This window comes from Electrophorus electricus, chromosome 12 (genome assembly GCF_041902795.1).
Source record: "Electrophorus electricus isolate QZ-2024a chromosome 12, ASM4190279v1, whole genome shotgun sequence".
Classification (NCBI taxonomy): domain Eukaryota; kingdom Metazoa; phylum Chordata; class Actinopteri; order Gymnotiformes; family Gymnotidae; genus Electrophorus; species Electrophorus electricus.
This window is the reverse complement of record NC_137508.1, coordinates 21,594,058-21,666,146: the sequence shown is the minus strand read 5'-3', so window position 1 is coordinate 21,666,146 and position 72,089 is coordinate 21,594,058. Positions and strand designations below refer to the sequence as shown.

The 72,089-nt window shown below is 45.2% G+C and overlaps 1 long non-coding RNA gene across 1 annotated transcript; it reads left to right on the top strand.

The window, feature by feature from the left end:
- Window positions 1–42,066: 42,066 nt before the first annotated feature.
- On the top strand, window positions 42,067–46,271 carry LOC145660341 (uncharacterized). The gene is made up of 3 exons (XR_014126596.1): window positions 42,067–42,284; window positions 42,912–42,973; window positions 45,433–46,271. It is a non-coding gene; the product is annotated as an uncharacterized LOC145660341 (long non-coding RNA).
- The last annotated feature ends 25,818 nt before the right edge of the window (window positions 46,272–72,089 follow it).

The following is a 72,089-nucleotide window of genomic DNA, read 5'->3' as shown; positions in this document are numbered from 1 at the left end:
CTTCAATTCTTCGACTTGTTCGCTCAACACAGCAGCTTGCAGAGATAGTCCTTCTTCCAGCCCTGTTCCATTTGCTCCCATTCTGACATGACCTAAAGTTAGTTTGCTTCATTATTTCTCGTCTACCTCCAAGAGTCCTCACTGTTCGCTCCTCTCTCTCACTCAGGCTCATTCATCTCCTTCGCTCCCCCAAAAACCAGCTGACATATGGGCTGGAAAGGTGAAATCTATGCCTTAGCAGCCGCTCAGAATCAACCCCCCTCCCCCCCACCACACACACACACACACACTCACACACACACACAACTTATCAAGCCTGGCTGAGATAGACTAGGAGCAGGGGGACAACAGTCCTATCTAACCTAACCTAACCCCAAACCCCCAGACTGAGTTGCATCGGAGCAGGAACCGTGGTCTAGGATCAAGTTTTGCCCCAAGTTGTTTCGGGCGATCCTGGTCGTGAAAACGGCACAAATCCCCTCTCCCTCTTAGCCAAATGTTGAGCTGAGCAGTCATGAGTGGTTTGGGCCTTCGATGGGTATCTTTCAAACTTCACCTGCTGCCAATGCTCATGCTGTCTGCCAGACGACCTCCCCTACTGCAAACAACCTCACACACACTTTTCATCTGGCCACTCGATGCTTGTAGCTCTGTGTGGAGCTTCTTCCAAAAGGCCACTGTTTTCTCCATGTGTGCCAGCTTCTTACACAATATCTGTTCTGTTTGTTGACTGAAGAAAGCCATGCTGTATACATTTATTTTTTCAGAGCTCCGTGAGAACGGGGAATGTGGTCTCTTGGTCCAAATGGAAAGAACACTGTTATCTAAATGAAATATGTCTGTGCTTCTGCAAGCTGTACTTCAGGCTCTTTGGTTTTCCTGCTTTCTTTCGTGTTACTTCAACCAAAGTGTGGTGAAATTCAGTCAGAGGAAGAGCCAACAGACAAAAAGGGAGGTGAGACAGGGTTGGACAGCTATGTGTGGACCAAACACGTTTCTCTCGCTTTCTAAAGCTTCCTGTCTTGCTGTAAATGTGGACCTTTCTGCTTCTCCTGCATTCTCCTCCCCCATCCCCAGTTTTGGAAACCCAGAATTATCCATGTTGCCGTTTATGAACGAAGACTCGTATACAGTCCAGACTGCAACAATGCGCCTCGATTTACTGAAAGGACGGCCCTTTGTCCTTACGCTTCCTTACGCTCCTTCAGCTGGTTGGCTACTTTACGGTTGCATTTCTCAAAAACGGTTGCATTTCTCATCCGCGCTCCACGCTGCTGTTCTTTTGGCTTTGGCTTTGGCCCCCGTGCGATACATCGGAGGCGTTCTCGATCACTGCGCCCACTGTCTGAACAGCCTTCTTTGGCGGGGGGGCAGTGAGCTTCTCCAGGACTCCATCTCACGTGTTTAGTGCGGACCTCCACCCAGAGGCTTAGCCTAACCATTTAATTAGTTTGGCTCCTTTTCCTCCCCTACGGTTTTAAGATTATGACGTTCACACCAGGTGTTAGTGTTAAAAGCAGTCTGTGTTGTGGCAAAGTTTTACAGTGGGAGCTATGTTATTACAAGAGCAAAGTTATTTTACACAGGGTCATTTCAAACAGGGTGTTTCTTAAAGGCTTAATCAGAAATCAGACATGGCTGAAATGCAAGCTATCCTAGTTTGTCCCAGTGGTACATCAGTGTTTATTAGCAATGGGTGTGATAAATGACATTTTGTGTGTTTTGATAGGCTGAGTCTTGCGATGTCACTATTGTTCAAAAGCATCCATTGTTGCCTTATCAAAGACTGGCTTGTCTTTAGCAACAGTTTCTGGTGGAGCTCAAGAACATGGGAAAACAGTGCCCCATTGCTGAACTCAACTTTGGACATAACATCCAAACAGACTGTTTAATGGAGAGTTGCAAAAACATAGACTATTGCACACTGAACATCCTGCAGACACCAAGAATCTGCAGTCTCTGCGCTGTACTATCTATCCGCATTAAAAAATAATCGTAAAAACATTTCTGCTTCCAACAGAAATTGGACAGAGAAGAATTATATTCCCTCGCTCAAGCTACAGTTGAAGATAATACTGCTGGATTCTGTCCACAGCATATTCACAATGACATCATGCAGCCTTTGGTGATATTCTGGTTGGAAGCCGTTAGGAGCCCAGGCTTTTCTGTGTGAACGCAGAGCACTCAATATTTTAGGCAAGGGAACCGCTCAGATACGGTGTTATTGTTCAAATACGCACTTTGGATTCTCTCTCATGTGTTTGGCGTGGAATCGCAGTTTCATTCATATACAAGTCTTCTGGAATTAACCTGTGATCTCCGAAACTTTTGCAACACTGTGGAACTCCATGAACTGTCCTTAGAAGTGTCCCTGAATGTCTTCAGGATATGGGGGGATTGGAACAATAAAAATGGAATGTCGACTGTGTATGTACGTGTGCGCTTGCATGTGTTTAGAACTCCTTCCAGGGGGCCATTGGCAGACTAAAATGGATGCGCTGGCATGTTGGTGATTCTGTCTCACCCGGTCACCATGGAGATGTCCGTTAAGGAGTCCGTTTCTCGGATGGATGGGTGCACAGCCGCCCCGTTTTCCTCCTTCGAGGGAAGAGCGGATAGGGGAGGACAAATGGCTCCTTCATTCAGACTGATAAGAGGAAGAGGAGGAAGAGAGATACGAGTGTCATGTTGTCTGGCCTGCAAATGCATGTTCTGGCTCTTTCTATGACATTTCTTAACATGCGTCTTACGTGTATGTGCAATGATGGTAACATCTTATCACAGGTCAGGACAGTTGCTGAGATAAAATAGCAAACGTTTCAATTAACCAAATATCAAGACAATGTAAGCACATGGTTCTTTTGACTTCTTTTCCTAGCATGTAGGGTTTGTAACCTGAGTCCCAGTGTTGCCACTGATAAAGACCCCTCTGGTGTGGAGGGGCAATCATTGTTATTACTCCCTCACTTCTTCACGTGCCCCCCTGCAGGTCCTGACTTTAGGAAGGGTTCCCGTATCTCCATGCGCTATCGATCAGCTGCCAGAAGGGTCAACCAGAAGGGTGGCTACCTTTTCAGCAGTGGCCATTACTGATTAACGCCTGACAAATAGACCCTGTGCCTGGGCTCCCCCTGCTGTGGGCCTGGCCACGTCCAAGGTAAACATGCGAGCTAATGACGGCTATCTAGAGAGAGCGAGAAATATTGTGTCTGCGATTTATGATAAAACAAAAAGACTCGAGCTACATTCACCAATGCAGCCGCCGTGCGACGTCCCGTCGGGTTTCACTATTGGGGCCGTTTGTCATCCCGGAGGAAGTTTGAAAGTTTGATTCCCTCATTGATTTAGTTTGTACTCATGCCAACATTTTCTGCTTTGTTTCTCTTTTGTGATGGGGGGACTTTTTAATGATTTAATGTAACTTGCATGTAACCTGAATCTATGCATTAAGGCACTGAACATATCTCAGGGTGCACAGAGGCCAGGCAAAGTGCTGTGTGCTACGAGAGCATTAGGAAGTCCCTGCTGATTTTAAATCAAGATTCTGTTTTCCAGTAGTTGGCAAGAAAAGATTTTACCCATTACAGGACAAAATATTTTTCCTGTTACCATTCTCTACTATTTTCCAACTGTCAAAGCAGATAGAAAATTTGTAATTCAGTTGTACACAATAAATCAGAAAATGTACAAATACACACACACATACAATAAGACAGACATACCCATTGCTATATATGGAATCTCGTTACTATGTATTTGAACTGATTTTCCATTGACCCAGAACTTCAGCGGTTAGGGCAGCTCCTACTGAACTGGCAAACACGTGTGTGTGTGTGTGTGTGTGTGTATATGCATGGGTGGGTGGATGAGAGCCCTAAACATGTACTCTGGAGGCTGAGACCATGATGTCAGAGTGAATGCAGAGCTTGGCTTTATGGCGTTCATCAGTCAAACTGCGGCGCTCGGTGCCAACGTGGGGAGTTATGACCTCACAAGCCCAGGCCCGCACTCCCTTTAGGCCGCTCCAGAACCCCAAACCCAATCAGTCGGTTGCCAAGCAACCCCGGCGAAAACATTGCCTCAGTGTCTGGTTCATAAATACTTTTAATTAGATGTCATTCGGGAAGAAATGATGGTTGCGGGTCAAAAAACTGCGGTGTGCGCGGTGTCAGAAACGAGGCCGGCCTTTTGATGTTGGCGCCCCGTCCCCCTAGTGCCCTCACTCTCCTTGAGTTATGGAGCTGCAACACATGTCCCAGTCAGTCCCTGGGAACGCAGGCCCACGTAACCGAGAGACTTGGAGCGCAGCTGCGTGTCCGGTTGAGAAGTGACTGACAATAAACAGTGACACGGCAGGGACAGGACGTCCCTGCTGGGACAGGCAGGGGCAGACAGGAACAGGATGTCCTGCACCTGCAGTCAGGGTACAGCCGCTCAGCGTGGTGTCTAACTGTAGACCTTGCGCTATGGCGACATGCTGGTGTGGCATTCTGAAACCATAAGGCAGTGAGGAGATAAGAGCTGGGAGGTGGCGTGGCATGTGGGTGGAATCAGAGTGCGCGCGAGTGCCGTGCAGAATCCTAAGTCCAGCCCCTCACCCATCCAGGCAGGAAGTCAGTCATGTTGCGTGCCAGGCAGGAAGTGAGGTGAGGGAGGAGTAGAGCTGCCCGTAAGACCCTGCTGACGCATACTGGCATGGTGTTTACTGACTAACATAGAGGGGAAAGCAGAGAGAGAGGGAAGGAGACAGTGAGACAGGCAAGGAGAGAGACAGAGAGAAATAGGGAGTGAGACAGATAGATAGATAGATAGATAGATAGATAGATAGATAGATAGATAGATAGATAGATAGATAGATAGATAGATAGATAGATAGATAGATAGATAGATAGACTTTTTTAAATGTTAGAAAAAGGTAAGCAGTGAGCATATTTTATCTCCTCTTTTCTCCTTAAAGTATCTATCCTTAGTGCCTAAAGAGGATGTGATGTCATCAGCATGCGCCCGTCTCCTCTCAGGCTGGTCTAGGCTGGTGACAGGCGTCGTGCTTCACAAGGTGTGATGTGTGCTAGTCTGCTTTGTGTCTCTGTCCCTGAGCTCAAGCGCCATCCAACCTCCTGTTCTCCTCCTCCTCCTCCTCCTCCTCCTCCTCTTCCTCCGTGCGACTGTTTCTCATTCCTCTGTAGCTGTGGGAGAAAGGGATCACCATGACTTCACCACCATAGCATGCCCATTTCGGATGCTGACATCATTGGACGTTCTGGAAAAGGTGCCTTGAGATTACTTAAAAATGAGGAAAAAAACCCCAACGATCCGTTGCTTGGTTGCTCTAGTTTTATAGTGTCTTTGCAAAAATCCTGTGCTTCCTTCATTTGCAACTCTTTTCACAAACATGTAAATCATCTTCATGCTGTTTCCTGGTAAAATACTGCATCGGTGACCACAAGTTTATTGCTTACCGTCTATCGGCCTGTCCTCCCCACACCCACAACCTAATGTCATCACCGAGCACAGCACATGCGGGGGCCATTATGGTGTCCGGGCCCGCCGACTTCTGGACTCGCGATGTAGCTGAGGGTGGCCCAGGCTCTCGTCCTGGCCCCCGGCTTGAATTATAGCTACATGGAGCAGCTGGTGATGCATCACTGTGCTCTGAGAGACACCTCTGACATCCTAATGCCATTGTTGGAGTGGGAAAGACGCGTCATGTTATCTCTGGCAGAATACCGAGGAGCGGAGGGTTGCGCTTGGCACGGATGCTCCAATACATCTCAGCGGGGCCCTTCAGGGCCTCCACACTTCACAAATCGTCTCCCGTAAGGCCTGCTCAGAAAGGTATACTGCGCAATGCATGGGAATCCCACAGACTGGGCAGCTGGCAACGCGTGACGGGGTTGAGTTACAACAATGGCAATTACCGTGATAAGTTTGCCTTTGCGTTGCACCATTTACATGCTGGACTGCTCCAAAATGGTCCATAAATTCTGGTAAGACGAAAAGTTCATTAGGACTTCAAGCTCGCCTTTGTTTAAGGGCTAGGTTTTTTTCCCGAAACGGCTCGTTCTGCCCCGCCGGCCTCCAACGGGCGTTTGTGACAGCCGCGTTTCACTCGGACGAGTCGCCGGCCACGCAGCCAGGCGTCGTTGCCAGGCCTCGTCAGATCCATCGCTTGCCAGGTGCCAGGGCCGCTCATTTCAGGCGGCGTCTGTTACTTCCAGCTGAATTACAGCTAATCATGGAGTGTGTATAGAATTGATGGATGGCCTCCACACCAAAGGACACAGCTGTCTGACACAAATTTACACTCCCGGCCCAAATGGCAAGATATGACTTTAAGAAAACACAGTACCTAATGGATAGCACTCCGGAGGGTCGTTAGCCCGGAGCAGGCTGTGCCGTTTTAATTAATGCAGACACTACAGCCCCAGCAGAAAGGCAAGCAGAAACCTAAAGACCGACGAACTGTTTTACGCGAATGGATTACACCGCATCAGGCTGAGGAGTAATTCAGGGGTAATTAGTACTCCACACCATCTGAGCTACTCCTCTAGTTGATGGAGGACACTTTAATTTTCAAGTGAAGTGACCTACATCAGTGCATTAGGGAATAAAATGGTTTTGAATATTTCTGACCAGCGTTTTTTTTTTTTTTTTGATACCTGTCATCACGCATGTGTGTCTAATTACAACACCTTATCCTCTAGCAGTGAATATACAGAGAAGGTACCGTATGCATTCAATTTTATGATGTATATGTGATGCCATCCATCAGCAGCTAGACAAATGGCAGTTTTTACTCTTATTTGCCTATTAAATGGACATGTTACGTGTTTTGAAAATGAACTCTGAAGTCTTTACATATTACCGCATGTTTACAGAGACTCTTGCGAGCTAAGCCACAAACGTTCTGCGCATGTGTAGGGCAGCAGCCGTGCTGTTTGATGGATAAGGCGTGTCGAGCTGGCGGCCAGTCCCTGCGGAGAACCTACACACACACACACACACACACACACACACACACACACACACACACACACACACACACACACACACACACACACACACATACACACTCTCACAGCCCTGTGCAGTGTCTGCTTTCTGCAGGCTCCCATTGCTGCCTAATTGAGCCCTAATTAGAGCCAGGAAGAACAGGACCTGAGGTATGGCCAGGGTGGGAGAGAGCAGGGCAATGGTAAAAAGAAAGATGGAGAGAGAGAGAGAAAGAGAGAGAGAGAAAGAGGGAGAGAGAGACACAAAGAGGAAGAAAGTGAGAACAGAGGAGACAAGGACCAAGTTGAACTATTAAACGTGTCTTGGTGCCCCTTAAGAAGATGCATGGCTCAAATGAGGGACACTGTTCAGTCCAGAGGCTTGACCAGCCCCATCTGCAAGTCACAAGGCATGAAGAGGATCTTCGTGTCTAAGCTTTATCCTTAGCATTCGGAATGTAAGGTTCGGAACGCTTAGGATGAATCCACAAACCTTCCAGCCCAGACTGGCTCACACTACTTAGGCCTAATACAGTTAAACTGTTAAAAGCATGTTTTGTTTTTTTTTTGTTTTTTTTTTGTGTGTGTGTGTGTGTGTGTTCTGGCTACACTAGACCTCTCAGCTTATATCCTCGAAGTCCCCTGTCCACATGTGGTCTAGGCCTCAGACTTTCTGCTACAAACCACATGTCTTTATCTAAACAGGTGTATTTTGTACCACACTGCCCAGTGTCTCGGAGGTGAAAGGTCTGCACGTTCCCTTGGCGATGCCGCCGTGGCAAGGCGTGGAGCCCATCCTGCTCGGCGTGTGAACCCAGAGAGGAAAGGAGATGCTGACAGGTCAGGATCCCAGTCCCTGCCTCATGATCAGAACTGGAATTCCCAACCATTTAATTTAGCATGTTCTGTTGTACCTAAAGACACTTTTTGCATAACAACAATTTTTTTAAATGACCCAACTCAATGATTGAATTCTTGAAGTTAATTGCCTACAAAAGTAAAGCTTATCTTCTAAGCATTATTCAAGTCAATGGATCTCATTTGTTTCATTCTCCTTTGAAGATGAAATAAAAGTAACATAATTATTGTGACACAAGGCAATCATGATGAATCTGTTTGCAATGGATTTTAATTGGAATTGAATTTATGGCTGTGTTTATTGTGCAGGGCTAAAATGCATCAAGACATCCCCCTCCCTTAATGTGCGCTCATTTTCAAATGAATGTGCACGCATGGCTTTGCTCTCCGTTTGGCAAGCAGTCTCGACAGTTCGGAGTCTTTTGAGTTTCTTTTGAAATTCTCCTGATTATGAGTTCTGCGTGAGCCTTGCCCTGGGTGCTGGAGCTGACCAGGGCCTGCTGTGGATGGAGTTCTCATTACTTGGGTTCTGAAAAAAAAACAAAATTCTCTTTTTCTCTTTGTTCCCAAGAACCAGAACAAATCCTAGATCTCCCATCTCTCTCTCTCTCTCTCTCTCTGTCTCTCTCTCTCTCTCTCTCTCTCTCTGAGTCTTCATTCAACATAAAGGCTCGTTTCCAAGTTTCCAATGTTGTATCCTATGCCTAATATAGAAATTGAATTCATCAGAAGTTGAGATGACATTTGGGTGGTGTGGTGGGGGGGCACATATGGATGAAAGGCATATTTCCAGACAAATTGCTTTTAAGTGCGGAGGTTAGTGAAGGAAGTGATTGCTATAGATGGCTATTTTCGACCACTAATCTGTTAATAACATAAATAGCTAGTGCCACTAATATCCTGTAAGTAACCAAGGTCATAGTGACTACCACCTGTAGCAGGGCAGAGATCAATCTGTAAACCACTAATGGCTTCCTTTCTGTTAATTCTGAAGGCAAAATTAGAGATTTTGAGATTCACATTCACCTGTGAAAGCAAACACTGGAAGGTGGAGTGGGAATGGAACCTTGGAATTTTCCGGAACCCTGTATAGGTAGCAGGGCCGTTTTATGCTAGCAGACTCTAGGACACGTGGCAATGTTTAGCTGAATATTTTTAGAGCACTTGAGGAGTTGGCTGGATGTGTGTGAGGGTTAAGGGACAGGAAACACTCCAGCAGGAAGTAGCAATCATGCAGGAGGAGAAGCATGAGGTGGAGGAGCAGGAGGTGGAGGAGCAGGAGGTGGAGGAGGCGAACTGGGTAAAAATGGCATCAGGTGCTCTCTAGACGTCAAGCTTTCTCTTGACTCCTGCCCAGGTTTTCTCCTATATACGTTCATACATGTGCACAGAAACTGATCCTGCAGTCTGCTCATGAGCGGAGCCATGTTGTAACGCGTGGTGGCCCGAGTGCTGCAGAGCGCGGAGCAGGATGCACAGGGGCCAGTGACGTGGACAAACATTTATTAACATATGACGACAACGGCTCACACGTATTGCGAACGAGACATGAACGTAAAACGGCTACCATTAAACAAACACAATAAACACGAATACATTTAACAATAACGAGAACATTTAACATTACCATTTAACATTAACACGTCACATCAACAACGACCAACAGTCCGCACGCTTCGGCACGGGTTTAAATACATGTAAACAAACGAGGTGCAAGTGTGTGCAGGTGTGACCGCAAACAGATCCTCCCACTACACGTGGCTGGCCAAACCACATGGCTCGCGGGAGGCGAGCGTTCCGTGACACATGTCTTTGTTGCAGTTTTCTATATTGGCTCAAATTACTGGCATGTCCATGCCTGCTACATCCACACTTACTGCAGCTCTTTTGACATTTAGCTAACCCCTTCAAACAGCTCTCCACCCATTCTTCACCACCCTCCTTCGACCTATTAAGTACTTTGACCTATTATGCACATCTGCTGCGATCTGGAGCTGTTACTCAGTGAAGAATGTGTTCCTTAGGAGAAAAACAACAACAAAGAGCTCCTTGGTTCGCAGAGCCTGGAGATGATTACCAGCAAGCTTCAGCTCTGCGACGTGGACGAGCCGTCAGCACCTCCGCTCTGGCGCGTCGAGGCCGGTCCGGAGCCGGTCCGGAGTCTTCATCGCTCACGGGTGTGTTTTCTCTCCATAGCCTGCCGGGGGTGTGCGTTTACGGCCAAGCAGAGCGGTCCGCGGGGCAGGAATAACAAACTCTCCGGTCACTGAGCTTCTACTCATCTCTGGTGCCATTTCTAACACTGTGAAAAGACTCCTGGTCCAGGGCCAGAGAGAGCCACTGTGTCAGCACTCCAGGAGACATGATCGATGCTCTAGGCTAGATGCTACCAGACTACTGATTCCTGCAGGCCTAATGCTTTTTACAGCAGACACAGGTTTCACTGTCACATATGCAAGCGTACAGCATGATGAAAAGCTTGAACGTTAGCCTGTAGCTTAGCAACCCCCTCAGTCGTAGCATGTAACTCCACTGCTGTGTACTATCCTACACATCAATTTAAACTATTTCTCTCTGTCTGAAACTTCCTGTTTCTTTGGAAACCTTATGTACTACATTGTAATATACACTACCTCGCCTCATATCTTCAACGTGCCTTTTGATTCCGCCCTCGTCCGCGGTCTTCGATGTGCCCCATGCGCCGATGTCGTTAGACGGCCATCCAGGCACGGTGAAGCTGGGGCACCCCGGGTCAGTTCTCCTCTTCTAAGTGCGAGGATGATGGCGAATAAGGAACGTACATCGCTAGTAACGCGGCCTCGTGGCGAGCCCCTCGTCACAAAGCGCTATTTGAACGAAGTGTAGTTTTACGTTCTTGGCGCGAACTTAAAACGAGCAGAGCACGGGTGAGTGGAAGACTATGTGTATGGTAGGCCTGGGAGTCGCAGGGCACGCAAAAAAAAGAGGGAACATGTGTTAGTCATTAATTTCTGCATTACCATTCTTCAGTCTGTTGTGGCACTGGTGTTACACATGTGCTTGGAGAGAGCTGTACAGTGTAAGGGGTAATGTAGGCAGAGTTAAACTAACCAGGACAGAGGAAGCCAGACACACGTTGTAGGGAGTTTGGGGGTTGGGGTGGAAGGTGCGTGTGTGTGTGTGTGTGTGTAGTAGGGCTATAAAAGATTTTGTGCCTGAATCTCAAGAACACCAGGTCCTGTGCTGTTTGCATCCTTTTTAGGACATTTTATTGACTGAACTGTAAAGTACTTGTAACCCGAGCAGCAGTAGCAGTATAACTCCCAGAGCAGTGTTTCCTGAGAGGATGATAAGACTGTAGGCCTTTTCATGTATATACATGCTGTCTGTCTCTCTCTCTCTCTCTCTCTCTCTCTCTCTCTCTCTCTCTCTCTCGTTGGATTTAAGCTAAACAACAGCACTCGTGGCCTGTTCCGGGCTGACCCGGATCTGGTCTGGTGGGATGCCCCGTGGGGTCTGTGTGGTAGTAGGTGAACCCCTGCTTGCTGGCTGTTCTTGTGCTGGGGGGGTGGGGGCAATGGATAAGCCCTTGGATGGCTGACTCCTGCTTCTGGCTTCCTCATCACTGCGCCTCCCTCCTCCAGATCATCTGGCTCCTCAGCCCCCAGCACTGTTCAGGCCCAGCGTCTTTGCACCGAGGGAGCTCCTCCTTGCCTCACCAGCCCGTACCACATTCAAGACAGATGCATGTTTTCGTGCACCTCAAACTATCCTTGCACTCTCCTGGTTAGCTGTGTGACATGGGTTTTTGATGGACTGCATGATTTGGGCTGTGATATAGGTGCATTCACGTGTTCTCAGTAAGTGGTTGTACAGTTCTGACTTCAGGACTGCAGTATTTGTGCTCTGGACTTGTTTAGAAGGATGTGTGGGGATGTGTGTGCATTTAAGCATTCATAAGAGAGGTCTGGGTTTACAGGCCAGCAGGTTTGGCCTTTTGAATCACACAGCTGAACAGTTGGGAAAACTACGAAGAGCGTTTCAACAGTTTCTGCAGACAAACACTCACTATTCGTACTTCTATAGTCACACATGAATTCATTGAATTCATTAAGGTGATAAGCAAGACTATCCAGGCCATCGGTACCTTTTTAAATCCACCCCAGAGACCTGGTTCCCACTGCTTCTTTTTAAACCCAGGCACATTTTCTCCTTGCTAGGCAAGGGTGCCCTCTCTCGACCCACTCTCTGTGCTTCCAGGAGGCTCCAGATAGGCCCTGGATGGGCTCTGGATGGGCTCCGGATGCGTTCGGATGTGTTCGTATGGGCTTCGGATGGGCTCCAAATGGGCTCCGGATGGGCTCGGATTCCGGCGCTCCGTGTCAGCCAACTTCCTACCACTTCTCCTGTAGCGTTGGTGAGGCTCACTAATAGAAAATGGACCCACCCCAGATTTTGATGGTTGACTGCAAGCATATGCAGAATCTATGAATGTTTTCATCTCGTTCACCATTTTTGACGGTTGTCCATTATTGCTTGTTTGGCAAACCCGTATTGTTTTTATTTGTTTGTGACCTTTAAAAGAAACAAATTTATACATCTCTTGCCTATTGTAGGATAGTTGCCAATCTGAACAGATGAGGTGTTGTGGCAGACTTCCTCCACGCCACATGCAGCCAATGCCCGTATCCTTCCTAGCTACTACCGCTAGTCCAGGTTGGTATGTTTCAAGGGGAGTGATGATGGCATCTGAATGGCTTCTGTGATTGGCTAGCGTCACTTGGCAATGTCAGCGACATGGGGACTAAGGCCCACCTCCTGCCAAAAACCGCAGGGCCAGCTGTGCTGTCATTGGGTGTGGCTGACTGGGAACTGAACCCTTGTCTGAGATGGTTGTGCCTGTTGAGAGCATGTGTGTTTGTTTCCTACTGGCCGGGGTAGTGGGTGCGTGGGTGGTTCTGAGACCGAGAAGTATCTGAACCTCTGGCTACTCGGCTGTTGTTGGTTCCACTGTATACAAGGGTTATCAAAATGATGTCAGACTCGAATAATGTGACCGCACCAGAGGATCATGGGATATAAGACAAACTGGCCTGAATGTTGCTAACTTGAGTAGGAATGGCTCAGGAACATGTCTGAAGCATGACGCTTACTAAAGCACCAGTGTTCTCTCTTCTTTTTTTGAAGCTACATTCTCAAGAGCTCTAAGTCTGGAAAGATTGCATCCCATGATGCATCAGTAAGCTCTCTACAGAAAGAAATACAAAACATGCAAGCTTATTACTCAACCAGATGTGACCAAACCACAAAAAGAGTAAAAAAAATGTTCTACTGTAAATATGAATTTTTACTGACAATGCTCTGCCTTTGCCCTGAGTCTGAGATTACTCATATCATTTGAATTCACTGTTATAAGCACACCTTTATGAAGAAGCTTAAGCTCTTTTTTTTTTCTCACCTGTGTTAAGAATCCACAACATGTGCTTGATTTAATTCTCTTTAGCCCAAACGCTTCATCATTGGGGAGTAGCCTTGACATCACCCTCACCCACTAGTCCTCACACAGCCCCGCTGCGGTTAGCGCTGGTGACCGGCGCACACACACCGATCCGCTGAGTCACGGCGCTGATGGAGACAGGACCCGGCTAAGCCTTCACTTATACCCCCCCCCCCCCCCCGATCCAATTCTGCCCTGGATGCATCTGTCCCATCCGGCAGTTCTTCTTGGAGTGGAAAGGACCGTAAAGGTCCGATAAAGGAATCAGCCTCTGAATTGAAGTGGTGCTCAAGCTAAACTATGAACACTTGGCTTTATGGGACCCGGCTGTAGCCGGTCCTGACTCACCTTCAGCACACGGAGGCTGTGGCCAGACACCCACACCCCTGGAGAAAGTCCATCACTGTTGGTCTTGTTGGACATCTTCGTCCTCTATTTATACAGTGCTTTTTCCACTGGCCTTGCCTGTTTGACTGAAGACCTAAATGGCCATTAATATTGCCATATCTAATCCACGTATGACATCTGAAGTTATAACCTGAAACATGACCGAGGAGTCGCCGTTATTGATTTGTTTCAGTTCGTTAAGGATGGGGGAAATATGGTTAAATTGGATGTGCTCAGAGCAAAACCCGGCTTGCCGGAGTCCTCCTGCTCACGCGGTCCACAGTCAGGATGGCCAACATCCTTCTAGCCTGATTAAGTCATCTTATTTACTGACTTTAAATCCCAGTCCATGTCAGAATGGGAACGGATTCCTCCTCTGTCTCCAAACTGCAGTTCGGTTCAATTTTTTTTTTCCTGCCCGCCGTCGTTAAGCCGTGTCTCAGGAAAGGCCAGCACTCCGGGAGGAATTTAGCAAATGGGCTTTTAACGAGGCCTGGCATTCCTGCTTCCTGCCTCCGCGTCGTCCCTCTCGGCTCCTTAACGGATCCGCCTCTCCGTTTTTTTACGACTCTATCTCGTCCGGAGCTGGTCGCTTTCAAACAGGAGCTTAATCTGTGTATCTTAAGGAACGCCAGATGCCTCCCTTACACCCCCACCTCATCTTCTCAGCCTCCATCCCCCCCCCTCCATCTGCGCAGCCTGGAGCTCCTCCAGGCTGTCCGGAGGATGAGCTCTCGGTCCTCCTCCGCGAGCATCCTCTCACGCGAGGTGCTGTCCAGTGTTCTCGATTTCACCGCCGCATTTCACTCCCCTCTCTCCTGTTCCACTGCTTCCTTCACTCTGTCACTCTCCCCTCTTTTCTGCCACATTAAAAGCTGTTCTGCGAGGTCTTTCCAGGGGCCACGGCCCCGGGTCGAGGGGCCAGAAGCAGGAGGATGGGGGAGCGAGGCTTAACTTTACTGCCGCAACACTCCAATGACATCAGCAATGGAGCGGGCTGGAGCTTTGGCAGAGATGGCACACTTCTCTCTGTAGGGACCGCAGCCATACACCAGCCTGCGAACACGTTTAGCAGCCTCCTGCCTTGTCCAGGATAGTTGTGGCATTCTGATTCTCTCGTTCTCTGAAAGGTCATTCATTCTTTCACTTTGGCCAGATAAATTAACTGAATAACAGAGTTAGCCCAGTAATAGATTTATTTTGGCTAAAATGCTTGATACGTAATATAGGTACAGGACTTTATTAATTTCCTTTTTTTGCCTCTACAAATTCATTTGTAAGGTACATAAGTAACATTCTGTTTAAATTTAAACTAGTAGTATTAAAGTTGACATTATATTAAAGTCACAAAACCGCAAGCCCCCATGTTAGGGAATTTTTGTTCCTAAAGCAGCTTATGAAATGTCGTGCTCAGGCCTGGCTATAAGGGAAATATAAGTGAAATATACATGTTTGAATTCTTTGAGCAAGTACAATTGCTCAATAAAAATTTGCTCATTCCCTCTCTTCCTCACAGACACACACACACACACACACACACTCACACACACACACACACACACACACACACACACACACACACACACAGCACACCTTTAGCAGTTATGATTTGATTAATCAGACTCTGAACTTTGCGACCTGTCTTTTGAGTGAACAAACCCGTCAATTGCGTAATTTCACGATGAAACCCTCCTTTAATGGTGTTCAATATATTGCTCTGAATCGAATGAACTCTCTCATTAACTCAGTGAAGTATAATGACACATCCCTCCCAGGTACTCTTAGTAATGCATTCCTTGTCTGGCCTGGGCTGAAATCCTCACACTAGCTCATCCAACCCAGCAGGACTGCCAGATTTTTTGTCATATTCATTTAGTGCAAGGGGGCTTTTAGTGAACTGATTAACACTAAAGCAATTCGGAGACAAGACCTCGACGGTCTAACCCTGCACAGAGGCCTCGAACACTTTCAGAGTGACCTGATTTATCCACCGCTCAGCGTCAGGTTCAAATCGCCGTCATTAATAAGAGATTCCTGCTCCACCCTACTCCCCCATGCCGAGCTGACCTGAAGTCGAGGTTAGCCACGTTCATCAAATGGCACAGGATAAGGCAGGGTTTTCCCCGAATGCTCCGGGCCAAAAGCATGTGCAGTGTGGATGAAGCCTTCCTGTAGGTGCTGGTGTTCCCCTGCTGCTCCAGCAGCTGTGCTCATTACTGACACGGTGCGCAGCCAAAACATGGAGTGGGAAAGGCTGCAGTCTCCCACTACAGAAGCTCCATCAGTCACCTCCTCCCTGTCTCTGTTCTCCCCTCCGCACCGTTTCAGCCACTGCCTTGCTCTTCTGGGACAGGAGTGGATCGGAATACATGTGACCCAGGTAATTAGCGCTTCACCTGGCCAAGCCAGCTGCCAACACACACTCTTCGAAATGCATGCAAACAAGTAGATATAACATACATGTCCTGTGTCCCTGAGGCTCACCTCTAACTATCTATTATCTACTCAACTGAATCATCTCTATAACCTGGAACCTTTTTCTCAAAAACCTCTTCCCAGCTTATTATTATTATTATTATTATTATTATTATTATTATTATTATTATTATTCCTAGTGATGTTATTATTATTTACATTTATATAGCACCTTTCTCATATTCAAGGACACTTTACAGATATATATATATATATAAAGCTTTTGACAATCACACACCAATCAGCCAATTTGTGCACGGCAGCCAATTTGTGCACAGCATACTCTCTATCTGAAACCTCAGCCCCCTGGGGGACTGGGCTAGGTGCAGGGGAAGGGGAGGTTAAGAGCAGGACAGAGTGCCAACCATCATTGAACACACACACACACACACACACACACACACACACACACACACACACACACACACACACACACACACACACACACACACAGAGACTACATTCATACAGGACAATTTTGGAGCATCCAGTCAACTTAACCTCCATGTTTTTGGACTGTGTGAGGAAACCAGAGACCCCGGAGGAAACCCACGCAGACACGGGGAGAACATGGAAACTCCACCCAAAAAGAGACTCGAACCCTAGCGCTGAGAGACAAACATGCTATCCACCAAGCCACCGTGCACCACGGTGTTAGACCGCTGTGCTCGTTCTCTCTTGATTGGCTATAACTTTGTCTTCCAACCCACAAGATTTCCGAATTTCCGAATTCCAGAATTCCAGAACACACATTACAAGAGCCGCCGTGGCTTCACCTGGCTCCTGTATTGAAATGATCCCTGCACCGCCTTTCTCCTTCCCTCCTTGTCGCTCTCCCTCTCTGCCTCCACCTCTTCATCTCTCTCTCCACCTTTCTCTCTCTCTCTCCCTCTCCATGTCTCCCTTCAACTCTGCTGTGTTTGATTGCACTTTTCCAAACTCCAGGTCCTTCCCGCTCCCCTCACCTAAGATCCAGTTTTCCCCTCATTGCTGTTCACCTCACCTAATCATGTCTAGTCTGACATCTCCATATTGTTCTTCTCTCCTTTATATTGTTATGACTCCCCTATAGACTCACATATAGATTAATACATTTCTATAATTTTCCCTGCTATTTCACCGATGAATCAAACACTGACAACCATTTCTACCCCTCTTGGTGGCACAAATGTAATGTGATCTTGTGCAGTTTTGGTGTTGAACAAGACTCCAATAAGATTTTGGCACTTTTGCACTTAGCAAACACCTCTTTTTGGCTCTGGGTTAAGAGCGAATGAGAGAATGAGAGAAAGAGAGTGAAGAAGGGTGGAAGGATGATGTTCCATAGTCTCCAGAGGCTGAACTTGACATAATGCATTGTGGGTGAAGGGTGATAAATTAAAGCTCTAAAAAGACAATCCAAAGCTACCAGAATAAAGCAGTGGGCCTCTCTGTAATCCCATAAACCTTTTCTTAAGTACCTCACTGTCCAATACCAACAATGACCTCAAAGGTGGATGCTTATGTTGTTGGCTTGTCTGCATTCTAACTTCTTTTCCAATACGGTAATGGAAATCGCCGCAAATGCAACATAAATCTTCAATGGACAAAGACTGATGCGAACAATGTGGAAGGGCAGCGAGGTGCTGCCCGGAAGTCAATTTATGCGGCTGTATTTCACCCTGATAGATTTAAGAATGAAAGATATTCAGCTTGACTGGAGATTTTGGCTTCATTTACAAATAGTCAATGTGGTATAGAAGACAGATTCCCGTTTACAATATTAGCATGCATCCTCCGTCCTGGAACTTCTGTAAAATATACCTAGTTTGCTTACAAGTCAGTAACATCTTGCGAGATGTATAAATGATTTTTTTTCAGCAGTTACAAAACAAACAACTGACGTGGCACACACACAACACACACGCGCACACAGAGAGAGAGAGAGAGAGAGAGAGAGAGAGAGAGAGAGAGAGAGAGAGAGAGAGAGAGAGCGAGCCCTTCCCTATGCTGCGTGTGCCATCAGTCGTTCATTACGCTCCCAATAAACTTGCCTGTAATTTCACTTTGGAACACTAAATCGGTGGGCTGTACAATTTCAAGAAATTAACCTCGTTTTTAAAAGCCTCTCATTAGTGTGATAACAAATGCAGGCCTGCTACCGATATCTATGACGTCATGTATATAATGCCGTCATTGGCACGTCAGTTTTCCATGTCAAACAGCGCCCAGCCAAGCTGCATAGTTTTACGATATCTTTAATTATTGCACATCTGTTTTGAATTATAATAAATGTGGCAATTATAGAACAAGTTGTGTCTAAAAGATAATGCTGTTCCAAGCATTGTAGCAGCGAAATGAATTTTCGTTTTGTGCATCCTTCGAAGTGTGGCGCTTGAGCCGCGTATCCGCTCCCGGCGATAATAGGCAGCGCATGCGTCGCCCTCCGTTTAACAGTGCGAACCTGTCCAGTTAATGACCTCATAGCGCTTAAGGAGTGAGAGAATGAGAAGGAGTGAGAAAGAGGGAGAGATCCGCGGGGAGATCGCAGGTGCGCTGAGGCCGCTCCAGAATCGTTGAGGGCACGCTTCTGATTTGCTGTTTTGCAGTTGAACAACGTCCAGCTGCACTAAAAAAAAAAAATTCTAAATTGGGACTGTTTAAGAGCAAGCTCTCCCCTTGCACTCTTCCTGCGCAGCGGTGCGAATTGGCTAGGGGAAAAACACATGGAATGTCTTCTCAAAACGGAGTAGCCAGTTTTATTGCGGCCAAGCGCTTTTGAATTACAGCGAAGGGACATTTAACGCAGTGTGCGAAATAAAACAGATATGACGAGCCCTCACGCTCAACACTGAACACAAACATGGTTTTTTTTTGTCTTTGTGTTTTACAAGTGGTGTTTCTCTGCGGGTTGCAGGGAAGTTTTGCAATTGCCAGTTTTAAAACAGGAGCATGGAGCGATTCGAGAGGAAGTCATTTGGCATTTAATGTTAGTTACACATTAAAGTTACACTTCAAAGTTGACAATAACAATACAGATCTGACTAGTTTGGTGAATTAAGTGTTTCTGAACTTTAGGATTTGTGCCCCTATGCCGTGTGTGGTGGGAGTGACATGGAAACTAATGTTGATGGATTCCAGAATGTTTTCCTCCATTTTGGTTCTGTTCAGCAGGCCAGTTTTATATCTTTATCAGGCAATCTGGTTTCAGACCACATCTTCTCCCACCTACATGCCATTTAGCAGCAGGCTCAGCAGATCTCAGGATCTCAGGACCACAGGAAGACACATAGTTGGCTTCTACGATTCTTCGTCAGCTGAATGTCGGCACTCTGTCAGTTTGACATATTCATTTCGCTCATGCTGAAGGCCCCGTTGACCCGGTAATGACTCCTGTGGTCAGATTAAGTGATGTTTATCTGGAGAGCTTATCTACAACTGCACCCTGTGGGCTAATCGTTTCATTGTATAGAGGTCCTTCAGGGCCATATCTCCTTACTCACACTAATTATTGGCCGGTGAAGAAGAAGGAGTAAGGGCAATAGCTTCATCCCTGTTGTCTTCAAATATTCTCTTAACTCCCTCTCTTAACTGCCAGGCACGCACACATGCCATTCACATGTTCATTTTTTTTATTGTGGATACTGTCTCCCACTCTCTGTCTCATCGTGTGTAAAATTCATCCAGCGCACTCCAACTCTTTCCGCTCCTTTTCCTCCTTACTTTCATACTCCACAAGCCAACCCGGAAGCACACACGTTGGGGGGGGGGGGGGTGAGGTGCGGTGAGGGGTCAATGCCTGCTCTCACATTTTCCCCAAATGCTCACTTGTGTGTCTTTGCTAGACTTATAATGGAGGTATATGGATGTCTAATGGATCAGGCTTGTGCAAAAGGCTTCATGTGTCCAATGCTATTTTTTTTCCCCTCAGCTTTGCTGTTTTAAGTCACCAAGTGGTTCACGGTGAGCAAAGGGTGGGTATTTCCCCCACCTGGGTGGGGGGTCATGCTGAGATGGTATGTTTATATTTAAAAAAGGCCAAAGTGAGTGCAACTGTTTCCTTGAGAGTTTGGGGTTTGTGAGCATTAGCCAATCCAGTGAGATCCAGCTTGGGAAAACCCTAGTCATGAGACTTCACCATTCTAGTTTAGGGGTTTCCCAAAGATTCTTAACCAATGCCGAATCCTCCACTATTCCAAACAGAACGGACTCAGTTCAACCTAGCCTAAATTCATGAAATCATTTGCATTTGATCAGTATTTGATTTCTTTGGGTGATTTGAGTAATTGTTTAACTGGTTCCTCTGTCACTCTGCATCTGTTTTCTTTGGACTCTTCCATGTTTGCTTGACTGGAAGCAGTAAAGGTCCAAGGCTTTGTCAGGGGCGATGTTGGTCCAGAGCTAAGAAGACTTCCGTTTTCCCTCCAAAAGAAAGTGCATGGCATTGAAATTGCTAGCGTATGTCAAAAAAAAAAAAAAGCTTTTCAAAATTTTTCCCTCTCCCTCTCGCTCTATCCATGGATTTTACTGCCACTGTGACATGGTCCATTTCTGTAAGAATGACACTGACGATATACAGGGACTCCTCTCATCCTGTCGGACTGTGTTTTAAACACTCTTCTTCTCTTTTTTTCATCACTTTTTTTCACAGATTTTTATTTTTTATTTTTTGGTTTCCAAGGAGCAGGACACACTTAATATACATTATCTCTCTCATCCATCACATGGCTATGAACTAAATGACATCACCCTGGCAACCAAACTTTGCAGAAGAAAAGCTAAAAGAAGGCAGGTGTGCAATACATCACAGGCAAAGGTTGCCCAAGAGACAAAGGATTGACTGTTTTAGGCCTCTCAGTCATGCTCACAGAATAGGATGAGACTGTATAAGTCTCATTGCTGAAAGTGTGTGAACCTTGGCTTATGTATAGAATAAGCATTTGCAAGAATATGCTTACCAATAGCACGTATTTCTGTTAGTGGGTTTAGGGACAGTTTGAACTTCGGCCTGTTTGTTCAATACGAAATGCAAGTAATGGCACAATTAACTTGACAGTGTGTTTCTTTGTACTGGATTGCATTTGATTCCATTGGCCCACAAACTCATTTGGCTTGACAATGGTTAAGGCATTGCCTTTTTTTATTGGTTCACATTTTTATGGCTTTGGACCCCCTCCCCAGCTCTTTGGAGGGTTTGGAATGATGGGTGTTGTCCTGAAACTCAAGGCCAGTCAAGGGCTCTGACCCGAGGAAGAGGTTCCTCTGGCCTCACCTCCCTTGCTCAATGACCTCCAGCTTATAGCATAGCCAACTACTTCAAATGAGTTTATTTTCACCATCTCTTCATCAGCATTAGAAGAACAGAGGGAGTCAGGTGAGGGCTTTCATGGATAAGGACTCCAAGCAAAAATTCCTCCTAAAGTTGTGGCCTTGATAGATTGTTACTCTGTACAGTGTGCTGAACACAGAGACAGTGGATATGCCTGAGAACGTCACAAGGCTCCAAGAATCTTCAGAAATGTTAATCTGAAAATGGTTTTTCCTGTCTAATAGGGACAATTCCCAATGTTAGGTTCTGGAATGCACGCTTTAGAGTTCTCCCTACTCCAGCACAGCCTAAACTCACAAAGTGCTTGCTAATTAGATGATGAGTCAAGTGAATTGTGTAGGGAATAGTGAGAATGCAGTGTAAGGAGGTTTTCTGAGGTCCAGCGTGGAGTATTGCATTAGAGCATGAGAAACAGTCAGTGAGACAGTTGCACCGTATGGGGCAGTTTCCTGGACATAAACTGAGACTATTCAGAACTAAGAAATACAATTGTATACCTCGAGTATATTAAACATGTCCAACCAATAAAATTCATTTTACATTCATGTGTTTTATTTATTCGTTATATAATTGTTCTACTTTCCCCTCAAAAGTCTGCTGTTCAGTCGGAGCGTAGGAGATTGCAGTATTGCATATCGCGGAACGCTATGTCCTTGCAGGCGCGCTACAGCAGAATACAACCTGCACGTTTTCCTGAAGAGCGAGTACAAAGGTGGACCGCACATTAACCTCCATGGCACCGTGAGGACGTTAAGGCAGAACGCTGTGAGTTTACTCAAAGATTTCGCGAAATCCCGAAAGAAACCCGGGGGCTTCGCGGCGGGAGAGCGCTGCACTGTAGCCAAACTGCATTCTTCACCACGGCCTAACGATTCTCAGTCGCTTTCTCGCAGAACGGAGCCGGTGCGTTTTTTAAAACAGAAAATGTCTCCCCCTCCCCACTTCTTGTTCAAGCGTTCTACCGAACGATAAAAAAAAAAATATCGAGACCTTTTGGGGTTTACTGAGCTGAGAAAACAGCCAGATCGCACAGCCTACATGGACACAAGCGAGGGCGCTCCCCAAAGAAAACAAAAGCAAAAATAAAATGTCTTGGTAGAAGAACTCTAAATAATTATGTCTCTGTAAAATACGCGCAAGTTGTTGGCCTTAATGGAGCTCGTGCTGTTCAAAGCTTTGTGTTTATTTGGCCGGTGAGAGACGTAAAGTTGTCTTTGTTAAATCTCATTTATGCTGGGAGTAGGGGGATGCCACGAACCTCTATATTTCAGCTCTTTAGTAGGACAGCAAGACGCAGAGCACCTGGCCGGGAGCAGGTCAGCGTTGCGTCGGCGTGTGTTAGACGGTTGCGTCTAATACCCAAGGCCAATAAGGCTACGTTCACGTTACAAGCCACATTGTTCAATTACGATTTTTTGCTCAGATCGGATTTGCCTGTCTTGACGGTTCACCTTAATAATTGCAAGTGGCTATCCGCTGTCTGTAATCTGAACGTAACTGACTTTCAAAACGGCATGCATGCACACGTCACCTGAGTTAGGACAGATGTTAGGGGTCCTACTGTCCTGGGAGACCGAGTGTGCTTTCTCTATTACGGGGTGAATAAAGGTTACTGTGCACTCCTGATGTTATAACATTTACATTTAAGGCATTTAGCAGACACTCTTAGCCAGGAGCGAGCATTGTCATTTACTCATAGAATACATCCTAGCCAGTACAGTAGGTTAGAGTCCAAGATACAATTGAACTAGAATACTATTGAAATACAGGGTTCAGTGATGATGCCAATAAATGCAAAATACATAAGAGCTATCTCAGACAACAATCAGTGGAATAAACAGTAAGTATTAGAGTTGGTCAACATAGGAGCAGGGTCAGTGGTCATTTGATCAAAAGCTGCTTTTCCAGGGAGTGACAAGTGGAGCATACTGCAACATGCTAAATACCCCCCCCCCCCCCCCCCCAAAAAAGAAAAATCATACTCTCTCTCCCTCTCAATAGTTTTTATCAGAGTACTTTATCTCTCTCTCTCTCTCTCTCTCTCTCTCTCTCTCTCTCTCTCTCTCTCTCTCTCTCTCTCTCTCTCTCTCTCTCTCTCTCTCTCTCCCTCTCCCATCATAACTCCCATCCTACACTAGGGAAGACCCTCCTGAGCTGCACTTGGACCTGACAAATAAAGGCCACTGACTAATGAATGGAATGGAATTCCAGAACATCATGCATTCTGCAAACAGCACACCAGGCACCAAATATGGCTCTCAGCCGACTCCCTTTTATGACATCATTAGTTTAGCCTTAATCTGAACTCAGTGGCATTCTATTTACAACTCACTATACTCTACCCCATGGTCCAAATATAACCACATTAAATGGTATCATACAGCAGCCCTTCCTACTCAGCCAAGCCTATAAAACTCTCCTTTACCCTTTACAATCTCTCTCTCTCTCTCTCTCTCTCTCTCTCTCTCTCTCTCTCTCTCTCTCTCTCTCTCTCTCACTCTCTCTCCTTTCTTTTATGTGCAAACCACCAAACACACACTTCATTAGTGGAGTGTTTAACAGTACTAAAGAGAACCATTAGAATATACTGTGTATTTCAACCACAGATCGCCAGTAATTTTAACAGAATATTTGGTAAAGCATTAATTAGATTGGAAGAAAAAAAATTAGACCAAGGCTGGAGACAAACTGGTAGTGAGATGTTCAAATTCACTGATCCCCAGAGATGTCTTATCTTCAAAGACAACGACATCTGACATAAGGTCTGGTTTTGCTAAGCATTCATGACTTCTGTGCGTGAAGAGAGAATTTAGCAACACTGCCCCCTAGTGCTGGTTACTTTACACATCTTGCAGAAAAGAAGTCTGTCAATGCAAGGACTCTGCAATAAGGAAATATGTAGGATTTTAGCCAGTTACACCCCCCCACCCCTCTTCTCTCTGAGTTCACTGTTCTTCTTTAGAGAGAAAGAAAGAGAGGAAAGTGCTCAGGCTGTGGGAGAAAGAATGTGAAAAATCAAAATGACTTGATTTTACCAGCTTTAAATAAACAGCCATCTTGGCTGCTAACCAGCAGTGAATGAGAATGAGATAAGTTCAGTGGGTAAGTGTACATGTGTTCTCTCTTTCTTATGCTCACTCTTTCTCTCTCTCTCTCTCTCTCTCTCTCTCTCTCTCTCTCTCTCTCTCTCTCTCTCTCTCTCTCATTCTTTCATACACGTACTCTCTTTCTCTTATATACACACACTCTCACTCTTTCTCTCTTTTGCTCACACACACACACACACACACACACACACACACACACACACACACACACACACACACACACACCCTTACTCCCTCTCTCTCTCTCTCTCTCTCTCTCTCTCTCTCTCTCTCTCTCTCTTTCTCAGCACCTTCCTAACCTCCTTTGTTTGTCTTCCACCTCTGACTCCCTATGTAAAAATATCAGTGGGCCCTGTGTAAGATCCAGATTCCAATCTGTCGATATTTTTGCCAGCTCTCTGCATGTCATGTATGTATCCAGCCCTTTGCTCTAATATGGAAGAGAGAGGCAAGCATGTGCTGCTATCAGGCGCTAAGAGTCAAACTGCAGAACTGGGGTTACCCAAGCCAATAATGAAGCCATAATCAGACAGCCAGAAGGCCCTAATCAGATTGACACAACAAAGAGCAGCTGGAGAGAAGTTTAATATTTGAACGTTAGATTAGATACTCTAATCAAAACAAAAACTGGTTCCCGAGAGGGCCAAAAGTTACAAGCAGGAGTGCGATATGATTTCTGTGTGATGGTAGACTCATTTTCATCATGGTGCCAAGCAACCGTGACCGGATCTTTTCATGGTACATTGTGGCGCAGATGAAAAGAACACCCCGTTTTTTGGAAATGCTAACACATGAAACCCCATTCTCAGAACAAAACTTTCAACTGCCAAAATTGGCATGTATCAAATGAATCACTCTTTTCGCAAAACATTAAAAAATATTCATGTAGTTGGACTCTGTTTTCAGAGCTGATTCAGCCTTGTTGTAAAACTCTAAACACATTCTCACTTCCTAAAGCCCATTTTGCACTGTGAGACACTTGTGATGCATAACGGTAACCACAGGTGGCAGAAGTTAAACACAATTAAAGATGTCATGGGTTACACACAAGGACTCAAAATTGTCCACACTTGTTGCTAATGTTGTGATGCAACAAATATAAGCCGGCTCAGAGTGGACCAGTGGTAAGGGTGAGCTGAAGGTCGATACCAACGATGGATGGAAACAATATGAGAGCTGATGAGGAAGTGTGCATGTAACAGGTGGCATATGAAGAGGACGAGGATGAGGAAGATCAATAATAAACCCTAGAACAGTCATTTCAGATAAAAACTGAGCAACAGTGATGGACCATGTTCTTACTTGTTGATGGAATAACAATGAGGGAAGCAGCACTAAGAACAACCCGGTCTCAGCAGATTCGATGTGGTCACCATAATCATGCACTTCAGGGAAGAACAGCTACCTGGTGTTTTTGGGACGTTCAGCATTTACTTTGTACAGATGTTTCAGTACATCACTTTGCCCATATAAAGAGAGGGGGGGGGGGGGGGGGAGCAATCACTGTTTTTACTGCATGTATATTTGACTGCATTAAGTGCACCTTCTTTTTGTAGAATTGTCAGACTGCCATGTTCACCCAACAGTAGGAGGCTCATAGTTGATGGTCCTTCAAAACAATGCCATTAGACTGCGGGAAGTACATCCCGGAGTTAAAGGCAATGTAAAGGAGGCAGCAGTGTCAGCCTTTTCAACACCGATCGTGTCCTCTACCGCAACAGTAGGTGCGTAACTCAGGAAGGGTCAAAGAACAACAATTTCAGTATGTGCAAGTAGGTGCCCACTCTGACACATTTAGTGCTGATTGTTTACAGTACTGTACTACATACTACTGTCATGCAAACATTGTAGTGTATGTAAATCAGGAGTACGTACACTTTACAGCATGGGTCTGTCTTTCTGTAGCACCTACAAAACTCTATCTATTTCTACATATAGCATTTCAACTAGATTTCATGGAGAGACTCCATTAATATATTTTTGTGGTTGCAGCTGTATTCAGTCTGCCCAAGAAGAGGCGAGGCTAGAACACGAATGGCCACCGGGAAGTCCTTGGCCCACTGTGGAAGTCCTTGGCCAGCGTATCACATTGTATACAGTCATATATACCCACAGGCAGTGGTAGCTCAGTGGTTAATCAGAAGGTTACTGGTTCAAGCTCCACCACTGCCAAGTTGCCACTGTTGGGGCCCTGAACAAGGTCTTTGACCTTCAATTGCTCATAATTGTAAGTTGTTTTGGATAAAAGTGTCAGCTAAATGCTGTAAATATAATCACGGGCTTCTCTGCTGTCATGCCACCTTGGGGCTATTTAACACCTAACATCATCTCACTTTTCTGGGTGTTCTTCAGGATGTCATGTTTGGGCATGAACAGCAGGTTGAAGTTCGGGACATTAGTTTTCACTGCAGTGTCCTGGTACAGGAGTGGTTCCACATCCACCAGAGATCGAGGAACGTTTGCCTTCTGCCACACTCTCTTCTGCGCATGGCAGTGGAAGGTATGTGACCGAACGCCTCCTACAGGCCATGCATTTGGCCTGTGGTGATGGTCCATGGCTCTGTGCATCTTGCCAAAGCTGCATCCAGCAGCACACCAGAGGGTTTTTACCCCATTGCCTGTGACAAAGATGTGATGCTGAAACTGAATTAATCGCTTGGGTTTTGTTTTTGTTTGTTTGTTGTTGTTGTTGTTGTTTTGGGTTTTTTGCAATTACATTTACAGTATACTGTAATATGCTTTTCATTTACATATTGTTTCTGGCCTTTGAAATATATTGGTAAACACAAAATGCATTTACTGTATTAAATAAACTCTTTTGGTCTGGAGCTACATGTCTTGAACCCTGTTTTTAATTTTTTGGATGCATTGTTTATTTTGACTGGCTTTGTATGTGATCTGAAAATGTTTGATTTTGAGCACAGTTAAAACTGCTCTAAGATTTGTTTGATTTTTGCAAGAAGAGACAGGTTTTCTGAATGTGGTTAACCAGTTGGGTTTTGAGAAGGCTGGAGAAGCTTTCAAGAAATGTCTTAGTAATTGTGAAAAGATGTAACAAAAGTTTTATTTAGTACTAGGGTTGTCTGCTTTTTATTCTAACATTCAAATTACAAAACATGAACCAAACAGTTTAAACATTTACTGGAATTATGAAATCAAACAGATGTATTAATATTTTACACAGAATAATCAAACAAATATCTGAACATAAAATTCATTCCTTTCACACTGGATCCAGAAGGTTACATGACATCTTTACCCAGACAGAAAATTTCTTTGGACCACATGTGTTTGAAAGGTTTTCTGAACCAGCTGTAGTGCACACACACACACACACACACGCACACACACACACACACACACACACACACACACACACACACACAGTTTGAGCAGCCCACATCTGAACCAAACTGTGCACTTCCATGTGTACTAAACGCACCTGTGCAGGTCTAACACAGCTGAAAACGGCAAATCGGGGTAAAGTTAGCACCAAACGTGCCTTTTCTGACCTGGGCTGAGTGCACCAGACGGTGGACTGGTACAAATTAAAGAAATAGTTGGGGGCCAGATATTTTTAACATTATAATAAATAGCATTAATGTTGCTGTTAAAAATAAATGAATCTGAAAGAATGGTTCTCATGGACCATAGATTCGTAATTTCTTCTACAATGCTGGCATGTTTTCAAACAATGTTGGTTCAAGCCAGCTGTCTCTTAGCTTGCTCATTCCTGTCAGTTGTGAAGTTAGTGACGTTACTGTTTCTGGAGCATCTTTTTAAATTCAAGTTAGCAGCAATAAATATATCTATATAATCACATGACAGTATTTTCTGTCAGGCAGATCCTTAACCGTGAGGCAGCACCAAAGTTTAGCTAGATAACTTAAAATGTTTTAGAAGTGGCACTGGTTTAATGTTACAGGTTTAGTTATGTAATATGGCAAAACAAATTTGTATTTATTTAAATGGATTACCTTGTTATATAGTTGACTATACATTTAGAAGTATAGCTTTTCTGAAGTCAAATGTTCAAACAATTGCAAAGTTAACTTTGTTTCACAAAATGTTAGCATGTTAATTGTTTTTTAATTTGTATCTGTGTGTTGAAGTTGAAGTGGGGACTGGGTCATAGGGGGGTCATGGTAGAGCTAGGTAGGGCCCGTAGTTTGCGGATCCTTTCCACATTTGGACCAGATAGAATTTGAATTAAGGCATGGATCTGTCCAGCAAATCTGTGCCTGATCTTATGGTTGGTATGGCCCAGTCTGGTTGAGCCTGTCTTTGCTATCTGGGTAACACAGTTGTTGGAGTCCTGCATGTATCAGGCAAAACTGACTTAGTGTGCATTATGCGTTACTTGGTGGCTCTGAAGACCTATTGCCTTTGGCTTTGGCTAGACCAGGAATACTCCAAAAAGCAGAGCCATGTAAAAATGCTTGCCACGCATACTGGCCTGGCTTCGTCCCCTCTGTCCACACCGTCTGGATTCAACTAGCTGCTACTCTGTGGCGCAGCCAATCAGGACTGTTTACAGGCAGGCAGCTCATTCGACTGTGAGTGATATCTCTCACTGCCCTCAGCATCACGGCTGAATGCCTCCATTAAAGTCAAACTTAAAGTCCCTTTCAAACCTGACGAGTTCTGCTCAGCATTGCCTGCCCAACCTCGGGATCCACCCTCACGAGCTCGCCATTGGCCAGGAGCACATGTTCACTGTTAGGGTTACACCGTTGACCAACCGATTGCTTCTGCCAGGTTTTGTAATTTTGTTACGCTGTGTAAGTCTCATAGAGGGACAGATTCAGCAGGTCCAGTAACAGAGTTACCCCAAACAGGCCTGCGACTATGATTCCTTAACAGAGGAAAGCTGCACATGAGAACCGAACTAAAATCCCCATCGTTACCCACAATGCCTTGCATACTCCACACAAGGGAAATGAGGGTGCTGTTTTTCCCCACCTGTGACATGATGAGGTACAGAGACAGATCCAATAAGGACTAAGGGAGGTACGGGACTAAGGAAAATATATGTGTATGTGTGTGTGTGTGTGTGTGTGTGTGTGTGTGTGTGTGTGCGTGTGTGTGTGTGTGTGTGCGCATCCATAAGTGTATTTAATACTAATTCAAAAGTAAAACAGATTACTGTCATTGTATTTGCACTTTATTATTTGACTTACCTAAGTTATAGACTTGACTATGCCACTGTTATGTTGACCTTTCTGAGTAGGATGATTGGGTTCAACCTAGTGAATAATGAATGAGAAATGTCAGTTTGACTAAAACACAAACTGATTGGTTATCAATAGAATGATAGCTTCAGGCGGATCTCCCAGATGGACAAGTTTATATGACAGTCTGTAACCATAAAGAACAGCTAAAATGTAGACAGATTCTAACAACATTTCTCTTCTAAGGAATTCCTGTAATTTTTTGGTGTTAAAATTTTTTTTTTTGTATCATTTCACTGGAATGTTTTGTAACACTAGGGTGGTAGCGTCTATGGTAAAAGTAACCAGATTACCAAAGACTGATAACACCCCCCCCCCCCCCACACACACACACACTTCTTTGTCCCAGCACTGACCCGAAGCCCCACTGACTGTGGTCCACATTACACACCCCCTTCAGAGAGCTCGGCTGAGCAAGGGACTTACATGAAACATACGCACACACACACTGTGAATGTGGTCGGCCAGTCACTATGCAGCTTCCTCCTCTCTGCTGTGCTTGGCATCCGATCATAGCCCCCCCACACACTGCTGAACTGGACCTGTGCCCCACTTACACACACACACACACACACACACACACACACACATCCTCAGGCTTGTATACATGCATACACTCATAACCTCATGCTCATACAAACACACACAGACACATACACACAGCCTCAGGTCTGTACATAGATTCACAAACACACAAATACACACACACACACACACACACACACACACACACACACACACACACACACACACACACACACACACACACACTCTTCGTTAACTGGCTCGGACATTCTGATAGTGGAAGTCTCTTCATTAAGCTATGCTAAGCATGCTCTGTCTTCAGAACGGTGACTGAGTGAGTTCCGTCAGGGCCAGCGTATCCAGACGCAGGTGTAAAACAGGAGCAAGTGGTATATTAAACACTGTTGTATACATAGCAGTTGGGAATGGGGAAGGAATTAATCAGATCAAGGCAGGATGATTCCTGAGGACAACGGACCACCACAGGGCCTTCAGTCACTGAATGCCTTTAAAAATGGAATGCTGACTCGGGGTCAGTCTTGCACTATTGTGTACCTAATACTAAGATCAACTGGAGCAACAGGAGTCTGATCTCAGACCAGAAGCCTCGCCCTTAAGGCCCAGCGCACTTGATGATTCCTGCCAGCCGCTACCGGAGCGAACGGTCGGGGAAGGGTAGGAGGGAGGAAGACGAACCCGATATCCTTTATGAGGCGTCGCGTGTTTGCTCTTCATCGCGGGTGTCCCCTCTTTCCGAGAGTGACACGGTCGATCCGGTCCGGGGGCAGAGCTGTGAGCAACAAGCATCCGTTGTTCAAGGCCAGGGTCTTCCGGAGGGCCCGGCCCGTGAACTGTGAGCTCGAGGGGTCTCGGGAGGAGACCACAGAGCTTTTAACAAAAGGCCACTTCTTTGAGAAGCAGCTGCCGGGAAGAGACCACGACAACGGCAGAAATCCCTCTCTTCCCAGGCTGACCCACACACACACACTGAGAGCTGAGTCAGGACCCTGGGGTGGTTTACACAAGTATATAAGCTGGAGCTCTCCAATGAAGAATCATAAAGCATCATTAATGCTCACACTAATGCTCACACACACACACACACACACACACACACACACACACACACACGTGTGAGTGTGTTTCAGCGATGTCAGGTTAATATTTGTCGTTCTCAGTGATCCTCAGATGGAAAAACAAAGCCAATTACTCAACAACATCATGAAGAGAAATCTGAAGAGCCGATCACAGTGCCGGCTTAATCGGGTAATGATCTGGATGGAAACAATTGTGAAAAATTCACTCTAATGCATGCACATGAGTGTGTGACACTTTCTCAGGTTAGGAAGTGCTATCACTGCAGATCTGAATGACATTGAGTCTCTTAGAACAGTGTCTCTCCACGAAACATTTTAGCACGGTCACTGCTTCCAACATACCGATCTCAACAGCCAATTAGCAAGTACTAATCAGCATGGACTTGGTGAGTTTGAAATGGGCGTGATAGAGCAAAACCTGAAGTGCAGGTCTATTCCAGGAGCAGGATTGGGCAATACCACTTTGCCCTTGTCTCTGAGTGAAAGTGGGGAGAACCCAAGGCCCAAGTGTCGGTCTCAAGGAGGCCACACCTCTGTTTGTTGGAGCCACACCCACATGACCCAATCATTTACAGGCTTATGACTACAAATATGTCTGCAAATTTGTACATGCCTATCCCATCCGACACATAGCATAAACTTGCCCACGATACTGGACAGGAGCCAAAGATAACTTAATTATGTTCGATTTTGTTTGAGTTAAGCTGAAATTGCCTGACTACATTTTCTGAGAAAAATAACCACTGATGAGGGTGTGTGTGAGAATCTTCAGTATGTCACTTTGAAGCTTGGAAATTCATGCATAGCTTTTCGGAGTGTATGGGTGTGCACATATGTGCACATATGATTGCGTGTATGTGTGTCTGCGTGCACGCTGATGGATATGATGAAGGATTGAAAGGAGAGGAACCGGTAGCGTGTGTTAGGTACGTGTAAACATGGCATCAGCTACAAACGTGCTTCAGCAACATCTGCACGCTCGCCCTTCACGTGGCCCATGAACTCCCCGGTCACGTTTTCGCCATCATGGTCATGTTTTGGACATTGACGGACACAGACAGCTGTGGGTGTGAGGAGCACTTGTGTGGAAATGTAAGCGGTGAGTACGGTAGTCGCGTGAAACCAGCTGCCAGGTGATTAACTGTTCTGTATCATATTTGGTAGTATCTCAAGAATCTAACGAGTCATCTTTACAGAAACAGGTAATAGCAGATCAGGCCTCTTCCAATCCCTGCAAGGCTACACACACACACACACACGCACGCACACGCACGCACACGCTTACAGAGCAACAGCTTGTGTTTCTCGCTCTCTTTTACACACACACACACACCCACACACACACATGCATACATTCTTAAAGAGCAACAGCTTGTTTCTGCTATATCTTCCTTCGAGGAAATGGGAAACAGTCCCTCTGGTTCAAGAGAGCAAATACACATGTGGTTCTCTCTCTCTCTCTTTCTCTCTCTCTTTCTCTCTCTCTCTCTCTCTCTCTCTCTCTCTCTGTCTCTCACCTCTCACACACCCACACACACACACACACACACTCATAGTCAAGCCACACACATGCAGTGGCAGAGGCTGCAGTGTGTAGAGCAAACGCGCACAAACATAAAACATGCTCCACGGAAACACACTCACACAAACACTCAGGCACACACAAACACTAGTAAACACACACGAACAAACACTTCGGGAATCGTCAGACATTTATAAACAACACTCAAGGGCTCTCGCAAAAGAACTCATGCACGCACACACACGCACACACACACACGCGCACACACACACACACACACACACACACACAGGACCTTGCTCTCTCTATGGCACATGAGTTGGCACGGCATCCTCTGCAATATGGTCCCTGTTACAGGCAATCCATGGGGCGTATTTACATTGGGCTTGATTGGAGAACTCTGCCTTTTGTGATATTTATGTTCTTTCAAATATACCCCATAAATGTGAAGTATCTGCTCTTTCCCGCCACAGTGAGCCTTGGACGGTTTGCAAGGCAAACTAAACGATAGCTGATATCAAAGGGCTTGGCTGAGAGGTCTTCTTTCAGGACCTTAGGTTTCGAGAAAGCTGATATGGCTGCCCTTCCATTTGCCTGTTTATATCTCCCACTAAGCCTGCGCTCACCTGCATGCGATTGGAATGTGGAGTCTCAGAGGACAGGATTGAGTGTGTGTGTGTGTGTGTGTGTGTGTGTGTGTGTATGTGTGTGAGAGAGAGCGAGAGAGAGAGAGAGAGAGAGAGAGAGAGAGAGAGGGAGGGAGGAGGGGGGATTTTAAGGCAATAGAAACGGTCTACAACACTGACAAGTATAGTTGTCATTCTAGTTTCAACATTTTGCATAAAAGACCAAAACAGGGGGGACAAAGCATTTGCAATTAAGATATTAAATGACACTACATTATACTGTTATATAGTAGAAAAATACAATGTAGTGTACAGTATATTTGTACATTTTTCTTCTGAGCCTCTATACATTTTTTTGTTTGTTTTGTTTTGTTTTTGTTCAGATGGAGCAACAGACTGAATTGTGGGTCAGTGCTGGGTTTGCGCATTGGGCTACAGGCCAGGCTATCTGGTGCCGGGTCAGTCCAACGATAAGCTCCAGACGGTGGCGTCCGCCTGGTCTTCATCTTGCCTCGTGTCAGCAGCTCCGAGATGACTCCGTTCCGCTTACAATCCCAAGAAGGAGAAAGCAGCAGAAATTTGGATGGGGAGGGGTGTGTGTAAGACAGTGCCTGTACAGTTGGAACTCAGCTCCTCCAGAAAGCCTGCGAGCGCTTGTTCTCCTACTGCATGGGGAAGCTAGGGCGCCCGGCTCCGGTGGCGGTTTCTGCCCAGACGTCTAGACAGGCCCCCTGTATCGCTGCCCCGCGGGCAATGCTAAGGCCCACTATCAGAAACTCCCCATGATACCCAGTCTGCCCTTGCAGAGTCTTGCGCGGTGCGGTTCAGACATGTCCGCCATTCGTCTGCCTCAGCCTCCCGACAGCCTTCCCCGCGATTGCTCCCATAGACGGAATCTCTCTACCCCCTTCCACGCACGCACACTCATGCACATTCTCCCCCATGATTCTCCGCCATGCTCTCCCTTATAAACCTCATTGTCAAAGTCGGTCCAGCTTTCCATGAACCATTAGTGGAATACACCATTCTAATTCCTGTCGTTCGGCAGGGCGCAGAAAAAAAAAAACAACCCAGAGCAATAAATGAGCGCACGATAAAACCGGCTGCTCACTTCTCCTTTCATTTTAAAAAAAAAGAAAAAAAAGAAAAAGTTTCCAAGAAATGCAGGGCTCCACTTTTTCAGCCGTATATGTACAGCGATATCTGGAGTTGGAGCACTCTTTACACAGGACGGGCCCTCCGTCATGTTTAACGGATGGAAGCGGTCTCCTCTGCTTTAAAGCTTCCTTGCGCAAGTTCCAGCCACAGAGCAGAAGAAGAAGAAGAGGGAAGACAGCCAGGCCACCTGACTCTGTTGTTCTGCTCTGTTGCTCTGAGGGCTTAGCTTCTGTGTTCATGATGCAGGTCCACCTCTGCTTGGCCTTAGCTGGTTTCTCACTGTCAGCTTTTATTCGTAGCTTTGATTTGGCATTCGGTGCATCGAGATGTAAACAGAACTGTGTGACGAGTTAATTCAATCAATCTAAAAATTAACTTTAGACTGCACTATTTAGAGCACACTGATAATTCAGCTACATAAGAAACACACATGTTGGATAGACCTTTTTTGGATTGGTGCATTTTCTACTATGCGACCATACAGGACAACTGCAAAAACCCTTTGAATATATTTTGTGATTTTTGATAGTGACATGTCCCTTGAGGCACGGGCTTAATGCTAAACTGTATAAGATCAGATTTGAACTCCAAACCACATGGTCATAAGTCACCACCACCCGCAGCTCAAGGGGTGTAGTACATGTTTCATCATCAGCTGAAAGAATCAAGGTATGGTTTGGCCAGCGAAGTGATTGAGGAGGTCACGGAGGTCACACTGTGAAGTGTGCGGGGGTCATGGTGTTAAGAGTCAGACCATCTATCTCTACCAGACATAAACAGTGTCCCCCATTGCAAGGAGAGATTCAAGAGGTTGAACAAGGGGGCAAAACACTTTCGAACCCTGTTCCTCAGTCTGAGAGCACACAGGAAGCTGGAGATGAGTACTCATAGTGCTACAACTCCAACATAACCAATTACATATCAATACCTGGTTATTTCTTCTTATTCATTACACATACTACTATTTTAAAAAGTCTAAAAATCTATTCCAATCAATCGATTCCAGTCAATCTTTACCAACCAATTAATTTCTGTGACCTCATTGTATTTATTAAGATCACAGAATTTTGGGCTACTTGCTTTGAACCTGTTTTAACAGCTTTTTAATTTATTGTTACATTATGATGCATTATGCCGACTGATCGCTGAAGAGTGACATGACCTAACCATCATGCCTAAAGTGGACATGGAGAAAGAACTATAAGGCCATTAGGTTTTCATTGCCACAGAAATGATTTCTAAACAGCCTAATAAATTCCTGCACTACCACTGAACCCTGATGGCGTTCTTTCCTGCTCCAATGCCGAGCAGAGGACTTCAAAGCGATTGGCGGCGCCATGTGTCGGGAGGGTCATACATCAGGGCTCGAAGATGTTTACCCTGCCACTGAAACTCAAATAGAACGTGTTAAACACTTCGGCCACCCATGTGCTTTCGTTCCGTACCGCCCCGGCCCTCGGCAACAGCGTCGGAGTGGGCACGTTTTGGGGGTTGGGGGGTCTTCTTTTAAACAAGCGCTGCACAGGAGAATGCCGATGACAGGGAGTGTCGCTGTGGGAGACGGTTTGCTTGCTGCTGTCATTCATCATTCATCGTGTAGTGGAGGCAGCAGCAGGGTCACAGCGAGGGCCGTCGTCGGTAGAGCTCCGGTCCTTTAGAGACCATTTTTGATATTCAGACTTCACATTGTGTCCACCCTCATCCCCCCCCCCCACCCTCCCACCAAAAAAAAAAAAAATGACAGCAGGAAAACACCGGAGAACGACGTTCCCAGAGTTCTCGGAGGCCGCAGGGTGGCCCAAGGGATATTTGCACTGCTGCAGAAGCAATCAGCTACATAGCCAGTTATTAATAATGTCATTAATAATCACATAGGGCTGGTACAAGCATTACGGTGACACAGGATAAGGCAAAAATAATGGAAATCCCGGTGTTTGAAAAATAAGTAGACTGACATCGCCAACATGGCCCCGGGAAGAGTCCGCCTTGGAACCAGCTCTCGGGTTTCCCATGCGGCGACTCATGCCGTGCGGGTGGTCCACGGAGACCCTTCCAGCAGCAGGTACCGGTGACCCTGCTGGAGGCCAGCGCCTGACCCAATGGAAAACGTGTTTTAGCTCCAGGTCAAGTGTCTCGTTAGCTGGCGCCAAACGCAGCACAGACACAGTCAGCGATGAGGCCGGAGAGTCGAATATTTTCGCATGACATTTATACAGAAAAAAAAATAAATAATTCAAATGGAAGCCCAACCCTTGGTCATAGTTCACTTCAGGGAAGAGAACAACATCGGGACCTGATCCAGAGTCTCTGCTGGAGATTTTGCTCTTCCATCTCTGTTCACTTATAGTTGCTAATTTATCCCTGGGGAGGCACAGACAAGTAGGAGGAGGCCGGACGAGCACCAACCAAAACAAATATGTGGCTGGGTTGGGGAAGGTTTGAGCCATAGCTTCGCGAAGAAAGAGAAGAACCCGCAGGTTCGCTACAAAGAGACGGACCCTCCGAAGGTGTGTTACGGCGTGGACGTTGTTTGCTAATGCGCTAATGGAGAGGCTGAGGCGGCTAGCGGAGCCATTGTGTCCCACACTGCTTAGCAAACTATTGCTTTGACCTCTCACCCCTCCCCCCCCTTTCTGAATCATCATTATTCACTACTCCGGCTTTCTGACTCCTAAGTGATTTTCCTTGTGCGTGCTGGCTAATGTGTACTGATCAGAAAACATGTATTTCAAGACCAATGAAGACAGTTCTTCATTATGGCAAATACTTGATTGCTTAGAGACCAAGGTCAAGACCAAACAAACACTGTAGCATTTATAAAGTGCTATTACACCTGCATTGGGGTTTACAGTATTTTTCCTTTTCCGGATACAAGATTAATTTGCAAGATTAACTTGTTTCCATGTTGTTACATCCGAAGGGAAGGTGGCTGGGCTTTGGGACAACATGAGGTCAGTTAAGACACAGAAATGGACACTGTTACATATACCCAGATCCTACATGACCTCACAGTACTAATGCAGACATAACACAGAGGCCAAGAGTAAAGGGTAGCAACTGTGCGGCCTTTGTCTGTTAACCCACATTTGCCATGATACTGTATTAATAGTAATGTCTTCTAGAATACGTTTATCAGTCCCCCCTACTAACCTTTACCAGTAGTCTGCATCTAATGTCTGACTTTAAAATGGTTCAAATATTTCCGCCATAATTTAGGGTTTGTTTTTGCCCGCCGCAATCGATGTATTGTGCTGTTTCAATCACTTCTGTTGCAAATGTATCACTCTGACTTTATAATGACCTTAAATTACACCGAGCTTTCTGGCTTTCCTGAATGTAGTTTGAGTACGTAAGTGTTCACCATAAAACCCTAAACACAAGGCTTGTGTGTGTGCGCGCCTTCCCCCGGTACGCGCTCATGTAGATGAGGTGAACCACTTGAAAAGTAACCACCTCTAATGTTTCCCCCGAGCGCGCTCCTTTAACCGCTCTCACGTGAACCCCAAAAGTAGCGCGTGAGGCATGCGTCCCCGCTGTATCCATCGGAGCGCATTTCTCTACATGAGTACTGAGAGGCTTTTCGGGGGAGGATTCGGGCAGATGATTTGGGTGTTCCTGCGTTTTTCTTGGCCGCGGCCCTTCTCTGTTTCGCTGCCGCGATGACTAGCGAGTGCGCAACGGGTCCGCACGAAACGACGAGCCTCGCAGGTTTCGAGAAATGATGCATGGGTCATTAGGACCGACTCCAGCGGTCGTCCCTCCCCGCTGATGCATTGCGAAGTTATTAGTGAGAATATCCGTCTTCGCTGATCATCTGCACGAACGAGCCGATAAAATCAATTTATTTCGCAACTTTGGGAGGAAGGCACATTTATATGCACGGTGCATGTGCATAGGTCTCGGGCTCGAGGGACCGTGGGGGATTTACGAGATACCATCAAGGTAGTTTAGTGCTTAGTTTATAGCAGCGACCGTTGGCAGCTGTGTTACTGCTGAAAGCAGGGCGCCGAGGTCACAGGTGGATATTCGGCCTGACCACAAATTGCTTTTCGCACTGAGTTCATTAGACCAGCTGGCATTGGACATACTAGAGCGGGTGACTAAGCTCAAGACCAATCCCAAAAGTGGCAGGTAACGTTCCTATAGAACGGGCTCAGAATTTGGTTTAGGTATTTTGTTGGCTATGAAATGCATAACTGAGAGAAAGCTGGAATTACTTCATTGTTGTATTAAAAGTATATGTGCCTCACTTGGGAAACAAAGAGGTCAAAGCAGACCTCTCCTAAACCAGTGGCATTTGGAGAAAGCCTGTAGAGAAAATGTCACCTCACGAAAGCTGCATCATGTGACTGAAATGACGACGGCTGAAAGTGAAATATAAAGTGTGTCATGTGATCACTGCAAAATAATATGTTCTAATCATGGTGCATCATGCATATGACTGTGGTGAAGTCAGATATTGCATCTTTTGGTTGTTCGCTGTGGGAAGGCTGGCCGCATGTTTGTGAAGTGGTATTTTCCATGTTCTAAGTATATTTGTAGGTCTGTTCTGGTTAAGCATAAGACCTATTGTGTTATACTGACTGTTATGTTGCTCCATTTTTGGAACCCATTAACGAGTTTCTCAATTAAGTTGCATTAACGTTGCTCGCCCGCACCTGGGAGCCTCCATCACGGGTCAGCCTCCGTTGCCAGAAGTTGTACACTGCATGCGGAGCAGAAGCGCCTGGCTTTCTTCTCCACAGTTTCAGAGCCTGGAGCAAAGCCAAATCCCCACGTCCTTGGTTTCTTCCTCCTCTCCCGAGTGTGTGCAGACCCGAGGGTCGAGGTGCTCTTTTAGCAAAGAGGCTCGAATCTGTTGTGATTTTAGCACGGTGCGGTATGCGCTCCACGCAAAATGCAATCATTGGAGTTTTTTCCAAACAGACTGACAAAGCATTCAGCAATGACTTCTCTCACTCACCCATAAAAGATGTTTTTTGCTACTGAATGCAGGTGTAAAAAACACTGAAACTGAAAACAGGTTGTCAGTGTCTGAACGGTGGGAGCACAGACCTCACTTTATGGCGCACAAGAGCGATCCGGCATGTACACAGAGCATCTCACGCTTGACGTCTTTAACAAATCCTCTTCTTGACAGGCAAAAATATTCAGGCATTTTTGGACAAACATGCAGTCGCCCATGACTGGTGTGTTGGAGTGATGAACCATGAAAAGGCCCTCTTCAGCGTGAGCTCACCACAGCAATGGTAAACAATACCTAGCGGTTTTTGCTGTACCCATCAACTGGATCTTTCAATTAGATGCAAACATCCATCTATCTTATAAACGGAGTATGTGGTTTCTTGGAATCGCTTTGATTTAGGGAAAAGTTATCAAGAAGATGTTTTTAAGAAGCTGGGCCCCTGAATTAGTGACCTGAGCTCATCGTAAAGTAGCCATGCTGTGCTGAGCTGAACTTAAGGAACATCTCCTGTCTGCTCGAGTTAAACATCTTTACTGCTTTTAATTATTTCCCATACACACAATTCCAGAAGTGTTGTGAAAGCTTCCTGAAATTCTCTTTCAGGATTTTCTTGTATGTTTGTCTGTGAGGGGAAAATAGTGCTCTCTAGGAATTATGTAGGACATAGCATGTCATTCTCACCTGTAAGACATGTCAAGTAAAAATTTGGCCAAATGTTTCTCTAAGCATGCGCCTTCTGATGATGCACAGCATATATAGTATGGAGTATACATCATACTATGACAGTAATGCATGTTACATGCTGTTTTTGCTGGTGTGTGTTATCTTTAAAACCAGTGCTAAAGTTCATGCAGTACTTACACAGGCACTGAAAAAATATGCAGAACATGCACTATATGTATAGAATATACTGAATGTCAGAGCAGTGTGATTGTACAGTGGCTGGCTGGAGGAATTCCCTGTCATAACACCAAGACGTTTGAAATTAAACGGCCGGATGCACTATAAGTGTCCTCCCATAAAGTAGTGTGTGGTGCACAGGACGCTAACCCCCCGTTCTGGGTTTTATTTAACTGTCTTGCCCCTTTTTTAACCTCCATTGCTCTTTTAGTCTTTTGGTAGTCTGTTTCTGCTTTTTTGATTCTTCTGATTCTTCTCTCTCTCTCTCTCTCTCTCTCTCTCTCTCTCTCTCTCTCTCTTTCCCTCTCTCTATCTCCCCTCCCCCAAGTGACTGCCTGCCTTCTCTGTCACTCCATTACAAAGAAGCAGTGATTCTCTTTCTCTTCCTGTTTAGACAGAGGCCTTTGGAATGCGACACATGGATCACGTGACCCCGACACCGTGTTGCAGGAATGCAGCTGCGCAGGAGGGTTTGTTGCGCAGGCCTGAAGCCCTGGAGGGGTCACCAAGGACACGGCCCCCAGCCACAGAAGCGGGAACCCCTGGGCCCACGTTCCTGTGCCAAGCCCTCCGTGCTGCTTTGGGTGCATATGAAAGGTGCAATGTAACTACCGTCAACTCAGGAGAGACCGTGGCCAGGCATTGCGTGGCCCAGGGTGATGTTTGGCAGCGTCGCAGAGTGCCATGCTTGGGCACGAGACTGTGGCATGACTGGCGTCACACATGAATGAATGCAGGACACATCATTCCGCCCTCAAGTGGCTTCACGTGCACAGAATGACTTCACGAGCTGTGCACGGAATGACGGGCATGGGTGGAATGACAGAGGAGGATCTGACCTGCTGGTTCGGGGTTGATTTTGGGTGTTCGCTATTTCCATAAGACACCGGAGCTGGAGGGGATGCTCTTTAATCTGCCTTTCAGAGACTGGAGATTCCTCCCCACCTCTCCTGTGTCTGGCCTGGATAAACACTGTTATAGGTTGATGCGAGGGGGTTCAGAGTTGAGTCAATATTATCCAGAACAATAAAGTCGTTCACAGTGTGGTAGGGATGAGTTCATCCTGAACCTCCTGATGTCTTTTGTGTGTATGTGCGCGTGTGTGTGTTGGATCACCAAGTTCATGTCGCTGTGGCCAGGAGAGTCTTCAGAGCAGATGGCCTGATTTTGTAAGCCCTAAAAACAAGATCATGGGGACTGCTGCAGTGGTCGTCAGTCAGAAACTTTATCTCCTCTGCTCAAGGCCCATGAAGCGGAGGACGATGTCAAGAGATCACTGGGGAAAAACCAACCAAACAAACAAAAACTATTCTGACCCCTAGGGGTAACACAGCAAGAACCCATCTATGGACAGAAATCAGACGTGGCATACGTTTTTTTGGGGGGTTTTTTTGTTTGCGGTAAAAGTCGTTGCTTAGCTCCGGCCTGTGCGTACACGTTTGGTCGAAGCCATTTTAGACACAGCTAGCAGTCTGTTTTTTTCTGGTCTCCGCCTGGCATACCTTCCGTGAGCTGGCCAACAGCAACACCCCGCGACGCTCGAGAATAAGACGCGCGAGAAGCTCGCCTTAACTGGAGTGCACTCTTACGGCAGTGAATTCCTTTGAAGTGAAGCAGCCTAACCACAATACAACTTCTGTTCGACTGACAACAATGGTGAGCTGTGCGAGCTATCCGTTGGTTGAAGTACGATTGCCCCCGGCGAAATACTGATGTAGACGTAGCGCCACATGTTTATGTAAGCAAACGTAAATATTACGGTGCACACAAAGCAAGGCACCCGTGCATCGAACTTAATAACTGACTCAGCGTCTGTACGGTACAGCAAGCCTCTCGTGATCACAGTGATTTGAGATGCATACTTCTCGTTGAGGAAGTAAAAATTATACCCCGGAATTAGCTCGAGTCTGCAGGTCGAATGAATTAATGACATAAACTGGCTGAGACTGAATCACAGCAGGAACAAAGAATGTTATGAGTGAAAGGCCTTACAGTGAAAGATAAGATTTACATTTTCATGTGTGGAAAACAAATGGAAATAATGAAATGTGGAAGTCAGTTTTATGCATATGTATTAAGGAATACATTATATAGCGTGCATGTGTGATTATACCCCTATGACAGAAAAAAGTGATACCAAGAATAACACACCTGTTGACAGAATCCTCTCTGTAAAGCTTAAAAAGCCAGCAGAATGTTTTCACACTGAAAAACACAGTCTTTCACCGTGTGTTTGTGTGTGTGTGTGTGTATGTGTGTGTGTGTGAGTGTGTGTGCGTGCAGGTGCGTATTTTAAAAACACCCATCTCTGTGTTGTCCTGAAAGAGCCATGCACGACTGAACAGGTTTGTTGTCTTATGGTGACATGGTAAAGTATCTGCCTGGAATGAACAGTAATTTTCTAGTGGGAAATATTAAATGATCTGAGGAACAGACTGGAACCTGTATCTTATATTTCTAAAGACATATTTTCACTCTAATCTTCATGTCTGCCTTGAACTTTAAGCCATTATATTATTCTTCTATGGACTTTTTATTTATTTACTCTCATTAATTGACCTTCACTATTTTTTTAATCCACATTTTATTTATTCGACACACCTCTTTTATTTATTTCCCTATACGTTTTATTTATTTGCTTTTATTTAACCTGGGGTCACATTAACTGTGTTCTAATGATTTAGGTATTTGTTCCAAGAGACATAACTGAACACTTCTAAATAATGCGTTGTGATTGTTGTCAAATTATTATCTTTTCCTTTTGTTATGAGTGTTTGTTTTGCGAAAAGATAAGACATAAGCTAACACAAATGCGTGCGTGCACACACACACACACACACACACACACACACACACACACACACGCACCCTTTTCACTGCCAAATAGTCAGTGGAATGACTTTGTAAGGAACAGTAGTTTGTACAGTACTTTTGTACACATCATTTTTAAACACATACCAAGCCAGCTGTTCATGACTCTGAAGGAGAGCTTGTCACCACTCAGTCATTCTTTGCATAATCTACTGTCAGGTTCCCTGCTATCCTGTCTGAACCCAAAATGATGCGCACTTTAACCATTCTCCTGTCCCAAGGTCGAAAGGTCATATAGCCAGCCTGTGTGAGCAAGACACAGAACCAGAGCGAATGCGCTTTCGCGTTAACAAACACCATGTTAACAAACACCTTGAAAAAGAAACACCATGCTCTTTGGATGCCCTGATGTGAGAGACTGACTTACTCACCACCCATTGTAGCTCAACGGCTATGCTTAGCACATGCAGTTTGCACATGTAGTATGCTTGTGATCCTGCTGAAATTAAAATTTAAAAATGTGGAGAGGGAGATAGTGATCAGCTGTGTGTAAAGGTGACGAAACGCAGTTCTATGTGTGCCAGAGGCTACTGTTGAACTATTTGCAGAGATGGAAATTACCTGTGGAAAGCCTCTCTCAAAGTGGTCAAGTGAACGCGAGTGCCTCCTTTTTATAAATACTACTTTGCTTTTAAATTTATTCGCTTTTTCAAACAAAACATCTCATCTCATCTCCTCACATAAGAGCCACGATAATATTAGTTGATATAATATTGACCTACGGGATTAATATTTCATTGGTCTGCATGATGAGACAGCAAAGTCATGGGGTGGGATGGTGGGTGTGGTCGCCTCATACAAGCAGGCCTCCTCCTGGGTGCCAAAAGGCTCCTGATCGTGGCACGCATATGCTGATCTCTTATCAGGCCTCCTGATCTGGAGCGGGTGGTGCGCAAGCAAAAGAGATACGGAGTAGACAAAAGCGAGACTGTGGTCCGCTGGCACTCGGCTAGGACTCCGAAAGAATGAGAGGTGTTTTCCAAACGCAACACACACAATTACGAGTTGTCTTCCTTTCTGGCAGAGGTGCGAAAGAGAAAATGAGCTAAAAATATGTCACACACAAAAAAAAAGAGACAAAAGAAAACATTCCTTGTAGTTGGTCCACCTCCCCTTTATCAGCTTCCACATCTTTCATTATTAACACCATACATTTTGGCTCCCTGACTTGCATGTATATTTGCTTGGTGTTAAATGTTATGCAGAGCTGAGGCTTGTTTATGTGCAGGTGAATGGAGTTATCTGTTTATTTATTGGCATCCCTGATCATATATATTGACAGCAACAATACAGCTGCCTGTTGAACTGAATTTTTGAATTCCTTTTTATTGCTGTAAACATTGCAGCCTAGCTAACCTCCAGCGTCAGACACGGCAGTCAGAACGTTCACCTTATTTTTACCCAAGTCCGCATTCTTTCCTTTGTTTTCTTTTACCATTTCCAATCCTTAACATTTTTTTTTCCAAATCTCTAATTTCTTTCTCTTTATTATTTTTACTTTATTATTATTTTTTTAAATATATGCTGCCACACTTAAGGATCATTAAAGGCAAAAACGTCTCTCAGTCAAGATTCAAGACAGTGCAGGTGTACCAAGTACGTTTGAAACTTTGCATGCCTGCCTTTATAATCCTGTTAAAAAGAAAGAAACAACAAACTGTCTGGCCACACGTTGCCACATGCATGTTACATAGAATGGAGCCTTGGGCACGTGTGTTCAAAGACCAGTTTAACCATCCTGCCAGCTCAGAGACGACAAATAAGTGCGACACAAAGGAACGACATTAGGTGACAGATAAATGGGTCAATATGTGGTACCATGTATCAATTATATAACCATGCAAATACATTATGTAAAAATGTGCTAGTGACAGTAAAAATGGTTGTTAAGCAGTGGTAGTGTTAGTCCTGCTGTGTCTCTTCTCTTCCTCAGTCCTTTACTTTTGTTTTCACTCCATCGGAGGCTGGGGGTCGTCAGCTCTCTTAACACCGAGATTCGCTCCCCTGCATCTGACGAAGACCGCTGTGGCTACGACCCGGTCTGGTCCACCCCAATGAGGAGGCGGCCGTGCTTGCTTTGACTGGTGCTGCTAACAGAACTCGCGAGCCTGGTTTAAAATAGTATAGGACTAGGAAACAAAGGAGCAGTAATGCCAGCCCACAATGCTGCTTCGGCTATGTTTGGATGAGCCCCACCGCCATCTTCGGTGGCCAGAGACTGCCGTTCCCCCTCTTCCAGCTGCGTCCCACAATGCGGCGGGAGGCCTTGAAACATGGAGCAATGGAGCAATGGAGGATAGAAATCGTCCCGCTGCCACTGGCCAATAAACTGGAGGCCCTCCCTCTGTGGGAGTGCCACAGTAAACAGACTTATATCAGGGAACACTGGATATTTCTGGTTTGTTGCTTGGCAAGCTGAGGGTTCAATTAAGTGTAGCGTGACAATCGAATAATCAAATGCTAATGCTAACTCGGAGCCTAGCATATGTGCTAAGAGAGCGGAGCTTTGCCAAAAATATTTTTCATTTCACGTGATGGAGATATCACTTTACAGAGTTTAAATGTTATGCACAAAGAGGTCATAGTATTGGACCTGGTATCATAAAGAACCACTGTCATATTCGGAAAGCGTCATGCTTGTGTCTCTCCACTGGAAATCTCTTCATCTAGAATGTGTACTAGCTTCCTGTTCCGTTTGAATTTTTTTTTTACTTTTCTGTATACGTTAGCTTAATGTACAGTTCTTAGGTCATTGAGGTTTACAAAATTTACGCTAAGGCTACCACAGCCCAGACTCCCCAGTCTTGAGTGCGTTCCTGCATGGTTTCACTTGCTATAGTGACCCTTCCCGAAGAAGGATCTTCCTTCCACATCATTCCATGTTAACATTCTTGCGTTATGATGCTTGATATACCAAATGTTCCTGTTCTACGGTCCTTGGCAGGTGAATGTTTTCATAAGCAATTAATTACTGCTCTGCCTGGCCCTGAGTTTGCTGTTGAATATTTTCGCTCGCATGTTGCCATGGCTAGCAATCAAGCTAAATACAGGGCCCTGTGTGTCCCACTGCCCAGGCTTCGGGCTGTTCTTTATTAGCGTTCGACCTCAGTACACGTCCCGTTCGGAGGTCTGGAGGCCTTATCTTCGCTGTCTCATCGCTATGAACACACACTCCACACCCGCCAAGAGCACTAAAGTAGACTTTGGCTCAGGGAGGCGTTTTGGGAAGACGCCCAAATATCTTTAAAAAAAGAGCTGGGAAAAAATGTGTTTCTGCTAATGCGGCGTAGACCAGGATGAAGACGGTTTTTGGACAGAGCACGGCGCGAGGGACATGCGTGCCCTGTGTGCCGTTTCCAGATGTACTCCAGTATTTGTATTTGAAACTGATATATTATTTAACTTTAAGATCAGATCTCTTGACCTACTAGCTGGTCTATGATATTCATCTCCTTCTCCCAACTGTGGTAATTTGATTGTTGAAAGAGAAGGTCAGTCAAAAAAACCCCCATCACAACCTCTACACCCCCCCCCCCCACCACCACGCCAAAAAAACAAACAAACAAAAAAACCAAACAAACACAAGCACACACACACACACACACACACACACACAAATAAATAATATTTTTTTTTAATTAGCAAGAAGGAAATTATTCATTTCAGTGATAGGTATATGGACACTGAAAAATGGTTGTTTTAGCACTGATATTGGACCCACATTTATCTAAAACGCACCCTCAACAGTATGAAGTTAGGCCTAACGGGTTGCAAATTGGAAGATGGGAGAACATTTTACCAAAATAAATATCCCAAATAAAGAACTACTGGTACTGCTGTGAAGCTGACATTTGCTCTCCCTTGGTTCAGGAGTGTGTAAGGCAGAAGTAACTTTAGACTGGAAGGCAGGTTCGTGGAGGTAAACATTTCAAAGTGAATACAGATGTCTGTGGCATCAGACATAGCAGTGCATTTTCTTTCCTAACTAGCTGTCAGTGTAGAAGCCCAAACTTCAGTAGTGTTGATCCTTGCTTTAGAGAGAGAGAGAGAGAGAGAGAGAGAGAGAGAGAGAGAGAAAGAGAGAGAATATGGCTGGACTAGAGTTACCTTTACTCACTTGTTGATGTGTGCGTAGTAGCAATTTAGATTTATTCAGGTTAAGCTAGCAAGAAAATGATATTTTTTTGGCTGACGTCTGCTTCTGCTAGGCTACTGCTCTTCAAGCAAAAATGAATCTTCATTTTTAGTCACACGTTGTCACTAAGGTCTAGTTACTGTTTTTGAAGTATTAACGTTTTATGTTGAATAAGATTATCACATTATCGTGTACTGTATACAGAATACTGTGTGCTCATTCCGTGCCTGTCTATGAACCAAGTCTCTATGAGTGGTTGTATTGGCTTTTTCGAAACAAAATGGATCATTTGTGTGAACCTCTCTCTCTCTCTCTCTCTCTCTCTCTCTCTCTCTCTCTCTCTCTCTCTCGCTCTCTCGCGCGCCGCGTGTCCCAGCCGACAGACAGAGACGTTTCCAAGCTCCCGTGCCCCTCGCTATCTCTTGCAGGACGTGGTGGTGCGGTTACCGTCTTCCCCGTCCTGAGCGCTTTCCCTCTCCGCGTTACACATGTAATCAATGTGCCGTCCAAACCACACGTTCAACCACAATGTCAGCGGATCGAGGCCCTTTGCTACCATGGAAGTAACCAATCACACCGGGGCTGTCCGTCACGAAGAGGTGAGACGCGGGCCAGAACTCCCCACATTAATCACAAGAGACAGCGGTAATTGATGCCTGACGTTTCCCCGTCTTTTCGCAGCCACGAACACTGATATTAGTACTGGGAGAAAACAATATTTTCCTAACCGCCGTCCCCCTCGCTGCCGCTGTTATTTTTAGCCGAAATTTCTGCGTGAGCAAATTGATGAGTAATGGCATATTAAGTTGCGAGTTCATTTCTTGTTTTGTCGCCTGGTCTGCTCGTTACATTTACTTGAGTCATAAGTTGTCGAGAGCTGTTGGGAACATATAGTTTGCATAAGGGGTGCCGCGAGTGGAGGTGAACAGTGCGTTTGCGTCTGTATTTTGTCATAAAAAAGCGACTTTAATGAAATGACAAGACAGAAGACAGTCATATTGGATTAGGCTCCTCTTTACATATGAAACGATTTGCCGTGAATTGACTAAAATATCAGGCTTAAGTAATTCAATGTGGCGACAATGGGAGTAGATATCTGGTCATTCATTTAGTTAGAGGATCCTCTTACGGGTGTTCAGATTACTGCTTGTCGCAATATGATTAGAGTCATTGCTGAATCCCTTACGCAGTCGTGACGAGTATGACGAGTCAAGCCATTACCAAGCCAAAGCGCGGAACCTAACTACCACAATCAAATATTCATAACGGTTATGGATCTGATTAAATGTTGGGTCAGCTTGGCAGACTACGTGCATGTTTACATGAAAGGAACCCTGTTAATACATTCGCTGCTCCAAAAGTTGACCTCATTCTTGGCCGTCGGCATTTTGAGCCTAATCAGAGCTGATGTGTGCAGTCTGGTAGCCATACTGCAGCTGAGGGTCCCACCCATGTTACTGCACATCTGGAGGAAAGAGCAGCAAGATACCCAGCAGCGAGGTGCCAAGTGCAAGCGTCTAAAGCATGTCAGTATCAGAAGATCTAGAACGAAGCTGCGCGATTCTTAGAAATGTTACACCTGGCAACCTTTCCATATCGAACGTTTACACAGGGGACCCTGATTGGTCTAGCTGCAATCGCAATTTACTATGCAAGGTCATTTGAAGCCCGTTTTCCGTGTTCGTGTTGCAATGGTAGCTTTTGCTAAAGAACTGATTTTTCCCCCAAACAAAGATCAATTAAAATGAGGCTAGATCTTAATGTACAGAACATGAGCCTCGTGCTTACATATTGCATGCATTATATGCCATATGTTACCATTCAGAGAACTTCCTAAACATTTCCTATAATTGACCTCTCACATTCCAAATAACCTGATGAGAGGCATTTGGAATCCAGAACGGCAGTTCAGTCAGTGTCAGTAAGCGCGAGCATTGCGACAAGCAAACACTCTTTAAACTTACACGGTTGGACCTTAAAAACACCTACATATATTTCCTGGTCATTTTTAATTGTTCATAGGTACTAGCTACATTGAAAATGCGTGTTGAAGTAATCTACAAAAAAAAAAAAAAAAAAAGGCACCCTAGAAGTTTCCACCATATCAAATAAATGAGGAGGAAATGATTTTTTTTTTTTGTCTTTACAGTATACAAAAGCTGAAAGAAAAATACTTTAACTAACCATTAACTTAGAAGTTGGCAGATTTTTGCAGCAAAGTAACTTATAGGTACAGAGAATCTCATGTAAGGATAAGAACAGGAGTAAATGTGTGGGAACAGAAGCTCCTGTCGTAGCATTTGATTTACAGGACATGGTTCAATGTCAACTCTCTCTCTCTCTCTCTCTCTCTCTCTCTCTCTCTCTCTCTCTCTCTCTCTCTCTCTCTCTCTCTCTCTCTCTCTCTCTCTCTATTTCAGCCATCTGAAGAACAGCAGGAGGTTTGATTTTTATGTCTACCGCTAGCTGTCCCATCAGGAGTTAGTATGGAAGCCTTCATACTTTTACCAACCATCTGTGGCCAGCTAGTATGCTCCCAACTTCTAGTTTACATACCAGAGCGTGACATGATCTATTTTTAAGAGCTTCAGAAAGATTGAGCGCTTACATCATAACACACTTGCTTCCCCTGAGAAGCTGTGTCACACTACAAGAACTACAAGGGCTGTAAACCAAAAACAAACCGTCATATTTACATTTCTAATATATTTGAAGTTATGACACTGGTTAGCTAAATTAGTATCATATTCTCTCTCTCTCTCTCTCTCTCTCTCTCTCTCTCTCTCTCTCTCTCTCTCTCTCTCAGCCCCCTTTTTCCTCCATTCCAATAGAGGTTTTCTCTATTCTACTAAAGGCCTTTGCGGCAAAAAAAAAAAATCTTTTTCTGTATGTGGCAGGAATGATTAACAGTGTATACACTTATACACTTGCATGCCAAGGTGAAAACTGGGCCTTCCTGTGAAATCCTGCTCTCAATTACCCATTAGTGCAACAGTACTGCACACCAAACCCTTGGTAGCGTACTCCTCTTTCCTTCTCTGTCCATTGAGAGGAAAGGCAAAGATGGTGTGTACTTTAAGGCCATTGGCAGATCCCACATTTCCTACTGTCTCAGGAGTTTATTTCGGATCCAGCACTGGGAGAGCAGTTCCCTCCTGGCCAAACCAAACGGGGTGACGTACGTTTATTGTTTCATATCAATAATTCATTGAGCCCGGTGTCCCGAGCTGCACACGCCCACAGCCAAACATTCTAACCCTTAGAACTCTCTTTGCTATCTCTTGGCAGAGATTAGACAAATATCAGAGAATGCTGCCCCCCCCCCCCCCCCCCCCAGACATGTGCTCTTTCCACCCCTCAGGCACCGGACAACGCGCCTTCCAGTGGTCCGTTTTCACAATAAACTTCTCTAATGTACTCCGCACTGGGCTGTTTTTGTGGATCGCCTGTAAAAGATGGATTGGGGGGGTGGGGGGGTTTGCTGACTCTACCTTTTGAGGTCCTTCTCGCATTTGACCAGTAAGAGTGACAGAGTTGGAGGGAGAAGGTGGGGTCTGTCCTGGGATCACCCTTTGAATAGTCCTTCACCTGGCAATAGGGTTGTGGTCACATGAGTGGCACAGGGTGGCAGCTGTCACCCTCGAAAAAAGCCTTGCAACCCAGGTTGCCGGCCCAATTCTTCAAATTAAATAATGTAAATGAATAAAATTAAATCAAACAATTACATTTGAAATAATTTTGTGGTTATATTTTAAATTAGACATTTTCTCAAACAGAATCAACTAGCGAAAATTGAAGGTGCATTTTAAACTAACGTGTGTTCAACTTGGATTGCTGTTCGATCCTCAGCAAGAATTATACCGCAGTTATTTCTGACCTTGCAATGTTGTTGACGGAGAAACTCTGAAGGACACTCTGGTCGTGTTCTTTAGTCTCGTAGGCTGCTTCACCACTCCATCTATCTGTGTAAACCTGCTTGTTCAATTAGTCTCACTATAGAGCATGACCTCAAGTGTGTCCTTCGCCCAGTTAGTATGCTTCGATGCAGATGAGTAATATGTTTTAAAGTGATATTCCTGGTATAGTTTAGTGTACCTTTACTACAGATCCATTCCTCATCCCTGTAGATTGGATTAGGTTTTCATGTCAGTCTCAGTAATTATTGTTCTTGAGAGGTATCTTGGCCCAATACAATTTGACTATATTCCATTGCATCACACTTAGTTCTTCATGTTCATTTAAATAATTATGGTAGCAGTGTATGTATTTTAACCAAATCCTTTAAGTAATACAGTCATGTCATTATATTCCAGTGAAACATGACAGAGGTCCTTCATCAGTGATGCACTTTGCTTGCACAGCTGATAAAAGACTTGTCCTGTTTTCCTGGAAACATTGTGTACTTCACTACAATTTTTAATCTCTCGACATCTTTTACTACAATACGCTATATATATATATATATATATATATATATATATATATATATATATATATATATATATATATATATATATATACATACATACACATACACACACACACACACACACACATATATATATATATATATACATACACACACACACACACACACACACACACACACACACACACACACACACACACACATATATATATATATATATGTATATACACTGAAAGGTATGTCTGTCCTTTTCTTTCCCACCATCCATGCATGTGTTAAATCACACTGGTTGTGCGTATAGTTTGCCAGATGTACCAGGTCACTGTGTTCCAGAAGCTTCTCCACATTCACTGCCATTTAACTGTCAGGTTGCAGTATTAGTTCCCACATACCATTTCCTCATGCTTGCTGTTAATCGTAACACCTGCTGGCTCGAACTTTTCCATCACCTGACCAAAGAGTCAAAGTGGCCTTTGTATGGAAAATTGCAGAACAAGGAGCGCTTCGTCTTGTGAAATTGACCCCATAAAAGTTTACGCTCAGTCCTCCATTTATGTAAATAAAGCAGTCACGCGTAAATAAGTTGCATGTCACGAGTGTCTTGGAATTCCAGCTCACTGTGTCTGTCTCAGAACACACCGTCCAATGTAATTTGCTTACAGCCCTGTACTAAAAGTTCTGGCAAGTTCTCAGTTTCCATGATGAAACTGCTTTGAGGTCACCATCCTTCTTCTGCTCAGATTTTCAGATTCTGAGCAGGAGTGGATGGGAGGGTCGTAGCGAGCTTGCATGCTGAATTCATCGACTTTTACCATCACAGTTTAGGAAGGCACCAGGCAGAGAAATCAGCCTTTTAAATTTAGCAGCTACATTATTTTTATAAGGTAGTTGTCAATGTTTTTTTTTTTATTAGAAATATAGGTATGTTATTGCCTATATTTTTTCTTTTAAAATAAGCCTCACGCTGAAGTGCTTTTTGAGCTGGATCCCATTCTGCTATGGCTAGCTAAGGGACTGAGGGACCCTCTCTGCCCCTCAGTGGTGGCTTCATGAAAAAACAGGTTGGGTCGAAGCCTTTTGGCGTGCTGGTCTCTCCTGATGGGCACTGGGGATGCCTTTCCCTCCTCCCCTCGCCCATTCTCCCCACAGCCCATATGGCGACACCTCGCCGAGAGCAGGAAGCCCACGGCAGGGTTTTGCCAGAAGGGCTGAGGGCTGCACTTCTCACCTGCCTGATGGGGCTGCTTACAAGATGCAACACTGAACTGACAAAAGAGCAACAGTGTAGTCAGCTTATAGTGAAAACTAGTTTATCTCTCTCTCTCTCTCTCTCTCTCTCTCTCTCTCTCTCTCTCTCTCACACACACACACAGACACACAGAGAGAGAGAGAGAGTGAGAGAGCGAGAGAGAGAGAGAGAGAGAAAGAGAGAGAGAGAGAGCGCGAGCAAGAGAGAGAATGCGTGTTCACACTTGGGTGTGTGGGAGTGTGTGTTTTGTTGTTAGTTATCAACATGCCTCTTATACAAATGTTTTCCCTAGCCTTAGAATGGGTTTATATTTGATATCCAAGTCAAAATGGCTGGCTAAGATTCTGGAGAGGAGTTATATTAAGTCCATAATGTTTTTCTAAGTGAATATGGCCAGTAGTGAACTTTCCTTTTAAGCAGGTTCTCCTTGTTCAGTACAATCACCAGGATCTGGGGTAGCTGTTCAGCTCTGTAATCCGTACTCTGGAGGTTAGCCAGAGATGGAAACAATTAGCTTACTGGCACACACTACAGTGAATCACCAGCTAAAGCCGAACTGGGGTCTCTGGCAGCAGTGCACAGATCCTTGACTCACAGCATCCTGTCCTTCCTCCAGAGAGGTGGGTGAGAGGTGAGGGTCCTTCGTGCTGTGCGCGTGCGTGCGTAGGTGCGTGTGTGCGTGTGTGTGTGTGTGTGTGTGTGTGTGTGTGTGTGTGTGTGTGTGTGCGGCGTTGATCATCACACTGACAGACGAATTGGCCTACGCGTGCAAGCAGGCCATCCTCTTGTCAACGCTACCGTGGGAACGGTAGAGTCCTGCTGCCCTTAGAACACACATGTACACACACACACACACACACACACACACATGTGCACAAGTCATAGAGGTCTCTCTGAGAACAAGCAAAAGAGAGTTAAGCCAGTAAACAATGGACTTTATGTCGATACTTATAATAATTCACATCCACACAGGGTTAAAACTGGCATTAGTATATCTGTTTGCATAGCATTACCTTCTAGCATAGTATAGAATAATTTAGTTAATGCCAGTATGCAGTGTAAATAGTGCTTAATGTGAAAATGAGTCACAGTTAGCTGTAATACTCTGAATGAAAGTACACCAGAATTAGCCTGTATGAATGCTCATGTTATGCATGTATGGGCACATTGGGATGCTACTAAGGTGATGATCTAGGTGGGAATCGGAATATCCTGCACCCAGTTCCCACTCATCCGGGCCTATGCGGACAGCACATGGCCAAATCCAATCCTTCCCCCACCCTGAGACGGTTGAACTCTTCTGGGGCGCGTTTTGGGTCCGGTAGGACCAGAACAAACGTGGCTGGTGTTAATGTGGAGCCGCAGTGTTAAGGGTGTTAATTCCAACGCAGCGGCCGTCGATGTAAGCCCGGGGGATTTCGCTGAGAGCCGGCAAGAGCGTTTGACATGGGCGCAGCCTATCAAAATAAATCAAAGAAAGCACAAACCACAAAGGCCTCTCTCGGCAGCAGCACACCACACCTTCGTGTATATACAAAAATACAGCCCTTATGCTCTGAGGCGAGAGAGAAGCAACACACGAGGCTGTGCTGACCTGCCACGGTGTGATGAGTGCATATGAATGTGGAATACGACATGGGCCTGCCGCACTCTCTTCCTGCCAGGGCAGGGACGTGTAATCCCACGGGCGCTGGTCACAACGGCTCTGTCGGGTGGCTCGCGTGGCAGGTGGGTCCCGGTCTGAGCACTTCTGTTTTTAACAGAGCTGTTCGGTGCTGGAGAATCTGGTATGTAAGTCCCAGGGTGCAAAGACTGGGCCGATAATTGCTGCTTCTGACAAACAGATGATAGAAAGGTTTTAGCCGCCTTCTGTTTGTGCTTTCAGCCCAGCAGACGCTAACGCAGACAGACACACAGAGCTGAAAGAGGGATTTACAGACAGGACTCCACGAGAGTAGAGGTCTGATGACATACACAGGGGCTAGACCCTCCTGTCTGGGTTCATCTCTGTTGTTGGATTTATGAAAAATCAAACTCCTACACACTCTTTCTCTCTCTCTCTCTCTCTCTCTCTCTCTCTCTCTCTCTCTCTCTCTCTCTCTCTCACACAGACACACACACACACACACACACTCCCCCAACCCCTTGTTGTATTTCTGAGTATTCCTGCCAATATTTCACTTTAAGCCTGGGTTCAATGCACAACCTTCAACTGTGTGCTGTATTGTATATGCTTGCCTGAATATATATATATATAAAAAAAACATACTACACTATACTACACCTGCCTGCTTTCTGCGTGACCCGGGCCAATAACAAGGTAGATATTCCTGTCATGGGAAAAACCACAGACAGTCACCTCCTTCATAGTGGGTCATCCTTCCTGTCACGCCCTAATCACGCTGGTACATTAGTGCTATGAGACTGCGGCCTAACTGCAGCTCTGTACATAAGCCAGCATGCCAGGGGGGAGGGGGAATTCCCTCCGTTTGACATGAACCCTTTCATGAAAACCAATTCTTGGCAAATTACTACAATATCCTGCAGGAATTCCTCGTGCCTGTACAGAAAGAGTCCTCCCTCTCTCTCAATCTCTCTCTCTCTCACACACACACTTGCTCTCTCTTTACCACACTCAGATCTCATCCAATCAATTCAAATCAAATGTGCTTTATTGGCATGACAGCAGAAAATACCTGTTACCTTAGCAATAAAGTATATGTAAATGCCTTGTTAATATACAAATGAGTAAGAGTTTTACAGCGGATAGAAAATAAATAAAAGAAAAACAAAACAAACAAAAAAATAGATCAGCATGAAACTCTCTCTCTCTTTCACCCCCCCCCCCCCCCAGGTCTTTGTGTCCTGACAGTCTCGACAGTCCCTGACTAGAGGCGAGTCCTCCGAGCATCTGGGTTGTACATTTCTGCGGTTTGTGGATCACAGGGATTAGCGGAGGCCAGGAAAGGAGGCTGAGCACGGTTTGAGCCTTCTCTGACGGCTCCGAGATGTCCGCTAGACACTTAACGGACAGAGAAAGCCCCCGTAGCCCTCTCTGTCTCCGTTAAACGCCCACATCTTGAGGTAAATTAGGGAGAGCTCTGTGCGGATTTTTTCCAGCTTTGCATCTGTCTGTCATCATTTTACATTAAATAGGTGCAGAGTACATGAGCTACACCCCAGACTAGCACTTCTGAACTCTTCTCTCCGTTTCCAGACTCTGGTGAATTACAGCTTGCGAAGCACATCCACCTTGAGGATGTATTGTTTCGCTTATTTCCCTTCTTTGAATCCACTTTGCCACCTCTCTTTGGGCTGCTGGAATTTGGGCTTTTGTTCAGAGCACGAAGGCAGTGTCTGTTCTTACCTTTTCCTCAGAAAAAATATGGATTTCTCCATTGAAACACATTTATGTAATCACTTTGAAGGGGGTCAAATATAAATACACCAAGTTGGTGCTTCTTGCCGTCTCAAGGATTGCCTCAAACATCCTGATTACACTAACATGGGTCTAGTATGATTTAGCCATAACTTCGTAGGCCCATCCTCCCTCCCACTCTCTCTCTCTCTCTCTCTCTCTCTCTCTCTCTCTCTCATCTCTCCTCTCATTCTTCCATCCCTCCTTCCCTTTTCTTTCAGCGGTGCACTCTGTTAGCCTATTAGTAACATCTGCAGGAATAACACTCCTTCCCACTTTAATACTGATAATGCTAGCACTGAGAAAACATGAACGTGAATTCCTCGGCCTCCCCTGCCTGTCTGTTAATGTTTCTCCCCCCTATCACACATCTTCCTCCTTGCTCCTTTCAACACCGGGATCATTTTCATTCAAAGGAAGGTTTTTTTTTAATGTTCGCTCTCTCTCTGTGTTTCTCTCTCTCTCTTTGCCAGGAAGGTGTTATCCAAGAAATCCATCACGATTAATACTACTTGCACTGGCATTTTAATACAGATTAATCTGAGTTTTCTTTTGCGCGTAACACGACAGATTCGCCTTGGTTAATAAAAAGACGAGAGACAAACGGAGGGCTTTCACCACGGACCAAAAGCCCCAACGCCAACTGCATGCACGGGCCGGCGTAATATTTTCATTGTTTTGTGCTATGAAAACTTAATAAAATAATTTAATAACTCGAAAAGGCGCTGCTCTTCTTCGGCGCTTAGGCGTATTTGCGTAGGGAAATACGTTCCCAGATAATAAAGCTCTATACGTGAAAAAAAAGAATGCGACGTAAGAAAAGGCAGCCAAGCTCATAACCGCAACAAAATTTCTCATGTAGCGTTTAACCAGAGGTTCCCATATAATCCGCTCCAGCAAAGACACGGAGCACTTGCAGATAGCTCATCTCTGAGGCATGGTTGTTTTAAGGTCTGCATTTTTATAGGTTTATTATTTATGATTCGAAAAATGCTTCGACTTTATTAACTTTATTAACGTGCCTCTGGTTGAAAAAATATGATAAGAGGCCTTTCAGTTTCTGCCACATCATTTCTGTTGCAGGTTCGATGTCATGGAGCGAGGGCGCGTCATTGTTTCCAGATGGGAATACGGAGCGAAACCTAATATTTATCAAAGACAATTTATTAATCAGGCGTGCCTACTGGAGTGGCCGTAAAAAGAAAATGCAATGGCACAGCGCTGGAAAGATGAAAGCCTGCGTGTGATACGGGATTGCTCAGTGAGCGCACTCTGTATTAAAGTATCAGGTTACGCAGGACACTGCGCGGTTTTCTAATGAATCGCTTCGTTTTATTTGCTGTGACCCCCCATACCCCCCCCCCCCTCCCAAAAAAATAAAATAAAATGCCTCTTTGAGTTTAACAGCAAACTTGGTGTCGTAACTTATTACGGGAACGATTGCTTAAAGTAGACAGGCAGAGGTTCTGGGAGACCGCGGCCATAATTTTATATTTTATATCTCCAACTGACGTAAACGTCGCATTATGTACTGCGAGTAGCCAAATGGACTTCAGATATAGGAGTCGGCTGCGTGCACCAGTACATTGCAGCAGTACAGTGCACCTTGAACAGTAAATGGAGCCGTGCAATAGTGGAGACCGGTGCGTCATGGTGTCGCGCGTAAACACGTTTTGATTTAATGCGATTATGCGTTGGGCCCGTACTTTACGCGAAGGAAGCAGTTGGTCTGGTCAGATCAAAGCTTCTGTACGCCAGGTAGCAGAGGCAGCCGCGGCTGTTGGCACGGCTCCATGAAAGGGCAACGAGCGCGGCCGGGTCACACCTCGGGTGTGTGCGGTCGCGCCAGCGAGGGATACACGCCGGGCTAACGTGTCGGTGTGTCGCCCCAAATGCTGCCCACCGCACCAGTGAGACAGACTAATGACATTATTAAGTTGGTGCGAGTTGGTACAGGTGACAAGGCTATAAAAACTATTTATACACTAACGCAAAGAAAAAAAAACCCTACCTCACATTACTGAATGGAGGCAATTCGCCTTTTCAGATATAAAAAGGAAGTAAGTTACCCCTGTTAAAATACTGCTTGGCTTTGCCTTTGTTAAAGTATGTTAATGTAAGCCTGGTATGATTAGAATGTCGGGGAATTGTATACTGCAACTCAACTTTATAATCCTTTTCTAGTCAGTTTTTAAACGTTTTATATCGCATTCCATTTTTGTAATATTCTACGGTGGGATTTGGATAGCCCTTCCTCTTTATACACACCCTTCGAACAGGCTTGTTAATTTAATGACATCAAATTCCAAAGTTATCGCTGTAAAAATAGCATCGAGTTTTCGACGTAATTCTTTTCAAATAGACTCACCCTCAATCAAACTGGAACATCTTCCTCCTCTTCCCGTTGGTCGATGGGCTTCTGTGAAGAACTCTAAACTTGATTAATCAGAAGAGCGGTCGTAAAACGTTAACGGGAACGTTTCCACGGCAGTATTTGTCCAAAGATAATTTTGGAAGAAATAACTGTTATACGTTTTAAAAATAAAACATCTAAGTGATTAGACCTCAGGCATGACCATTAGGAAAGAGTTATGTACAGTGTAGGTACTGTGGGGGATGAGTCGGGGTTTATTTTTGTAGGCCGAATTTGAAGGGTGTTGTTACAAGGTGTTAGAATGCGCAAATAGCGCGTTGCTCCAAGCGCTTTTCATCATCACTGTAAAAACAGAACAGGGATGATACTAGGCGAAGATGAAATCGAAAAAAAAAATAAAAAAAAATATATATATATATATATATATATATATATATAGTCGAAAATTCAAAACATGCAAAAAACGAGTTCCATGCCTTGGAGGATCAACGTCAAATATTGAGAGCTATTTGAAAACAATTTGACAGGTCATTAATCCGCAACGTGAGAGCCATTTGAAAATTATTTAACAACCTGTATAAGTGCAATTTGAGAGCGATCCGAAAGCTGACACCCTTTGTAAGTGCAAGGAGAGAGCAATTTGAAAACTATTTGAGAGCCTATATCACAGCACTATACCTTGCCAATCTGTAAGGACTTGTCCAAGATTAGAAACCATATTTATAAGCATAGAACCTTTGATTTGACATGTGTTTATTTATTTTGTTTGTGTGAATAAAGAGAGAAAGTATAAAAAAGTTGAGCTATCATCACGATAAAGGACTTAGTGGTTAAAGTTCTGCTAGCATGAGAGATAAAAGTGCTGGTGATAAACTTTTTTTTTTTTTTTTTTTTTTTTTTTTTGCAGATTCAGACCTGCAAATGAAAGTGTGTGCTGTGTTTGTGTGATGCAAACTTTGAAGATGTCTGGTTTGCTCGAGAAGAATAGCACTTATTGTTGTCTTATGTTGCAACATAGCTGTGTTTTAGTAGCTGGTGCATGATTGCCACCTAATATCAGGTTGCATACTGTGCATTGTTCTCCATGAGAAAGCGGCGAGCTGGTGGAAAACAAACTTTCAGGTTTCGGTCGACATGCCCCAAATCATGTTTGACAGGCCCGGTCTGATTGGAGCGTGGTTACGTTACCAGCTGGTGATCCAGTAGCCAAACAGTTTATTTTCCATCTTTTAAAGGAGAACTGGCAAAGCAAGAGTGAGCAGAGAGTTTGACAGTACCAGACACAGTGGACTTAAGAGCTGAGGCAGAGAGACACGATGAAGATGTCACTATCACGGACATCAATTGATGGACCGTGGACAACAAGGAAGAACCTAATATAAGCAAATGAAATCCCATCTTTCCACTGTGACAGTTAATGCCCAGAAGGCAAGGCCAATTAATGCCTGGTCATGTATTTCCTCTGCCAACAGTCAGAGGTAGGGCATCGCCTTCGAAAAGCTGCGGCATCACTGGAATCTGGGAGGGCACGGATTAGCTTTTTGAAGTCGCACATCTAACAGAGGGAATTGGAGTCGATTGTTTTTTGTTTTTTTGTTTTTTTTTTAAATGACCCCATCTTTGCTGATTGGCTAAAACAGATTTATGACTAATGCAGATCTGCAGGGCCAAAGCAAGTTCTTTGGCTTGTCTGTTGAGAAAGTGTGAGAGGCCTCTTAAAAACAATTAGCAGCTCTGTGGTATGCTGTAATAACTGGTGGCACCCATAGCATCTCTGGGAAAGCTCAAGAGCTGCTGTGCCTACGGTCTGCTGATCGCAATCTGGTGCCATCTGAGGTGCCAAGTGAGGTCTGTGTGTGAGGTCTCAGGAACAGCTTGGAAGGAAATTGCTACGGTGGCGACCGATGTTCTGATGTAAGACTGAAGTTGCCCGTGTAAGGATTAGGAGATCAGACATGCGATAGGGCTTCCAGTGTTCTGGAGCTCCAGCTTTTGGGAAAGTGAGCAGATTCATAGTTGTAGTGGATCAGAGGCAACGTCATCTTGGAGGTTCAAGTTTGAGGAAGGGAGAACCATCTTACATGCCTTGTAACGTAGCTGCAGATATTCTGCAAAACTCCGCAGATAAGGTTACAGGCCTGTTTGATTAGGTTCTGTCACGTAATGGAAGCAATGAACACAGGCTAAGACTGCAGTCGGCAGTTTATTGAAAAAAAGGTAATATTAACTAACGCTACCAAGTAGCATCCTGTCACTGAGCTGACTCGCTCACATCACCTGCTGGGCATGTGTTGCCTCTCGAATCTGACCAGACACTTCCTGTAACAGGTTCAAGGCTTTCGTCGGCTGTTGGTCATTGCAGTGTCCTCTGTAGAGACTGAAAAATATTTCACTATCATGAGGAGACTGGAAATCAGCTCGAACACATGACATGATCATCATGGCCTATTTATTCAAATACTGTATTGATTTGAAAATAAATCTGTCCACAGTTTGTTGACAGGAAGAGGAAGCATGTTTTGGGTCTTTGAGTCAGAGTGGATAGATACATAAGTACATTTGTAGAGGATATATAGCCATGATGGTCCTTGACAAGTAGAAGTCCGTGTGACGTGACAAACTTAAACTCTGGCAGTTAGTATGGGACTGAAATATGATGCGAAATATGTTTAGTTTCAAGAAACAATTACATATTGCTTATATACTTGTATATTACTTATCTATTCCTTTATACTTATATACCTTTATAAAGATATATTTAGGAGTATTTATGTAATGTGGTTCTTTTATGATATACGGAAATGTTATTCAAAATAATTCCTGGAAGGATTAGCATCTGTTTTCATAATTAACTGTATTAATAACTAGAGGTTTATTGTCCCTCCCCTACACACCCGATCACACCCAGGTGTGTGTATCAACTTTCAAACCAAATCTAAACCTTTGTATGAGGGCGTTTACCAGGAAACTGATCAATAAATCCGTTTTCAGAGCAGCGCATTACCACAACAGAAGTTCCGCTCTGTCCTCCAACCTCCGGAACGACTCTATTCTTCATCCGACACCTGACTGGCAAATGCTCGGTCTCGGGTTTCAGAGAGGAGCCGATTCCTCCATGCCCGAGGCGGCCAGAGCATGGAGGGGGAACGTGGGTTTCGAGCGTCCCGCCGAAGGCTTGCCCCGCGTTGGTTTTGGAGGCCGATCAATCTGGCCCGAGGAGCGTGCGAGCGGCCCTCGTCCCCGCTGTCCTCTGTGTCCCACCGCTTTTGTTGTGGTTCGCTTTTTAGATAAACTCCTGCTCCGGAGGAGCGCAGGCTCCTTGCCGTGCCGCGCCGGGGCTGTGTTTATCCTCCGGCGTATCTTTGGACGGGCTCTCCGTCAGAAGAGCGCAGGGCGGTGGGACAGGGCTTCGGGGGTGCAGATAGTGCGGGGGGGGGGGCAGTTCTGTCATCGCACATTACAGTAAAGCCTCTGACGTTCTCGCCCTCCGGACCTGCCCTTGGAAACACATCAGTCGGCATGGAAATGCGGCACAAAGTGAAACACATGCTGTCGTGCTTCGCATTGTCCTTTCTTCTTCGTCTTCTTCTTTTCCTCCTCCTCCTCCTTGGCGCATTTCGTTTGCATAGCAACGTCTTTGTCCACATGCTTTGGTTAACACAAGATGGGAACAGATCTTTGCGATGTTTTAACGCAAACCTGTCACCTTTATACATTTCTTTTAGGACTGGAAAAAAAATAACATGATGGCAAAAACTCTCTCCCTGTCTACATGAATCCATTTACCTCACACCTGCGAGAACCTTTCCCCCTTTCATCTCCTCCACACCATCCTCCAGTCACCCTCCCTCTTGAAATGCTTTTTTTTCTGTGGAATATTTTAATCTGTCAAGCTGCTAATAAGGGTCCGGTTACACACCTGCCAGACCGTAAGCTGAAAGAATAACACCCAGCTGTTTGAGGTATTTGAGAGCGGATTAGGCTGAATCTCAGGTACAAATCCGGCGACGGCCTAAAATCCGTCTGCCTCCGTGGTGCGCTCCTCCACGTCCCGGGGCTCTGAATGGGTTTGCCGTGAGTCGGGAGGTTACGGGGGTTTCGGCTGTTGCCCATTTTCAACGAAAGATGAAAAAGTGTCGGCGCACTCTCCGAATGCACATGATTTAACAGGAAGTCATTGAAATGATGAATAGCATTGGACAAGCTTTCAGAAGACTGGATTGAAGATCGGGGAGGGGGGGGGGACCCCTCTGCGACTGTTTAAATTCATAAAGACATAAAGCCTTTTATTCGGGCGTCTTTTATCCGAAGCTGTTTTTGAGATCTGTCCGGGGAAAATGGGGCGATCACTCAAAACAGAAGTTCCCAAGTCCCCTGGGGGATAAAAACCAGACCGAACTGAGCCAAAGTTCCACGCCTCTGTTTGACTTCCTGTTTAATATACACCGGACAGGCGATACTACATGCTTCTAATCTTGTAAATTCTTGTCGGAGAGTGAGTTTAAGGGAACCACTTCCAAAAGCTCGGCCTGAGCTGTTCCAAACCCGTGCTGCGTATGTCGCAGGTTAATCCTCTATTACTGCGCTTCCAATGACACCAGCCCTGGACGATTTTGTGTTTTGTGTAAAAAAGTATTACGCATAGCTTTAAAACATCCTGAAAACAAGTTTATGGACTCTAACCCGGCCACATAACTGCAGTCTCCACGAGTCATGGGGTAAGGCGATCTTAAGAAAATCCAAATCCCAAGTATTACTCATGTGCTGCTTTTACTGACCATAATGAGGAAAATAAAATCAAACATGGAAAAAAGCATCCCGCCGCATTACCATGACTGTTCCGTTGAACATTCATTTGAAAAAATGTCTCTGATTCCAGCAAGAGCCTGTCACGGGGATCTCCTGACCCTGGAGAGCGTTTGGCCCTGCTGACTTTAATTTATACCTCTTTTGTGACACGCCTGTGGTGACTGGCTTGAGAAAGAAGTGAACTTACTGTTTTTTCCCAGTACCCTCCCTGATTCATGACTTGATGGTGAATGGAGAAAGTTGCCATCACGAAGCCTTACCTCATAACACTTTACTTGCCTGCACGCCCAGCCAATGGACTGTTTGAATCAAAGGAGAGGCTTTTGATTTGATTTGTGTGCGTGCATGCGTACATGTGTGTATGTGTGTGTGTGTGCGCGTGTTCAGGGTGGGGGTGTATCTTTCCACCTTCTGTGCAAGTTGTTCTTTGTTCTATTAACATAACAAGTCTTCAGCAATTTGACCTTGTGGGGTAGTTGGCAGGGGGAGGATAAACAAAACACACACACACACACACACACACACACACACACACACACACACACACACACACACACACAGCAGAAAGAAAAAGCTTAAGCGGAGAGACAAAAATGAAAGGAAAGGAAAAAAAAAGGAGAAAAGGGACCTCCTTGAAGTATAATGGCCATAAGCACTAGTGCCATCTGTGTTACCCACTTCCCACACAATGGTTCTGTGATTCTGATGTTCGCCGTTCCAACAAGAAACAGACCGGGTAAGGGACGGCCTTCAGAAGCGCTTCGGTTAACGTCTGCTTCTTAAAACTGCAGCTGGGCTCATGGGTTCGAGTGGAGCTTCTTACTTATTTGATTCTACAGATATTCTATCAAAATTAAAGCGGAACTACCCCGATTTTGCAATATCTCATCCAGAATATTCTGGTGTATATTCTAGAGAAACTTACAGTGTGGGAATTGTTCGCGATAGTTGTAGGAACCAGACCTTGTGATGTCTGCACTGCAAATATAGTCATTTAATCTGCTATCTGAAATAACCAGTGAAAATTAATATGTCATGCTGATCATTGTAAAATAGTGCTAAATTGAAAGAAAATTGTTTTTTGGGGTATTTTTTTTCCTTAAAACACCTTGCATGTACCTCTCTGCCCTGAGTGCATTTTTGTTTAGTGTGGGTAGATGGGGGTGCGTCACGCGGATGTCAACAAAACTCATGAATATTCATGTGAATGCTCATGAATACTTATGTGAGTATACTTCATTGGAGCTGTTACAGATCATAGCTTTACCATGATGTTCAGAACTGGTGAAAAGTTTTGTACCAGGTTTAGGATGGTGCATTTGAAAGGATGCAGTTACTAACAGTGGAAGCACGCTTGCTTGCATGCATTAATCTCAATTGAGAATGCGGTTTTCCGACGAAACATGGAAGTAATCTGTGAGTAATAGTTTATAAACTATGTCTCAGCCATCACACAACATATTTGTAACCATTTTGCATAATAACGTAATGATATGTAGCTTTTAAAGCCATTAAATTCTTCAGACTTCCAGTTCCTACAATTGTGACCAATTCTAACTGTTGCTAATTTGTCTAGAAAGGTGCATTGCACACCGATACACTCTTAATGACTTCGTTTACATCTACACCATTGAATGATGAAGAAATTTTACAAAAGAGTTCCCTGTTAATGTGGTGATTTTGAAATGTGAGGGGGAAAAAGCAGAGTGTTTCAGTTCAGCAGGTCCAGCAGAGACAAGTTCCCCAGTGAAAAACATCTCAACCCCCAAGGTTTCCTGTGCCATGCCCGTTATACGTGAGACACAAAGCTGTTTTAGGGTTAATGCTCCCTACTTTTTAACGGCAGTAGCACAGAATAGGGAGATCTCTTGGACACCCTGTTTCACCCCAAATGTCTCCAGATTTTCTGATGTAACCAAGGCCAGCTGCAATGTCTCTTAGTCACGTGGCTTATTTCTGTTCACATCCAGCTTATATCCGTTAGCGCGGTGTGTGCAGTGTGAACTGGCGAGTTGTAGCGTTTTATAATCGTTAAGTGGCTGAATGAAATTTAAGGGTCATCCCCCCCACCCCCCATACAGCACCTGTCTGATTCCTTTCCTGGAGTGTTCAGTGCTTGGAAACATTCTGAGAAGCATCTGTGAAATGCAAATAACCGCTGGCCCAAACAAACCCCCGATAGCTGATGCTGTCCAAGTCTACCGCAGAGTTATGGAATGGAGATCCAGGCAGGGTGCCTGGGGAGTTTGACGGGTGTGGAACTAATACCCAGCGACAGCGTCGTGGGTACAGCACAACACAAAACATGTTCGGTGGAACCTACACAAAAACCTCTGGGGAACTGCTGAAAGGATCTCATGATTGCAAATTCTTAGGTATTCGCATGAGGCACGTAGCACATGGCTATGTCTAGCACTTCAGGGACGGTCTAAGGCACTCTACCACCTTTCCGTTCCTATGTGATCCAACGGATTCGACCTCACTCACTTTCCTAAATGTCTGTCGTTAAGACGAGAATAAAACAGCGCCAAAAATCATGTAAACCAGCTGTATTTATCTTTGAGCTGTGCGGAATGGAATATCTTTTATTGTGTTTCATCTCAAATAGCACCCTTCGTTGTCACTAGTCCTGATGATTGCAAGGAGCTTGCAATTTCGGCTTGCTTCTAGATGGTGTCGGGGTTCACCTTCTGTGGTTTTAGGATATAAATAGTGCATTTACGTTGAAGAATATGTTTATTTTACTGTCATATCTGGTTATGTGGACGCCTAACAACACCTGAGCCACTCGGCGGGTGCTAAAGTGGTAGTTATTGATGAATAGTTTGTCCCGGGGCTGTTGTAAGGTGATTAATATATGTATACAAACCTGGTCAGTGAGGGGGAACTGAACCAACACGCCACACCTGCACAGAGACAAAATATCAACATGAAATAGTAAGGAGATCCTACAAAGGCGTTGAGCATGCACCTCCGCACGCACGCACACACACACGCACACACACACAGAGTCTGGGTGGGTGAATGTGTGAGAATGAAAGACAACAGTCCTGCTCAAAGCTGTCAGTCTATTCCAAAGCAACACTCCTGATCCAAAACAATGACTTACCTTCCATCCAGACCTTCTGAGGTTCTCTGGCCGGCAGCAGAACAAGCCAACGTCTCCCAGTGATCAACCTTCATTAACCATTTGATGAGCAGCAACTGGTTGATACTGGCACACCAGGGACAAGTGTTGAGACTGAGCACTTCCACACACACCACCACCCCCCAGCCCGCACCCTGTACACACACCCTGCTCACGCCTTTCCAGAGTCCAGGTCCAGACTCTTCCTCTGGCTCATTAGCATAAGTGAGCTGGGGCTCGTGCTCTATGGCATGCTGTCAGAGTGTGCGTTGGCCATGCACGGCTCAAGCTGTGAGGTCAGATCCACTTCAAACGGCTCAGAGTGTGTGAGACAAGGACGCAGGCAGGGGGCCTCGGGTGGGCTCGGGCCTACAACAGAGGTGGGGCTCTGGGCACTGGTCAAGCCGCAAGCCGGGGAACCCTGCTCCGACTTCATAAACCACATAAGCTCCCCCTGGCTCATAATTAAACATTATTGTATTTAAATAGCCAGTGGGAGACCACTGTGTGTGTGTGTGTGTGTGTGTGTGTGTGTGTGTGTGTGTGTGTGTGTGTGTGTGTGTGTGTGTGTGCATGCGTGTGGCCAAAAAATCTGATCTTTGATACTGAATCCCCTGTCTGTTCACTTTGGCAGGACCAGAAGGATTCTGAGGATGCTTGCCGGCATGGTAGATCACACACACACACACACACACACACACACACACACACACACACACACACACACACAAGCACTGTTTTTCATATGCATACACACACATCCACATTCAAATGTGCACACACACACATGCACTGCTACACTAATGTTCATATGCACACACACACTCCTACACTGACATTCTTATAGATACACACACATTCAAATGTGTGGGCACACACACACACATACACACACACGGACGGCTCCAGAGTCATGGAGTGTGTTCTTTGAGAGGCGCGCTGAACTAGAGGGAGAGATGGAGATGGAGACTAACTGATCAGATCGATGTGGGCTCTCACAGTGAGCAGCTGACTCACGTATCCTGGCGGTAGAGAGGGTGGTCTACTAGGAAAACACTGCTGTGATCACATGTTGCATCCTTACTGCCCACACTATCAGTATCTCTCTCTCTCTCTCTCTCTCTCTCTCTCTCTCGCTATCTATCTCTCTCTCTAGCTATCTATCTATATCTTACTGGTCGGATGGGAGAAGGATCTTAGAGGCATTCATGGGGAAGGTAGAGTCAGAAAACATGCAGCAAAGCAAATAATCTTTCGTACTCTATGAATGTCTGTGTTTGTTTGAGTAGTTGTGTGTGTGTGTTGTCTGTGTGTACGTGCATACTTTGTCAGTTGTGAGCATCCATGTCTGTGTTTGAGTAGTAAGTGTGCGTGCATGGGTGCGTGTTTGTGTACGTGTGTACGTCTCCGTCCCGCTGCACACCCAATGACCCCTACATTGTGTTCAGCCAGTAGAAAGTTGTGGGCAGTAGTGGCTCAGTGCTTAAGGTACTTGACTTGTAAACAGAAGTTTGCTAGTTCACGTCCCACCACTGTTGGACTCCTAAGTAAGACCCTTAACCCTCAATTGTGAGTTGCTTTGGACAAAAGTGTCTAGTAACTATGAAGATATTAAACTGATGCAGCCACCATACACTTCTCAAAAAACTCAGCAAGATCTCTGATGTGTGTTCCCTCTAAGGGAGTGTGTGTGTGAGAGAAAAAGACAGAAGAACTGTGTCTCTGTTTTGTGGCAAGGGAGAGGCCTCAGTCTACTTTGATTAACTGAATAATCATGGAGGAGGGTCCCGTACACAAACAAACACCTTCTCCTCTCTCCAGGAGCCGTCGGGGCCCCTGACTGGACTGGGATCCCCAAGGGAGCTCACACCATCCGGAGTCAACCATCCGGAGTCAACTCTACCAGACCAGACTCTGCCCCAACCTCTCCAAACCTGCAGCTGACTGCCAATAGACAGACTGCCAAAATGCGTTCTGTCTCAGATGCATATGCATATCTATATGGCTACCGAAATCAGCATTGAAGAGTTTGAATTCATTTAGCTCGTGATTAAGAAATGTAAAGAAGCCCTCCATGTCCCCCTGTATCTTGATTAGAAATCACAGATAAAGGAGTGGGTTTCTCACCTTGGCTCAGTGTCATGCTGGGTATAACCCCGCTTCCCCCACGCTCTCTGTGTATTTTACAACCCAGGGGAAGCTAAGGTCTGCTGGGTGAGTTTGGAGAGTGAGGTCCTCTGGTCCTGGAGCTCAGCCTGACCGACCGTCTCCTCACCTCTCGTTATCTATTCAACACTGCTGCTGGTGAGGCTACTGCTCGAATTTCACATAAAATCACATACACACACACACACACACACACACACACACACACACACAGTCTGAAAACATCTGGGAATCGGTGCTTCGTTGCAGATAGGTATGTAGTTTTCATTAAACCTGATACCCAGGTGTTAAGAGGCCTCACTGGGTTGAGTAGCTGATCTCTGAGACAAAACATAATTAGAAGGTTATAATCAGGGCCAGTTCTAATGTTAAAATATTTACCAAACAAAGCTGTATCGATTTTCTGTTACCAAAGAAACCATTCTGCTTACTGTAGAACCAGTTGTTTCTCGACAGTTAGTTAACTGGTAATGACATTGTAACTAACATTTAATAACATTCCATATTGCTGTAACTGTAACTGTGGTGGGGCGTTCCTGTGGAGCTGTACAGAACATTTGTCTTTGTTGTGGTTAATTGAGTATTTTGTGGTTTTTATAATTGTATTCTACTTCAGACTTCAAGTATGTGTTAATATTGTTCACCTATTTTTGTCTTTCAGTGATGATTAAAAAAAAGTCTTACATCAGTCAGAGGATGTAGAAGAGGCCATTTGGTAAAGTCATGTTCCTTATCTGTGGAAAGTCAGTGAACCTTTGTGAGCGGTGAGACCGTAGTCTTAGATATTAGATAAGAAAAAAGAAAAAAAACACACACACACACCCACACACACACACACACACACACACACACACACACACACACACATTTTGTTATCTAAATGGTGCTCTAATCCAGGGAAGGAACTTGTGAACTCTCCTGACATCAAAGCATCCTATCTTCATGACCACCACACCTTACTGTTTTACTTTCCAGTTCTCCTACTGAGAGACATTTTATACTGTAATCAGGCCTTTGTCTTACACACACACACACACACACACACACACACACACACACACACACACACACACACACACGCACACACACACACACACAAAACATTATCTGTGTAAGTACTGCCTGCATGCCCTATAATAATATATTTCTGAATACTTAAATATTCAGAATAGTATAAAGTAAGCTATACATACATATACTTTTCCCCTGTTCTATATACTGGATGTGTTCTAAGTCTGACGGTATTTTTAGCTCTAGAGGTAATCTTCTTAAACGACCCAAAATTGGGGCCAGAGCTGACGTCCGATTCAGGCCGGCGAGAGCTTGCATCACACGTATCTACTCCTGGAGGATCCACCCACACGGCGGAGGCGGCCTTCCAAAGTCCTTCGGAACGGAGCAACCCAACCTCTGACCCCTGACCCCCCCCCCCCCCCCCCATCCCGAGGCCCCTGACGTGATCTGGCCTACCGCGTGTGTGTCTCTTCAATTTGTGTTTCACGGATGAGGTATAATTTGCACTGAACAGACGTGATTAGCGAACCGCTACCTTTCCCTTCTCCTGGAAGTGTGCCGGGAACTTTTCTTTGGGCCAGAGTTCAACTTAACAGCACCGGGGAAACGTCAGCAATGAGAGGAGCTGTGTACAACTGTGAATTGCCTTGTGGAGGCTCCGTTATTATCATCGATGCAAGATGATTGTGTTCTGGAAAGCTCTTGCCCAGAGTCCGATCTGCATGCACTACGGAGCAGTTAGCATTTGGAGAGAAAGTTCGTATTCGCAGACATGTGGTACAAAGGAATTGCTGGTTTTGGAGTTCACATTTGGTATTAAGTACAGTGGGAAGATGCAAATATGTTTACTGGCATTGCTTTACTACCATAATCTCCTCATGCTGAAGCCTTTGGCATGCGGTTAGTGTTCAGTGACAGCGCAACCAATGTATATCCTAACACAGACGACATACACAGACAACAGCGACGCTAACAGTAAAAGAAATGTTAATCCCCTGATGACTTGCAGTCCACATGATAACGTTATCTCTTAACTACTAAAAATATCTTTCTCTAATGACACTGTGAATGACAGTGAAATGTACCTGTAGGAATCTTAGCTGCTTCCCGGGACAGGAGAGCATTTGGCAAACGGTTTGCGCATGAAAGTGTCCTGGTCTATAGGAACGATCATGTGCGTGTGAGTTAGGGACTTAGGTAGGTGTACTGCTCATGGCTTTGTCTTAAAGCTTCCTTCACATGAAATCCATCAAAAACTACTCCCAAACTATTCCAAGTTCTGTGAATACTTTGGAAGATTTGGTTGATAAGAATGAACTGGATCTGATAAATGTACCGAAATAAATATAAGATATATCACCTACATTCAGTAACGCTCCACTCGCTTTAAAACGGTTTGTGGTGATGAACTTGGCCACATGCAGACAGAACCGTCCCAGAATGCAGCTGCAACAGGAACAGTGAGTCCAGTTTCTTCATTTACTTTATCGAGTAGCAAACGGCTCCCTGAGGTTAAACCCCAGGAACCGCTAGAACTTCCCAACTGAGATTAAAACCACCGATAGCCAACTTTACGACATGTCCTGAAACCGTGTCCCACGTCGGCCTTCCAAGTAACAAATCACCCGCCTCTCTGGACCTCTCTACCCACTCTCCCCAGGGCCCTTCTAATGCAACAAATGTTTCCTCTTTAAAACAACATTTGTTTGTATCGGGTGTCCGACCACGGGGGTGGGGGGGACCGAATTGTCTCTGCTTACGGCTCATTACTGTGACCGGGCCCACCTGCCTGAGAGCAGGGTCCGACTCACTATGAACAGCTACATCAGTAATGACCCTGACATCGTAGTCACCGTGTGTACACAAAGA